This window comes from Eptatretus burgeri, chromosome 9 (genome assembly GCF_056783735.1).
Source record: "Eptatretus burgeri isolate ZD-2024b chromosome 9, Ebu_testis_v1, whole genome shotgun sequence".
Lineage (NCBI taxonomy): Eukaryota > Metazoa > Chordata > Myxini > Myxiniformes > Myxinidae > Eptatretus > Eptatretus burgeri.
The window spans coordinates 47506512-47574702 of record NC_140969.1 but is presented as its reverse complement, the minus strand read 5'-3'; the positions used below and the strand labels follow the sequence as shown (position 1 = coordinate 47574702).

At 39.0% G+C, this 68191-nt stretch overlaps 1 protein-coding gene and 1 long non-coding RNA gene across 2 annotated transcripts; one reads left to right on the top strand and one right to left on the bottom strand.

Moving 5' to 3' along the window:
* Window positions 1–13170: 13170 nt before the first annotated feature.
* On the top strand, window positions 13171–67067 carry LOC147020080 (L-threonine 3-dehydrogenase, mitochondrial-like). The gene is made up of 9 exons (XM_085895105.1): window positions 13171–13306; window positions 17690–17846; window positions 18179–18221; window positions 18315–18385; window positions 19144–19293; window positions 19509–19681; window positions 39696–39786; window positions 61367–61636; window positions 64833–67067. Exons 1-9 carry the CDS (start codon window positions 13205–13207, stop codon window positions 64973–64975), a joined length of 1200 nt encoding a protein of 399 aa, XP_085751231.1. The 5' UTR covers window positions 13171–13204; the 3' UTR covers window positions 64976–67067.
* Window positions 55560–59763, bottom strand: LOC147020081 (uncharacterized). The gene is made up of 2 exons (XR_015061639.1): window positions 57546–59763; window positions 55560–57449 (listed from the first exon to the last, which is right to left on the bottom strand). It is a non-coding gene; the product is annotated as an uncharacterized LOC147020081 (long non-coding RNA).
* Window positions 67068–68191: the final 1124 nt, after the last annotated feature.

Sequence of the window (68191 nt, the reverse complement as noted above, 5' to 3'; positions counted from 1 at the left end):
CTTTGTTTGGCCCAATGGGCAGTACTTAAGACTTCATTTCTCCCATTAAATGGAAGATGTGACATGCTGCAGAACTATGCACTTGTACTTCACCAAAGAAGAAGTCTTTATTATTTACTTTACAAAGGTGAGGTGACTTGTCGACGACAAACGGTAGAACGTCAGTAAAACACAATAATCGAGAATGAATGAACAGGAAAAGAGAGGGGAGGAAACATAGTAACCTGTAAGTAATATAGTTGGGGAGTATGATTAATGTGGGTATAAAAAGATCACATGGAAAATAGGGATGGGGGACAGCACGCAAATAGGGACATTAGTCAGGGCAGGAATTTGTGTGTATATTGTCGGGGAGCTGGCGGTCCAGGATAAAAACCCCCGACCCAAATTGTGGTGACAAGCGGTCAACACCGCCAGCCTGGATAGCCGAGCGGTTCTTCCTTATTAGGAGGCAGAGCCGTTGATCCTTGGAGATTATAATGCATGTGGGAGGGGTGGGGCACAATTGTGGAGTGACGGAGTCACAGATTGATGCAGGGGGGGGGGGAGGTTCACTCGAACTCCATGACAGATACATGGACACGTCAACTTAAAATAGACGTGGGAATTTAATGACAATATAAATAATTCAAAAGGTAATGATTTTGTGAAGTAAATAAATCCTTAAGTTGAGGTGCTTCTCTACATCCAGACAAGGGGAAACAAAAGAAAAGAAAACCTTTATTCCGGCACCAGTTTGGCCAGAGATGGTCTTTGTGGAACTTGGAATCGAGGCTCTTTGTCCTGCATGTGTAGATGCACACACAATAGCACCAAGTCACTCTCTCGCAGTGGGACAAACGTACGTCAGGCAATTCATGAGCGGTATTCAACACCAATGCTCACTGACCATCGTGCAGCTTCTTCGTATATCGTGCCTGCCGATACGCTTTTTGCAGAATGACCCCGTCCACTTCGGTGACATACACAAGGTTCTGAGGTTCGTATAACATGACCAGCCAAGAGTCAATGCCAACGTCTTGCTCAGTACGCGAGCCAAATTGCCTCAGCATGAATATGAGAAATGTGCCGTCTTCTTCATGCGTCGAAGGAAAGCCAGTCGTGGATCCCTGTTCTTACAGGCCATCTCCAAGCTACGTTCTCTCTCGACCATATGCGCCCCTCACTCCGGACTCGTCCGTTCTTTGGGATTTCTCTCTGATCACCTGTCTCCTACACCCTCTTCTTCCCGCCATTAATGTAATGCCCATCAATCATCAGCCTCGGGGGCGTGACTTCGCCCGCTGTCACCCTTGCAGATGGGGCTTCTTCCTACTTGGTCATGCAACTCGATTGTAATGGTCCATTGCTGGTTTGTGATACAAAAAACAGAGGAAAGTCACAGGGGGGCAATCCGATACTGGGGAACTTGGCCTTAATCCATGTCTAACGCCGCACCACTCTCGTGTGGTGGCACGTAACACTTAAGCTCACAGTTTCCCTACTTTATTACATCGAGATGTCTCCTACACATCCACAGACACAACTCTATTCAATCCCAACTGTCCTATGAAATTCCTCCACTTCACAATCGTAACAATATATTAGTGAGGCATGCTAGTCGGAGTTGGGGTGTATCCTATGCACAAACATAATGTAAAAAAACTTTATATATTTGATGCATTGGAGTGTGAAAGACATTGAAATAGGGTGGTCCAAAAGTCCTGCTCCATTGGGCAACTCGGGTCAGCAACCTTTCAGCAGTGGTGTGCCAAGAGATAACATTCATTCTTGTATATGGATCTGCATGCCATTGATACATTTTGATCAATAACAGTTTGATTTACGTTTTGGCAGCTTCACCTTCCGATATAAAAGTGTTTGTGTATTTGCCTGCTCCCCTCCATAAGGATGATTTAAGTAGGGTTTTCAAGGCCAATCTTTTAACACGACTATTCACAATGGTCTAATTTCCAAGATAAAAAAACACGACATTTTTCACAAGAGTAGTTACGTCTCTTCTATTTGAAACAGACGGTGATGTGCAGCCAGGCCTCAGGTGGTGTACAAAAGTTAAAAAAAAATACAAGGTGCAGAAAGGTGATGTGCAATACTTGCAAAGTAAAACGAGTTCATTTACATCCATAGGATGTCTCAGAAATAAAGAAGATATATAATAAGCACACCTGACGTTCTGCTGAAGCTTCAGACTTTGGCATGCTCCCAAGGCTCTAGTGTCAAAATGAAATGTCCCAGAAGATAAAGAAAATAGGGTCACATTTGGATATGTAGTGTTTTAAAATAACGCTTCTTGTTATGAAATATATCCTCCAGTCTGAATATTTCGAATAAAATAATTCCAACCCATCATTTTTTATGGCTTTATATACTAGATGATAAATAAATGAAAAGGCAAATCTTACAGTTTCATGTGATCCTTGCCCTTGTTTTTTTATTTTATTTTTAATACATGCTTGTAGAAAAGCTATTACAGCACAAAATCGGAACAACACAACAAAGGGAACAGCAGGAGAAAGGGGAAAACACCAACAGCAGGACAGAGCGAGAACACCCACAACAAGATGTGGACACCTGCTCGTCCAACATCTCATTCCACAACCATGGGCATTAATATGGAGTTGGTCCTCCCTTTTGCTGCTGTAACAGCCTCCACTATTCTGGGAAGGTTTTGCACTCTATGTTGGAACATTGCTGTGGGGATTTGTTTCCATTCAGCCACAAGAGTATGAGTGAGGTCAGGCACTGATGTTGGGAGATTAGGTCTGGCTTGCAGTCGGCGTTCCATTTCATCCCAAAGGTGTTTGATGGGGTTGAGGTCATGGCTCCATGCAGGCCAGTCAAGTTCTTCCACACTGATCTCGACAAACCATTTCTATATGGACCATGCTTTGTGCACAGGAGCATTGTCATGCTAAAACAGGAAAGGGCCTTGCGCAAACTGTTGCCACAAAGTTGGAAGCACAGAATCATCTCGAATGTCATTGTATGCTGTACCGTTAATATTTCCCTTCACTGGATCTAAGGGGCCGAGCCCGAACCATGAAAACAGCTCCAGACCATTACTCCTCCTCCACCAAACTTTACAGTTGGCACTATGCATTCGGGCAGGTAGCGTTCTCCTAGCATCTGCCAAACCCAGATTCGTCCGTCAGACTGCCAGATGGTGAAGCGTGATTTATCACTCCAGAGAATGCATTTCAGCTGCTCCAGAGTCCAATGGCGGTGAGCTTTTCACCACTCCAGCCGACGCTTGGCATTGCGCATGGTGATCTTTGGCTTGTGTGCGGCTGCTTGGCCATGGAAACCCATTTCATGAAGCTGTCGATAAAGTGGGGTTTTTTTGTATACCTTGTCAAGGCTCGAATGAGAGCTAACACACAATGCACAGCAAGGAGGGGGGGCATGAGACAAGAGGGGTGTGGGAAGGACAAAACAGTGAGGAACAGAGACATTAGACCTGTGGAAGGGAGAAGGATGGTGCGGGGAACATGGGGTATACAAGATGGACACTACAGGAACTTTCGGGATGGAAAGCAGGGAATTTGAAGGTGGTGGGTTTGGGGTGGATTAACGGGGGTAGAAAAGATCGATAATTTGGATGGGGAATGATAAGAAGTGGTGAACAGCTGTTTTGAAGTCTTGGAGGGAAGAATGGGATTGAACAGAGTGAGGGAGTTTATTCTAAATGTGGGGAAAAAGAGGAATGAAAGAGTGAAGATGAGCAGTGATTCGTGATTTTGGTAGTTTCACCAGAAGGGGGTTGTTGGTGGACCTTGAGCGCCCTGCCGAAATATGGTGGGGACAAATCGCAGACAGAGCAGGGGAGGGGGGGCGAGACCGGAGAGGAGATGGGAGAAGACAGAAAGACCACCGACCTGTCTGTGGTGAGAGAGTAAGAGGCCCAAAGACTTAGCCTCATCGTGGGAGATGCCAATGATCTGAAATACCTTGGTTTCCACTGCGTGAAGCCGAGAACGGTGAGAGGCAGGAGCACCAGCCCAGAGGGAAGAGCAGTACTCCATCAGGCTGCAGACTAAATTTTTATAAGTGGTCAGGAGCTCAGGTGGGCCGAGGAAGGACTTTGCACGACGGAGGATTCCCAGTCAGCGACTGGCTTTGGAGGCGAGGTTTGAAATGTGGCTTTCCCAGGAAAGATCATGACAGATAGTGAGACACAGAAGCTTGAAAGAAAGGACTTCTTCCAGAGGATTGTTGAGAAAGTAGATGGGGGTTCCAAACGAGCCTTTCAGAGAGACAAAGTGAGAGTGTGGGATTTGTCAGGATTGAAAGACATGTTCCACGTGTTGGACCAGTTTGTGATTTTACCCAGATCTGCAAGAACAAAGAAGCTGCTGCTTGTCGGTCTGAGGGATGACAGATGGTATGGCAGAGGGTGCAGTCATCAGCAAAGAGATGAAGAGGATTTTCCAGAGTTGGAGAGATCATTGATGAAAAGCAGAAAAAGAACAGGGCCCAGAACGCTACCTTGAGGAACTCCAGCCTGGACAGGAAGAGGGGATGAAAGAACTCTATTTTGAGCCACACATTGAGTGCGACAGGAGAGGAAGTCAGCGAGCCAGGAGTGGAGATGGCTTTGGATACCATAGGAAGAGAGTTTGGTGAGCAGGGCAGGGTGCCAGAGCGTATCGAAAGCACACAATATGTCTCAGGATATGGCTCTGATTTCATGTCTGGCATTGAGTACCTCCATCCATTGTTGGGAGAGCAGAAGCAGCATATCCAGGGCAGAGTGACCTGGTCTGAAACCAAAATGATAATTGGAAATCAAGCCGTTGGAGAAGAGGAAGGATTTAATGTTTGAAGCGATTATGGATTCCACAACCTTGCTGATGATTGGGAGATGGCTGATTGGTCTGTCGTTGCAGGGATCTGTTTTTGCACCTTTTTATGCAGGGTAGTAATATTTGCTGATTTCCAAGCAGATGGCAGATGACCTTGATCAAATGAGAGGGTGAATAAAACAGAGAGAGTGTGAGCAAGAGTAGAGGAGTAGGTTTTTTGGACACGTGGGCTGATGCCGTCTGGACCGGTTGCAGAATCTGAGTTGAGGTTTGACAGCAAGCTCTCCACCTTGTCAGGAGAAAAGGATTCAGAGTCCAGGGACAGTTGTGTGCGACTGGGTAAGGTGGGTACAGAAAGCGATGCGTTTTGGACACAAGACCGATGCAAACACCGAGTTTAGGCATTCAGCCTTTTCAGTGCGGTATCAGCAGTGCGGCCATTTGAGGTAAGGGAGGGGATGGAGGGGGGACATACACCAGAAACAGATTTGATTCGACGCCACAAGGATTTGGAGGAGGGAGAGAGGTTTGAGAGTTCAGACGTGAGATTAGAAAGATGTTTGTACTGTTTGTGCTGACGTTGCTTCCAGGGGCAGTTTGGAACTTGGTAGTTAGTGTTGCAATGGACGACACAATTTTTCCACGCTATGCATTTCTGCATTCAGCAGTCCCGTTCTGCGAGCTTGTGTGGCCTACCATTTAGCGGCCGGGCTGTTGTTCCTCCGATATGTTTCTACTTCACAATAACAGCACTTACAGTTGACCAGGGCAGCTCCAGCAGGGCAGAAATTTGATGAACTGACTCATTGGAAATGTGGCATCCTATGACTGTACCACGTAGGAAAGTCACTGAGCTCTTCAGTACAGCCCATTCTATTGCCAATGTTTGTCTATGGAGATTGCATGGCTGTGTGCTTGATTTTATACACTTGTCTGCAATGGGTGTGGCTGAAATAGCCGGATCCACCAATTAGAAGGGGTTGTCCACATACTTTTGGCCATGTCGTGTGGATGGAGATGGACAAACAAGGGATACAGGCAACGATGAGGGGTAAGCGAGAATGCAAAGGGTGGACAATATGGATACATAAGCAAAATTTTGGGAGAGCTGTGGGGTGGGTTAACAGGTGTAGAAAAGATCATGATTTTTGGATGAGATGGTGGTGGACAGCTGTCTTGAAGAAGTGGAGAGAAGAATGAGATTGAAGAGATTATGGAAGGTGGGTCCACAGGTGGGTAAAAAGAGGAATAAATGAGTGGAAGTGAACAGTGATTCTGCATTTTGGCATTCACAAGGAGGGGGTTGCTGGTGGACCAAGTGCGCTTTGCAGATACCTGAGGTGGACAAAGCACGGCTGAGTTGCTGGGTTATCCAATCTCGGGCTCATAGTTTGATACTTTAAGCAGCATGCAAGCCTCTGAGGGTTCAGTCGTTAACAGGCTCCGGGAGGAACAGAGAACTGACTTCATATGTGAAAATATCTGTTCACAGAGGTATGTATATCCAAATGCTGAAAGCAATGAAAATGCCACCTTATTCAAACAGTCAAATTTCACAGGCAGGGACTTCCAACAGGTCAGGATTGAGATCCCATGATCCCTCTCTCTCGGTAGTCTCAAGTGTGCGCTGCAGATCCCTTAACTTCAAGGCCCATAAGCCTGAGTGTTGTAACTCAATGAGCTGCATTTCAAAATCTTTAACACCCATCCAATGAAACTGTCAAATCCATGCCACTGGTATCAAAGTTGTCTGGTTTAATTAAAAGGTAAACATCAGGTCAAAACGTTGGAAATCTTGAAATCTCACAGAAAATTCTGATGAGAGTTGTTGCATGTGCATGCAATCTTGGCAATAGTGACGGTGCGATGTGTCGATAAGATGTTGAAATTAGCGGAAAGTCGAGGTGTGAATGTCATGATAAAAAACAAACAAAAAAACCGGTAATTTCACAAGACATGCCTTCAACGTTTCAAAGAAGACACACAACAGTTTGGCCTGCACCCTGCAGATGGAGGTCGAGTTTTTTTTATATGTGTAGTGATGTCAGTTTAAAACATTATTTGCATGACCCATTTGTCATCAACCAGTTCGGGGTAGTTTTGTCTTTTTTTCTGACAAAAATATCTTCATTGCATCAAGAGAGTCCACAAAGCGTACCAAAACCTTCCCAAGGCTGAGCCAACGGACATTTTTGTGAAGCGGAATGTCCTTGTAGGTACTGTACATCTCCTCCAGCAGAGCTTGCAACTACCTGTGTGTCAAGGCAGATCGAGCAACAAGAAAATTCACAGTCTTCATCACTGTAATCATCACGTTATCGGTCTCAGGATTAGAAATCTTGACACAAAGATCTTCTTGATGAATAATACAATGAAAATTTACCATCGGGTGGCCAATTTGATCCTTGATTATCTTTACAAACTCGTGTTTGCCGACCATCGCAGGATCAGTTGTCACAGAATTTTTTTTTTTAATTCTGATGTCAATTCCTCTTTCCTCAAAATGATTAACAAAACGTCTTCCCCTATTGTGCATGGGTTTTACGCAGCATGGCTCTTATCGAACTTTGTCTGCGTCACAGTATCTCGCAACAACTGCTAACCACGCTGTACGTCATTTATAGCCACACTCCTCAAATGCGACCCTTGAATACCACTGCATCTTTTAATGTCAGAGTCTGTGTTTTTGTTAACGTTTTCTGCCATTTCGCTTACGCGTCTCTCCACCGATCTGCCACACACAGGTATGTCTGGTTCTGGAGGTGATTGTGTCTTCATTCGGCAAACCATTGAACGAAACATCTGAACAACTACGAAGAAAAGGCTCTTTTGTAAACTCCCTGTCATTAAATATTTCTCCATGTTTTGCAACACATTGTGTGATTTTGTAACTTCCTTCTGTGGCTTCACGTTAAATGACACCGACGTTCGTGAAGACACTGCTTTGCTTTCTGTACCTTACTATGGCCCAGTTGATTGACTCAGCCTTGTCCGCCTCATCATTGAAGTGTTTCTCATTCTTTGTCTGAAAATGTCGTTGGATACTTGATGTGCGGCAAACAATGCTCTCACAACATGGAGTATAAACAGCACGGTCTCTATGTTGAATAAGTCCATACTTGTCTCTCCAAAAGGGCTGAAATGAGTGAACACCTAACTTTGCTTTCCTAGGAACCACCATTTTGTCCAACCCCCCCCCCCCAATCAGTTTGCCAAAATGGTTGCCCCTCTAAAACACAAGTTTATAAGAAGCGCGCACGCGCACACACACACACACACACACACACACACACACACACACACACACACACACACACACACACACACACACACACACACACACACACACACACACACACACACACACACACACACACACACAGTGTCTTGTGTCGGGACAACCATTATTGAAAGAAAGATGTCAGGATGGTTTGACGTGATCATTTCTTGTGACCATCCCTACCTTGTTTACATACTTTTTGGAAGAACATCCTCAAATCGGCCTTGGGATCTTAGGATTCTGAGTTCAAATCCCCCTCGGCTGTTGAATTAATACCAGGTGGGGTTGATTCGGCCTGTCATCCTTCTGAGATCGGCAAAATGAGTGCCAGCTTGCTGGTATCCTGTGTCAGAGTGGTGACCCGTCCAGGATTGTGCCCAATAGCCAAGGATACTGTTTAGGCAGCACCAACGCTCTGCACAGAGTATGGTTCCGATGGATGGATGGATGGATGGATCCCTACATCCTTTAACATTTTCTAAAATTGTTTTTATTACTTGTTTCCTGAAATCTAGGCTCACGTAGGAGCTGAACGACAGAGGGCAGCAAGTTCACAGGTTGACAGACGATCAAAGCAGAACAAGGAGATAAAGATGCCACACATGAGTGGAGAAAAGGAAAGGGGTGGAACTGGGTCAGCGAGAGCAGGGATGAGTCTGTGAGAGAGAGCATGAGGTGATCACGGACAACAATCTTTCAATGAATTTATAACACATTACACATGATACAACAGGTATAGACAGTCGGTTCCACAGATGAGACAATGTGAGTGTGCGTTCACTTGAGAAATGAAGAGGGGAACCAAGTGTGGGATTGGGCTGATACGATAGCTAAAGAGGTATGCACACTCACCTTTGAGCTGTGTATAGCCTGGGTTCGAATCTCAACGCAGGTATAAACTGTCATCCTGGTGTTTTACCTGTTGGGTGATTGTCAATGATTGTCAATTTGTGTGCTGTCCATCGGATGGGTGTTAATCTAGACTCCAGAGGACCGGTTTGTCACCACTAGTCGTTCGTTGTTGGACGATAAAGATCCCATGCAAAGTCTTTCACGAAGAGTAGTCAAGTTATCACCGACACTGCCAGCAACTTACAATTTCTCTCCAAAATTGTCTTCCGTCGAAAGTCTCTGAAAGATTGGGCAAAAACCGTTCCCCGGCTTCCCCCACAAAGAGATTGGAATAATTGGGGTGTTAAAGAGGTCGACTTAGTAACCTGGAGTGTGTTCAGTTACCAAGTTTCTTGTACAGCACTCGCCAAGTGGCTTATTCACTCAACCAAGCACTTCATTCAAACCTTGGTAACTGAACACACTCCGGCCCAGGTATGGGATTGTGGTGTGGAACACTGGGCTGGCTGGGGTGTATTTTTACATGAAATATAAGGACAACAGGAAACAACAGACAAATAAACACTACAAGGGATTTGAACCTGGGAACCCAGCCTTGTGATCCAAGAAGGACAAATTAGCCTTCCAATAGGAGACCCTGAGAGTGAAACAGAATGTCAAAATGGGATTACAATTCCACCCAAATTATTTCATGACGTTGAAGCATATTTGACAAGTTGTAATATTTCCCACATTTCAATTATTTCATGACATTGAAGCATATTTGACAAGTTGTAATATTTCCCACATTTTAATTATTTCATGACGTTGAAGCATATTTTACAAGTTGTAATATTTCCCACATTTTAATTATTTCATGACGTTGAAGCATATTTGATAAGTTGTAATATTTCCCACATTTTAATTATTTCATGGCGTTGAAACATATTTGATAAGTTGTAATATTTCCCACATTTTAATTATTTCATGACGTTGAAACATATTTGATAAGTTGTAATATTTCCCACATTTTAATTATTTCATGACGTTGAAGCATATTTGACAAGTTGTAATATTTCCCACATTTTAATTATTTCATGACGTTGAAGCATATTTGATAAGTTGTAATATTTCCCACATTTTAATTATTTCATGACGTTGAAGCATATTTGATAAGTTGTAATATTTCCCACATTTTAATTATTTCATGACGTTGAAGCATATTTGACAAGTTGTAATATTTCCCACATTTTAATTATTTCATGACGTTGAAGCATATTTGACAAGTTGTAATATTTCCCACATTTTAATTATTTCATGACGTTGAAGCATATTTGACAAGTTGTAATATTTCCCACATTTTAATTATTTCATGACGTTGAAGCATATTTGATAAGTTGTAATATTTCCCATATTTTAATTATTTCATGACGTTGAAGCATATTTGACAAGTTGTAATATTTCCCATATTTTAATTATTTCATGACGTTGAAACATATTTGATAAGTTGTAATATTTCCCACATTTTAATTATTTCATGGCGTTGAAACATATTTGATAAGTTGTAATATTTCCCACATTTTAATTATTTCATGACGTTGAAGCATATTTGATAAGTTGTAATATTTCCCACATTTTAATTATTTCATGACGTTGAAGCATATTTGACAAGTTGTAATATTTCCCACATTTTAATTATTTCATGACGTTGAAGCATATTTGACAAGTTGTAATATCTCCCACATTTTAATTATTTCATGACGTTGAAGCATATTTGACAAGTTGTAATATTTCCCACATTTTAATTATTTCATGACGTTGAAGCATATTTGACAAGTTGTAATATTTCCCACATTTTAATTATTTCATGACGTTGAAGCATATTTGATAAGTTGTAATATTTCCCACATTTTAATTATTTCATGACGTTGAAGCATATTTGACAAGTTGTAATATTTCCCACATTTTAATTATTTCATGACATTGAAGCATATTTGACAAGTTGTAATATTTCCCACATTTTAATTATTTCATGACGTTGAAGCATATTTGATAAGTTGTAATATTTCCCACATTTTAATTATTTCATGACTTTGAAGCATATTTGATAAGTTGTAATATTTCCCACATTTTAATTATTTCATGACGTTGAAGCATATTTGACAAGTTGTAATATTTCCCACATTTTAATTATTTCATGACGTTGAAGCATATTTGACAAGTTGTAATATTTCCCACATTTTAATTATTTCATGACGTTGAAGCATATTTGACAAGTTGTAATATTTCCCACATTTTAATTATTTCATGACGTTGAAGCATATTTGATAAGTTGTAATATTTCCCATATTTTAATTATTTCATGACGTTGAAGCATATTTGACAAGTTGTAATATTTCCCATATTTTAATTATTTCATGACGTTGAAACATATTTGATAAGTTGTAATATTTCCCACATTTTAATTATTTCATGGAGTTGAAACATATTTGATAAGTTGTAATATTTCCCACATTTTAATTATTTCATGACGTTGAAACATATTTGACAAGTTGTAATATTTCCCACATTTTTATTATTTCATGACGTTGAAGCATATTTGACAAGTTGTAATATTTCCCACATTTTAATTATTTCATGACGTTGAAGCATATTTGACAAGTTGTAATATTTCCCACATTTTAATTATTTCATGACGTTGAAGCATATTTGACAAGTTGTAATATTTCCCATATTTTAATTATTTCATGACGTTGAAGCATATTTGATAAGTTGTAATATTTCCCACATTTTAATTATTTCATGACGTTGAAGCATATTTGACAAGTTGTAATATTTCCCACATTTTAATTATTTCATGACGTTGAAGCATATTTGTTAAGTTGTAATATTTCCCACATTTTAATTATTTCATGACGTTGAAGCATATTTGACAAGTTGTAATATTTCCCACATTTTAATTATTTCATGACGTTGAAGCATATTTGACAAGTTGTAATATCTCCCACATTTTAATTATTTCATGACGTTGAAGCATATTTGACAAGTTGTAATATTTCCCACATTTTAATTATTTCATGACGTTGAAGCATATTTGACAAGTTGTAATATTTCCCACATTTTAATTATTTCATGACGTTGAAGCATATTTGATAAGTTGTAATATTTCCCACATTTTAATTATTTCATGACGTTGAAGCATATTTGACAAGTTGTAATATCTCCCACATTTTAATTATTTCATGACGTTGAAGCATATTTGACAAGTTGTAATATTTCCCACATTTTAATTATTTCATGACGTTGAAGCATATTTGACAAGTTGTAATATTTCCCACATTTTAATTATTTCATGACGTTGAAACATATTTGACAAGTTGTAATATTTCCCACATTTTAATTATTTCATGACATTGAAACATATTTGACAAGTTGTAATATTTCCCACATTTTAATTATTTCATGACGTTGAAGCATATTTGATAAGTTGTAATATTTCCCACATTTTAATTATTTCATGACGTTGAAGCATATTTGACAAGTTGTAATATTTCCCACATTTTAATTATTTCATGACATTGAAGCATATTTGACAAGTTGTAATATTTTCCACATTTTAATTATTTCATGACGTTGAAGCATATTTGATAAGTTGTAATATTTCCCACATTTTAATTATTTCATGACGTTGAAACATATTTGACAAGTTGTAATATTTCCCACATTTTTATTATTTCATGACGTTGAAGCATATTTGACAAGTTGTAATATTTCTCACATTTTAATTATTTCATGACGTGGAAGTATATTTGACAAGTTGTAATATTTCTCACATTTTAATGGGATTATCTTATCTCTTGTATTCGCAGATCTCGAGCCTGGGTTCGAGACGTAGCTCCAAGCTGCCAAGGCTATTAAATAAATATGGCGCCCTCCCACGGATGAACGTCAAAGTGGGTGTGATTGTGGATCATTAAAGATCCCACGGTGTCCTTCGTGAAGAGGAGAGGAGGGCGTTATCAAAGGCACCATGAGAATTTTTTTTTATATAAATTTTTGTCACCTCCAGCCGAACGTCAGGCCTGGCCAGTCAGTTCATGAAAACCTTGGGCAAAACAAAAAAAAAACCTTCCCCAGCCAAACCCCACAAGAATGTGGGGGTTTAACAGGGGGCCGTTCAAGATGTATCAGTGTTAATAGTTGGAGTAGTCGTGGTGGATAACTGCCAATCTCACCAGCTGAAAACCACGTTGCCGACTCAACGCATGACGTCAGAGCCAGGCCCTCAAATATGCCCCGCCCCTCATTCACTGGAGACGTTCAGTGCCTCGTGAGACATCATTGTTCACGCATGAGAGCTTTACCTGCCTCCTGCATCGACTCCAAGACCAAGGTGAGTCTGGTCAGATTATACCCTCCTCGTGGCGGGTTTTCTCTCCATTACGCCACTGGATGTACGCATGACTCGTCATACTAATTCGGTGTCTATGTAGGCTTATATCGATATATGACTATTACATCAATCGAATCGGAAAACTGGAGGCATATATATATATATATATATATATATATATATATATATATATATATATATATATATATATATATATGTTGTTAACAGCGATGTACTTTACTGGTTCGTAATGATGTAATCGGGGTGTTCCCATGTGGGAATGTACGTTGTAGTTGGTGTCACAAGGTGTTTGAGTTGGTGTGTAATGAATTGGCATAATGGGGTCATTGATGAGCCAGGTACCAAAGATGAACATGGCTAACTTGCGGGCACGGCTGAGTGCCTCACCAGACCTCGTTCGGCATCGTTCGCTAGTATATGTCTGGATGATCCGATGTTCGGGTGAATATTATAGTGTAATATGACGTGTGGAGGGTATTGAGGTGACGAACGTATTAATCAAAGTTCGTTAATATCTTCAATCCCGGTGGATTGTCAATTTGGCGTGAAACCACGAAACTGACTTGATTCGGTGCCCAGAGGACTCCAGATGGGAGATCGTGCCGACCCGAAGGTGCTCGTACCGAGGTGTGGGCGGGGGCGGGACCTGTCGGAGAATGCGACGTCACGTGACCGCTCGCAGAGAGTACGTAATGGAGGTCAGTCGTGGGAAGCCGACAATGTCCCTCACACCGGAGGATCACGACACGACACGAGCATTTTATTGGTATATTTTGGAAGTCATTGACCTGGAAAAGTTTGATCAAAACCAGGTTTCAACGCACCTACCCAGAAGGGAAGTTTTACTCTTGAATCACCTCAGGGGAGATGACGTCCGTGAGGAGACGTGAACGTCCCTGGACTCGAAGCGCAGTTTCGTCTTACGATGACGTCACGTAAAAACATGTCCGAGCTTCTTTGACGTTTACTCCTGTGGTGAATGCCTTTTGTATCGGACGTCTTTCCGTTTTTCCAAAGCTCCGTTCTCGTCATTCCATTCACGGACGGGAATCAATAGTCCGGAGTCGTTTTGTCGCAACTATCGAAAGACTTTACTTCACTTGTCACCGAAAACCGAATTAAAAGACATTTCTGAAACTTCTCTTCGCTGACCTTCCAGAGAAATTAAGATTTTTTTTTCCCCAAACAAATTTACTCCTCACTAATGGACTTTCCTCGTACGTCCAGGAGCAGTTGTGACTGGAAATGCTCGAATCCAGGTTGATTTATTTTATTTCTGGGTATTTATTTATTTATGATTTATTTCCGAGTCTGGGAGGTTGGTGGTTCAAACTTTGGCCGCGTCGCATCAAAGATTTAAAAAAAAATATGGTGTGTGCCGCTTCCTTGCTTGATACGGACAAACAACGTGGGGAAGGCAATGGCAAACCCCCCTGTGTAACCATTACCGAGAAATTCTTCAGCATCACCAACGTTCTGTGTGGCACGTAAATAAATTGTATAAAGTTTACACATATATATATATTGCGTGTTCAATATGAAGTGGTTGTGAAATGTCCCCTCACCACAAGTAAGCCACTAAAAATGTTCCAAAATCGCTCAAATAGTCCGATTAAAAAAAAAAAAAACCGTCCCTGAGGGGAGGCACCGCCCTGCTGAACCCCCTCCCCCCACCCCTGCTCAACCCCCTCCCCCCAGCCCTGCTCAACCCCCTCCTCCCACCCCTGCTCAACCCCCTCCTCCCCCCCCTGCCCAACCCCCTCCCCCCACCCCTGCTCAACCCCCTCCCCCACCCCTGCTCAACCCCCTCCCCCACCCCTGCTCAACCCCCTCCTCCCACCCCTGCTCAACCCCCTCCTCCCACCCCTGCTCAACCCCCTCCTCCCACCCCTGCTCAACCCCCTCCTCCCACCCCTGCTCAACCCCCTCCTCCCACCCCTGCTCAACCCCCTCCTCCCCTCGCTCCTTACACTTTCTGGCTCGTTACGTGGTTTGACGGTCTGGGGTGTGCGAGGCGGTTTGTGGTAATGATAGTGACATGGTATGAAGAGCCAGGTGTTGGCTCAGTGGTTAGGGTGGCGGCTTGGGATCCTAGGGTCCTGAGTTGAAGCCCCGTCGGCCGCTGAATTAATACACCAGGGGGTTGACTCAGCCCGTCATCCTTCCGAGGTCGGCGAAATGAGTACCAGTTCCAGTGTGTGTACCGGTAGAGGGGCACTGCATCAGCGACACAGTCGCACTTCAAGAAATGATAGCAACCCCAGCAGCTTAGCTGCCATACGACCACCACCACCACCACCACCACCACATGGTATGAAAGTCTCCGAGGATTGGAGGATGACAGCAACACCAACACGTGTGATCCCAACTGCAGACAACGTGCTCCAGCTTGCACATGTGGGACGGATGTAGTCATGTGATGGCATGTTCGTGACGCGTGGCATTTTTTTTTAGTGCCGTGATGTGGAAACGTGCGAAACTTGGGAGAGTAATGGAGGCATGACGGGCGGGACATAACTGGAGGATACGGCTTGGGGTTTGGGTTGGTGCTTGTGGATGTGGCCGGCTTTCCAGGGATTAAAGGATTTCTTTGTTTGCCTCGAGATGAACCCGCAAATGGCATCTGGTGGGCCCGTAATGGGGACCAATAGCCGGCCGGCTTTGAATGAGCTACCTGGTGGGCCATCGGACAACTGGACGCATTATCCATTGAAATGATAATATTGTAATTCATTGCCTGATGTTGACCTGGTCCAAGAGGCCGAGAATCAAAACTAACCAAGAGGGTTCGTGCGCAGTTTGCTCGAGGAGATGTAACGCCTTGTTGAGCGGAGTATCCTCTGCCCTGCGTCTCTCATCTTACTTTTCCACACCATTCATTTATTTACTTTTTTCCTGGTATTCTTCTTGATCGTCATCCATCCTTCCTTCGTTCCTTTACCCATCCCACTTCAAATCCCCACCTCGCGTTCTCCTGACCGACAGTAACCACGATTCGTTGTCCCTGATTGGCTGCTGGTGGAGGCGCGGAGGGGGAGGGGATGGGGATTGGTGAGCGTGAAGCATTCGAGGGGGCGGGGCTGGCGAGCTTTTGGAGAGGCACAGAGAAGCCCTGCGTCATATATGTTCTCATGCCATGCGGTTCATTACTATCCATTTTAACATATAATGCATCGATTCCGCAGCGTAGACTCAATTTTTGTTTCGTACAAGTTTAATTCTTCAAAATCCAGGTTGTCATTCTTTAAACGCTGACATGCATATATTTATTTATTAAACATCCTTTTCATGAAAGTGATCCAATCTAGGATGCTAAATGCCACTCGGCGATGAACATTTGTTTTTACTGTAATTTCAGTGAAAATCACCCAAACGGGTCCATTATAATTACCCTTGGCATGGATTCCCGGTTTATCATGAGATTAGAACCATCTCTGCCAAAAATCTTCCCTCCAAAGCAACCCCCACTCACGTAGCTAACACGGTATTCATAGAACATTCAAGGCTATATAATTCAACAATTCACGATGGCACCAAATGTGGCCAGCTTTTGATGCTAAATATCCTTCATGAGTTTATTTATTACATACATGAATATGGAAGACATGTTACACACACACACACACACACACACACACACACACACACACACACACACACACACACACACACACACACACACACACACACACACACACACACACACACACACACACACACACTCACCTCCAAGCTGTCTCGCTTGGGTTTGAATCCTGACCCAGCTATAAACTGTCATCCGGGTGCTTCACAGGCAGGATTGGGTGATGTGTGTGGGGGGGGGTGTCATCATTAAACAGGCATCCCATCTGTCAGCAGTCGTTGGTGGACGTTAAAAGATCAAACGGTCAGTGTCCTTCGCGGAGAGTAGGCGAGCTATCGCCAGCATCTTGGCCAAATTCCAAATTCTTGCCATAATTTCCTGTGTTGGAATAGTGATCTGTGCAGGATTTTGACCCAAGCCATAGAAACTGCTTCGGAAAAACTGACGCTCTGTATCGAGTACGGTTCATGATCTGATGGATATTAATCAAGGTGTTACAACAGGAACCTCCATCAATAATTGCAAAGTCCTTTCAGCCTGAAGGATTCCGACTGGTGATTTGTATAAACCTTGATTTTTCGAGAGAAAGCAATCCACTTGTGCATCCCTCCAGCCTTTTCTTCCTCCTTTGTGATTGCTCATTCCTCCATGTCTGTTGTTTTCTTAGTTTGGTGTCCTCACTCCATTGTGGTGGTTCATTTAGACTTGTTCCACATATGAAATAAAACTGTGAAAGGTCTGCTGTTCCCCTAAATCAAACCAACACTTTACTTTGCTAGGTCATGCTGTCTCTTATGTACCGGATGGTCGTGTCCGGCCGGCCATGTGCTCGAGGATTGTGTGTACGTCAGTACAACTGGTCCCCACAACAGCTCAGTGCAGATGCCAACTTTCATTCCGCGCGTCCCAATGAGTGTCCACGAATCCTCATCACAGGTAATAGCATGCACACAGAGATGGATGGACAGCCAGATAAATGCATGGAGACAGACAGACAGACAGACAGACAGACAGACAGACCCACATATTCCTTTGGATGCTCATCACAAGTGCATTATTTTCTGAGTTGCCTCACCCATTGCATTCCACTACTATGCAACTGGGAGCAGAACAAACCAAATCAAGCAAGGCTAATGATGGTGGAACTTCTCATGGCTGATAAATGTCCCAATTATTTGAATTCCACTCTACTCCACACCAGACATCAACAGGTTCTCCCCTTGATGTATTTACTTGTGCTGCAATTATTTTTTGTCATTTTTCCACAGGAGGGTTGGGGCAGCTTGGTCTGGGCTTTGCTAACCTGCTCAGGTAAATGTTAAAAAGGCTACATTCATTCTCACTTTAATAACCCAGAGGCCTGAGTGTGAGGCTTTGTCTCACTCACTGCTATTCCCTCTGCAGGAAGCGGTTTGGTGACAACAGTGTGATCCTGTCGGATATTCGAAAACCCCCAAATCACGTTTTCCACAAAGGTGTGTTCAATTTCCAGGGATGCACAATCATCGGCTCAACAGGGCAAATATTACCTTTGTTTGCCAAAGAGGAATGACATACTTATTAAAGTTGTCTTTATGTTAGAGACATTTGATGTACCTGTTAGGAGATGACATTCCAACTCAAGCTCTTGAACTGAATGTATATGTGAATATGTTTTTTCATAGTAATCTCACAATTAAATTGCAGGCAGGACAAAGTCATTTGGAGACATCACTGGACTTTTGACAAGACAAGGACATTAGTAATCAGGTGACAAACCAACGAATAAACTACATGGGATTTGAACCTGGGATTGCAGCATCGTGAGCCACGGCTTAAGATTGGGAACGCTAAACAGGCCAATTTAATAGACTGTCAATACCCAATCCCTCCAGAAAAGGGAGGATTTGGTTTTAGAATTGGCATAGTTTCCCCACCCTCAATTACCCCCTCTCCAGCAGGGGACAGTGGTTCGATTACTTGCACTATTACACGTGTACGGGTGAAATTCTCCCCACATTCACAGGGTTTGGGGGTAGATTTCTTTAATGCCGATGATCTGAATCTGAGTACCCCAAGCACTTGTGCAAATTTGGTGGAGGTCTGCCAAACCGTTTTCGATTTCACAAGGAACATACATGCAGACATTGCCTTATTTTATGTTGTAGGATATAGATTAAATAATTAAGAAGGCAAGTCTCAAATAGGTACCTTCACACTGATGTGGAGAAGTCTGCTTTAATCTCGCCCTCAGGTCCATTTATTTATGCCGACATCCTGGACTACAAAAATCTACGGGAGATAGTGGTAAACAACCGCATAACGTGGCTCATACACTTCGGCGTGTTGCTCAGTGCTGTGGGGGAAAAAAACGTCCCTCTGGCTCGCAGCGTTAACATCACAGGTATGTGGTTCACCAAGTAATTTGCAACTGTTGGTTCCACAGCCGACCAGGGTAAAGGCTATTGCAGCTCTACAGATAACAATGAGTCAATCAATTGGTGGCAAAGTGGCAAAGCCTTCATAAGGATACTATCCCACAAAAAATTGGTTTCTCTTGCTCATTGTCTGTACAGTTTTCTTACTAATGCTGCAATCTTGATACCTGTATACTTGCAGGTCTACATAATGTCCTGGATATAGCAGCTGAAAACGGCCTCAAACTTTTTGTGCCAAGCACCATCGGGGCATTTGGAGTGGACTCTCCACGTCACTCAACACCAGACTTATGTGTGCAACGTCCACGGACCATCTACGGAGTCTCCAAGGTCCATGCTGAGCTCATGGGAGAGGTATGCAAGGTTTCTCTTGAGAACTTCATTTTATGAAAAGTTGGAGAAAATTTTCATACAAAGCAAATGCATTATGTACATTGGAAACATTAGTTATCGAGTTCCGTCAAGTTGTGTCCGATTTCTGGTGACGTTCATGATCAGATTTCTCCAAACAATCCTTTGCTGCAGTGCTTCCTGAAGCTCTAGCAGAGACATCTTGGTTGCAATCTTTAACCCATCCATAAAGCACATAAAAGGTCTGCCTCTTCTTCCCTCAACCATATCCTGCATGGTTGACTTCTCCAGACTATCAATTTCTGCACACATGATGTGTCCAAAGTTTCCAATTCAATTTCCTCATGATGTCCTCACTATACAGATTGAATAAGTAAAGGGGGGGCGGGGGGAGAGAAGAGAAGAGAATGCACCCCATTGTCTAACCCCTTTTCCAATTCCAAACAATTCTGTCTCTCCATATCTGTTCTTCCTGTGACTTCTTGTTTACAGTACAGGCTTTCTTATCAGACATATCAGGTGCTTGTCAGAAATAACATCCACAAATCAGGTTCTTTTATCAGACTTAACATCCACATTTCTCTCAAGCTTAAGGCCCTGTCACACCTTGACGATTTAGCCAGCGTATGCCGACGTATGAAAAAATTGTCTAAAACGCTGGCACACGTCGAATACGTTATTGGTAAGTTTTGTATATATTAAGAGCACGCTGGCATACGTCATAGTACGATGGCATACGTCGTAGTACGCTGAGCTCGTCGACAAATTTTAACATGCTTAAAATTTTTCGACGTATGCCAGCGTATGACTCACAAGTTCCGCATACGCTGGCCATAAGTTGTAGGCACGTTACGCGATCGTTGACACACGTCGACACACGTTACTTGTAAGTTACTCATAAGTCAAAACTCGTCGAGGTAATGTTTCGCGTCAGTGTTCCAGACTCCATGGGTTTTTTTTTTCTTTCGGCATGACGGTGATGTTGACACCGATTTCTGGTGCGGTTATAATATAATATAATTATTAGGCTGCCGCTCAACGATTTAAATCAAAACCGCACTAGAAATCGAAGTGTCAACATCACTGTCATGCCGGAAAAAAAACCATGGAGTCTGGAACACTGACGGGTTCCTCCTGTGAACCCCATTTTTATATACCAATTCCCCTAAACGCTGCCAATACGCCATTATACGGTAGTTGTAAGTTAGTAACACGTTCAGTAAGTTCTGTGGTCATCCGGAAGACGTCAAATACATCTATATATGTCAATATGCGTTGGAGATACGTTACACATTTGTTCAAAGCACGTTACTCATAGGTTCAAAACACGTTACTCATAGGTTAGAAATAAGTTTCGGGTATGGTAAACATTACCTCGACGTGTTTCGACTTATGAGTAACTTACAAGTAACGTGTGTCGACGTGTGTCAACGATCGTGTAACGTGCCTACAACTTATGGCCAGCATATGCGGAACGTGTGCGTCATACGCTGGCATACGTCGAAAAATTTTCAACATGCTGAAAATTTGTCGACGTACTCGGCGTACTACGACATATGCCAGCGTGCTTCAGCTCTTAACGTATACAAAACTTACCCATAACATATTCGACGTGTGCCAGCGTATTGAGGAAATTTTTCATACCTCGGCATACGCTGGCTAAAACGTCAAGGTGTGATAGTGGCTTGACACTTCGATGTCTAGTGTGGTTATGATTTGAATCGTCGAGCCGCAGCCTTTTAATAGGCTACGCCACATGATCGTCGGTGATACGCTGCCGTGCGCTATGCATAAGTTAGACTATCGTTGGGCATAGGTTGTGAACGCCGACAACACGCTCAGCATTCGTTGATATAAGTTATCTATATGTTATCGAAACGTTCTGTGTATGTTACTAATACATTATGCATACGTCCAACTCGTTAGGAATACATCCAAAACTGGAAAAAAAAAACATCAATAGTTCAGCGTACGCCAGCGTTTTACATGCATTTTGATACCTTGCCATACGCTGGCTAAAACGTCAAGGTATGACAGGGCCTTAAACCACATCACAAGGAACAGTGGAAACATTACAAGGCATAAAATCCACCAATTATGAAATGGATGGTAAAAATGTAGATTCTGTAATTTTACATCTCCACATGCAAATCCACATTTCTCTGTTGGTTCCACAGCAAACAGGTGGAGATGATTTGCATGTGGAGATGTAAAATTACAGAATCTGCATTTTTACCATCCATTTCATAATTGGTGGATTTTATGCCTTGTAATATTAGCACTGCTTTGTCAAATAATCGCCATGTGCGATTGCGATATTTCCGGTTTCCTTCCACGTTTATCTTATGTCGTACACATATAAACATTATTCCTGCATATAGTGCACAGTCATCGGTTGTCTTAGTCATTGGTTGGTCCAGTGGAGTCCACTGGAATATTCTGAACTGAACGAACAGAACTGTGGATAGTAAGAGTGAGTAGTGTGGTGTCGTCAGTGTTGTTGTTGCACTTTTTATAAGAGATTGGAAAACAAAAAGGCTAGGCCTACGTATCTACCCATCAAATCCACTGACTGACTGGTTTGTGTCGTAGTTGTCTGTCTGCCATTTGCTACTGTACCTACCCACTCTACTACATAGAGTGATAGTGATTATACCACCTACTTCTATGGACTCTTGGCCATCTACCTACTGGACATTATTTGACGGACTCGTTGGCATTAGTGCAGAGGAGAGTATAGTATATAAATTTGGTGATTGGTGTCCAGTAGACAGCTACAGCTGTGTGGTAAGTCAGGAAATAGACCCTATTCGGCTCTCGTTCGGAACACCACAACACTTTTTTATTTTAACAGCGAGAAGGCTAGTTTTGGTTTTACCTTGTTTCTCGCAGAGATGACCGCCACTCCCGCACGGGTGTATTTTTTTGTTTTGTTTTGTATGCAGAATCAAGGCCAGGGGAAGAGCTAGAACACAGAATAGGTCAGATCAGGACACAAGGAACAGCAGAAAGATGGGGAAATGCTAACAGCATAGTCACAGGACAAAATAGACTGAGACGGACAAATAAGGGATGCAGGTAAGAATGAGGAGTGGGGAAAGATGCAGCGGTACAGGAGTAAACTCTCAAGAAGGAAAAACTGAGAATGGGTTGAGAGGGGTAGAAAATATAGTTTTGGATGAGGGATGATCTGAGATGGTAGTGAACAGCTGTCTTGAAGACCTGGAGGAAAAAATGCAATTGAAGAGAATGTAGAAGTTGGATTTACAAGCGGGGGTAAAAAAATAATAATAATAAAAAGAGGAACAGATAAAAGGGGTGGAAGTGAGCAAAGATTCTGAATTTGGGGATTCTGGACTAGAAGGGGGTTGATGGTGGACCGTGTGCTCCCTGCAGATACCTGGGGGTACAAAGCACGGAAAGAGCAAAGGGTGCAGTATGAGAAAGGAGACATTACAAAATAGAGACCACCAACCTGTCTGCAATGGCAAAGTGATAAGCCCATAGACTCAGCTTCATCGCCCAAGATTCCAGTAATCTTAAAGGCCTTGGTTTCCACAGCATCAAGCTGAGCAAGATGAGGCAGGGGAGCTAGCCCAGACTTCATTAAGTTGTGAATGAAAGACTTGTAGGTGGATAGGAATACAAGTGTGTCAAGGAAGGACTTTCTATGATGGGGGATGCCCATTCAGTGGCTGGGTTTTGAAGCCAACTTTAAGATGTGGTTTGCCCAAGAAATATCATGGCTGATAGTGAGACCCAGGAGTTTGAATGACTGAACTTCAAGAGGATTGTTAAGAAAGTATGTGGGAGGGTTTGCCAGATGGTCCTTTGGAGAGAGATAGTGAGAGCTTGAGATTTCTCAGGATTGAAAGACATATTCCAAGTGATTGACAAGTCTGTGATTCTATCAAGCTGCTGCTTGGCTATCTGAAGGATAGGGGATATCACAGCTGATGGTGGAGTCACTTAGCAAATAAAGGGGATTTTCTTGTCAGAGTAATTCAGCATTTCCTCCTTAATACAGTTTCAGCTCACGTGCTCACCGCGTCCAATTACAGACATAACATCCACATTTCTCTCAGGCTAAACCACATCACAAGGAACAATGGAAACATTATATAAACACAGGAAGTATGAAAAACACAACAACACCGTAAAAACTTCATATGACTGGACACCTGTCCTGTCGTGTCGGCTGCCGATCAATATTTGTGTCAAAAGAAGGATGGCGTATATCAAAGTGCTGGAAAACAATGGAGATCTCTCTATTGTTTTCCAGCACTTTGACATATATTAAACACATAACGATATGCCACCCGATATTTTTCGATTCTGATAGCTTCTATGACCTCGGCCTATGGCGATTTGCCGGGGACATTCGGCTATGAGTGGGGGGTACCTAAAAAGCTATGCTATGGGCAGGCAGGCGGGCCGCGGGTGGGCAGGCAGGCAGATTATATAATAGGAGTCACAAACCGAGAGTTAACGAATACCATGCATGAGAACGACCTTTACAAGCATGAGTTCCTGTTCCTAGGGTGTAGTGTTCTTGGGTCAGGAGGGATTTTTGGCCAAATTTGAAGTCACATGACGCGAAAACGAAAGTGAATATCGAAAATCCGGCCTGACTAAATCTAGATATTGTCCCATAGATTCATATGCCACAATCAAATTCAAGATAACTTAAGAAATGTAGGAGGAGATAGATTTTGAAAATCGTCATTTTGCAACAACATGAAGCAGTTTTCGCAAAATTCAAAGTCACATGATGTGTACGCATTCGAAGATATCGGTATTCTTTCGAATGTACATGAAAGACAAGGTCAGCTGCTATGCAATGACACCATTCACTAACTTTTACCATGCCCAGTAGAGAATATATAGCCTCTTGAAGGTTGGGCAGTTTTTGCAAACTTTGAAGTCACGTGACGCGAAAACGAAAGCGAAATTCGAAAATCTGTCCTGAACAAATTTGGATATTGTCCCATACATTCATATGCCACAATCGAATTCAAGATCACTTGAGAAATGGCGGAGGAGATAGATTTTGAAAATCGTCATTTTCGCATTTTTTTGCCAACTTTGAAGTCACGTGACATGAAAACGAAAGCGAATATCGAAAATCCGGCCCGACCAAAATTTAGATATTGTCCCATAGATTCATATGCCACAATCAAATTCAAGATCGCTTGAGAAATGGCGGAGGAGCTAGAATTTGAAAATCGTCATTTTCGCAACTTCAAAGGCCTCGTGGCCTTGACCTTGACCTTCGGTGACCTTGAAAGTTATACCATCGTGTACGTCTCATCGACCTCTATCAGGATCACTAATGACCAGATCTCCCGCTTCAACTTCATTGTGAACGGACGGATGGACAGACGGATCGAAGGACATCGACACCCATATTATTAGGTCATGCTCGAAGACATGACCTAAAAACGTTATTTGCTGTGAGAGGCATGCATGCTTTTTATTATTTTTTTATGCTGAAAGCTCCAGGTATGGACTGAATAGTCCTCATTGAGGCCAAGCCTTAAACAAAAGAACTGCATGAACAGAAAAGTAAAAAAAGAGAGAATAGACCAAGAGTTTTTGAGAAAGTAAAAAAAATCTGCTTTTTGAAAAGGAGGACGTCGTAAGTGTTTGGAAAGACATGAGAAGGTAAAGAGTTCCAGAGTTTGGCAGTGGAGGGGAAGAAACAAACATCGTAACGGTCCACCCTTGAATTGCCAATGGCCACACAATAATCATGTGATGTAGCGGCTTGTTGAGTATTCCTTGGTCTCACTAATGGTGAAGGTACACAAGTAGCAAGTTCTTGCGAGCAGAAACTGAAGTAATATCTGTAGAAAAGAGAAAGAGAGCCTACTATGCGGCATAATTTGAGCAGGTCGAGTTTTGAGGTCACATTGGTGGAGTTGACAAATCGAATAACTTTGGATACAATTCTTTCCAGTAAGTTTGTGGAGCTGGAACCTCCCCTGATGTGAGAGCAGTACTCCATCCATCCGTTGGGACCATACTCTGTGCAGAGCGTTGGTGCTGCTTTAGCAGTCTCCTTGGCTATCGGGAACAATCCTTGACGGGTCGCCACTCCGAGACTGTATACCAGCATGCTGGCACTCATTTTGCCGACCTCGGAAGGACGACAGGTTGAGTTCACCCCACCTGGTATTAATTCCACAGCTGAGTGGGGACTTAGCTATTTGAGTAATGTGTGGATTCTAGGATAAATTTGATGTTGGAGTAATATCTCATAGGTTTATTGTATCACATGGTGTAATTGTAGAGCAAAGGAGATTGGAGAGTTGAGAGATAGAGATATTGTGTTTTTGAAGCATTAACCTTAACTTGATTACATTGGCCCCATTGGGAGATCTTGTCCAAATCCGAATTTAAAGAGGTGGCTGTGATGAAACGAGATGTAGATCGAGTGAGGGAAGGTGGGGTAGATGGGAAAGAGATGGAGGAATGTAATGTTGAGTCATCAGCATACGAGTGCACTTGGTTATTTGTGGAAGAAAGTAGGTCATTAATAAAAAGAAGGAAGAGTGTTGGGGACGGAACGGAGCCCTGAGGTACACCGCTGTTGATTGGGAAGGGGGTGGGGGGATGTTGAACCATCAACAATTCCCAAGATAGAGCGGTCGGAGAGAAAGCTTGATATGAGAGAGCAGAGTGAAGGAGGAAAGCCGAAAGAGGGAGGCTTGGATATCAGACCCTGATGCCAAACTCTGTCAAAGGCTTTTGAGATATCAAGGCCTACAACAAAGGATTCCCCAAAGTCTCTCAAAGAAGCGGCCCAGACATTGGTAATGTAAGAAAGGATATCACCTGTAGATCTTGCCTTGTGAAAGCCGTATTGGTGATCAGATAAAAGATTGTGAGATTCAAGATGCTTGAGAAAATGGGAATTGAGAAGGCATTCAAAGACTTTGGAAACAGTAGAAGTCAGAGCAATAGGACGGGAGTGAGAAGGGTTTGAATGATCACCCTTCTTTAAAATAGGTTGTACTAAGGCATGTTTCCAGGTAAGAGGAAAAGTTTGGGGTTTTAAACAAAAACGAAACAAACGAGCAAGCACGGGTGCAAGTTCTGAAGTACATTTCTTCAAGACACAGGGAGGAATACCATCTTGTCCATTGGCCTTGCTTATGTCCAAAGAGGAGTATTTTTTTGACTGCATGAAAAGATATAATATGGAGGGACATGGGATTGGTGAGGGGAGCATCAGAGGGAGATGGAATGTTAGAGTCATCCATTGTGGAGTTAGAGGAGAAAAGAGAACAAAAAAAGAGTTACTTTAGTGGTCGGAGAGACAGCGATAGTATCATCGGAACAGAAAAACGAAGGAAAGGTAGAGTGACAGAAGTTGTTGGAGATAATTTTAGCTAAGGACCAGAAAGATCTTTGAGTGGAAGAAGATAAGTGGTTGGCACATTTCTTTTGAAGAAAGGAATGCTGCGCTTCATGAATAACACGTTTGCAATGATTTCTGGTGGATATGAAAGCTGAATGCGAGTCAGAGGAAGAAGAGTTTTTCCATGTCTGAGATGTGGCATCCCTTCCACGAATGGCCACAGAGCAGGAATTATTGAACCAAGAATTGGTAAGAGATAGACGTGAAAGAGAAGGGGATATAAGCCTCCATTCCTGCAACAATAACCTCAGCGATACGTTCAGCAGAGATAGAGGCATCGCCAGAGGAGAGGCAGTCGTCTTTCCAGGGAAAGTCAGAAAAGTTTCGTAAACCAGTCCAGTCAGCATGATTGAAATGCCAATACTGGCATTTCCTCGGAGCAGTCTGATGAGAAAAAGTGGTGGTAAGTAAAGTGGTGTTCACAAGATTGTGGTCAGAAGAACGAATTGGAGGTGAAATTGTGTGGTTGTAATGCAACGGATTGGAAGTGAAGAATAAATCCAAAGTATTGGTAGTGTGGTCAGGATGATATAGGATATGGGTAGGGTGGGTGATAATTTGTTCCAAATCATTAAGAATGGAAAATGTAAGAGCTTCAAGCCCCCCCCCCCCACCCCAGCATCTGTTTGGGAAGATTTCAGCCGCTCTCTGTGGTATACATTGAAGTCTCCGAGATAGAGAAATTCTGCTTGAGGATGTTCAGACATCATGGCCTTATGGCAAGAGTTAAGATAGTTTCGGAAAGCTATAAAGTTTGTCGAATTGGGAGAGCAGTAAGTGAAAGAGAGAAAGATAGTGATGGTCGGGAGACAAATCTTAAGCCAGATGACATCAAAGTTTGGAGATTCGTGGTCCACAAGGTGTACAGCAGGCGTGTTGATGTTGGAGTAGACACAGACTCCTCCTTTGAAGCGGAATCATGAGTGAAGGTTGCAGTTTGAAATGTTAAAATAATTAAGAAGAACATCTTGTGATAATTGGGTCTCTGAGAGAAGCAAGATATTAGGAGAGGAGCTTGCAAGAAGATGTTGAACAGAGGAAAGATTTGAAGAAAGACCACGAATGTTGGTGAAATTAATTGAAAGAGTCACATTGGTTGAAAAGGCAAGGGTCTTGAGAGGGACTGATACGACTATTGCCTGAGCCCCCCCGCCCCCCCCATCATTGGCAGCAGAGACAGGCAGGTCACTGGAGATTCTCCACACGGCATAATGCCGAGAACTAGGGGCCATTAACTTTTCGGACTTGATCATATTTATATTTCATTGCAGGCTGTCTGAGGGAAATGACAGGAAAGAAGAATAAGAGAGAGAATGTAAAGTGAGGAGGGAAATGAGTGAGTAAGAAAAATGTATGATAAAAGTATATGATGTTTGTTTGAAAGAAAGGGAGGTTAAAGCTAGCCCGGTAGCTATCGTTTGAGTGAGACAGAAAGTCAGACCAGCAGTCCTGACAAAGTGTAAGATGGTTCCGGGCACCACTTTAACACTCATAAATCAGAATGGTAGTACCACCCTGAGCAGTTGCTGTCTTCACCGACTACCTAAAAAAAACTGGTCAAACCGGATGGGTGTTTTTTCGGAGACACCATCTCCTTAATGAATGGCCGTTAGCTCCCTAAAGGAGCGCATCCGCCCTTTGGCAGTTGTTGTTTTTCGTCCTGGCAGGGTGTCAGTCACCCTCCCACTGGCAAAACCAGTGATGGGTGTTGGTTTCGTCGCCATTGGTAAATATAATGTGATGACATAATAAAGTTCTGTGATTGATCAGACACTGTCAAGGCCAGAGTTTCTCAAAGCGTGGCAATGCTGTTTGTTGTTTCTAATGTGGAAGTGAACATCATTTTCCAGCCTCAGTAGCATAATGGTTAGTGTCCACTCTGAGTCTGGGTGGTCGGTGATTCGAATCCCAGCAGAGTCAAACCAAAGACTTTTACTGTTTGAGTGCTGTTGGCCATGATAATGGCCTCAATGGAATGTGCTGTTGGCCACAATCGTACTCCACGTTGTTTGTTCCAATGGTTGCCTTCATAACAAGAAGATGTTTTATTCAGTTTGCTTGAAAAAAAAACACCATATTTTTGCATTGCATACTGGAAATATGCAGCACTCAATCAGTTAAATTCGTATGTGCTGGTTTGTTGCCTGACATGAGGTGTTTTCAAAGGACAGAGCATGGACAAACAACCATAAGTTGGCAATAATAACGCAGGCTTTAATGGGCCGAATGGCCTCCTCCTGCATCAGAAGCTTCTTGATAATATCCATGGTCTCTCAGATTGGTACCCTGGGAATATATCCTGTGTATCATTCACCGCTTTGGCCTTGTTAGAACAATTTCTGGTGTAGGGTGCTCAGCAATTAGCTTAAGCACTCAAGCAAGCACGACAATGAAATGGTTGATAAGGAACAGCTGGCTTGTCAAGCAATAGCAAGCTGACTTTAAATGGCACATACCCACAAAAATAAAAATTAAAAAAAATCACTGATTTAACATTTTCAGATTTCACTCCATATTTAATACAGTCCACATGATCCGATCCTCCAAACTCAAATTATATTTCGATTATATACGTGAGTGTAGATCGTGGAAAATCGCATCATATAATGCATGAAATGCATGAAATTGTTCCAAGCTCCTAATTTGAAAACGATAGCGCTTACAAAAGTGATGTGCACAGTGATTCGTAGGTATGTAGATCAGGCTTTCGATGACATGAGTGAGGAAAGTGAAAAAAAGATTGGTGGCTTTATTGTTAAGAAACCATTGAAGCCTGTTCCAGGTTGAGGTATTGTTGAACAGGCCAAAAGCAATGGCGAATTAAGACCCCAGCGAGGGAAGAGCGAGTTGACCGAGGATGCGCTTTAAGACCTCAGCAAGGAGCAGCGAGGTGACTGAGGATGAGCCTGTGATGAAGGATAATTAAATAAGACTGTTAATTATCTTCAAAAGGGGCATTTAAATTAACCCAAATATACAATTTTCACTCATGCACTACCTTGGCGTTCCCTTAGTATGCATGCAAAGCTTGGGGCCGCGAGGCTTCATGGCCTTGGAGTTACGGAGGAGACGGACAGACGGACGGACACATAGTGACGTTTATTAGTATGTGTGCATGTATAAGTATATGTATATATGTGTGTTATATATATATATATATATATATATATATATATATATATATATATATATATATATATATATATATATATGTATATATATATATATATATATATATATATATATATATATATATATATATATATTGTTGCGAATCTGGAAGCCATGAGCACACAACATTCAGGTCCTATCGCTCAGTTATTTCGATAAGTGCATGTGGATAGATAGCTCCCTTTCCCTAGTCTAATGGGTGAATAAATGTAAATGCGCTGTGAGTTACTTTGATAGTCAGGGTTGTCTTTCATATTTACACCACCATTGTTTGACGACCTCCTGAGCCACATATCATTTTGAGATTGTAGTAAATTGTTTTTCCATTGTTCAATTGATAACCATCAAAGTTTTCAGTCCATTCAAGGATTTTTCTTTTCTTTACATTCTCCAACTGATTTATAATTAAATTTATCCGCTTATTTGTTTTATCTACTTTTACTCTGGTTATTTCTTCAATAAGACTTATTTGATATTTCTCACATTTTGTGTTTTCCATTTAAATACCAAGGCTGATTACATCTCCACTCTTTGGTTTGGTTATTGCTTGGTTCTATCATTTATAAATCAGTAAAAAGATGGCGGTAGCCTGTTAAAATCCTCAACCCAATATCTCAACACATACTTATAACCATAAGGGAGACTATTGATTCCATTCTCTAAAATTTTTATTTTATCATCAAAAGCTCCTCATGCTTTCTTATTTATCTCTTCTGTATATAATTGATGTTTATAACTTCCTATTGTATTCATTTTTCTGTACTCTTCCTTCTTTAAGGTTAAACAGTTGTAATAATGTTTAAAGTTTATTGTTTCCTTGATTATATTTTTCTTTATTCCCTTTAGCTTCTTATCACATCTTTCAATGTTATTATTATCAATATACGTAAAAGCATAAGACTTTGATCTCAAACCCACAAATTCACTCATGACCTTTCCACCCAACTCATCCTTAAACTTCCCAATAACCTTTTTATTCTTTAATGAAAACAACATACTATCAGACTTATAATTACTTGTATCATACATATCAATATTATCGATCATATTCTCATTTACATCACTTGTCTTAATTTCTAATATAAAACTATCTGTATCCATATATAACAATGACACATTATCCTTATACTTTAATTTTAAATTATTATAGTAATAGTTATACATTAACGACTTTGACAAGTCCAGAATTGATGTTCCTATATAAATAGGTTTATCCATTTCAATACTCTTTTTTTTTTTTTTCAAATGAATAGAACAAAAGTTCTCTGAAAACACCTCCGCTCGTTCAAAACTTGGTCTATTAATTAACTTTGAAGCCTGTTTCCAAGATGTAGCAAAAGTCTTGTGTTTTGTCGATTCCTAACATTTTCCATAGTCTTTCCAAATACAGCATTATTCATTGATTTATAAAAGTCCTTCTCAAAATCTGTTTTTGCTTCTGTTCTCCTTTTTGTATTAAAATCAATACACTTCTTTAACCAATGACTTTAAATTTCAAAATCTGACGAATTTTCCTCACTCTCATCTCAACCAAGCAGATAAATATTGTCTCAAGTTCCTATGATGCAAAACATAACTTTTTTTATCATTTAATGCAGTAAGTAGTTTTTCTGGAGATTTACCTTTTATATTAAATGACTGTTGGCAATCACTGAACCATTCTTTTCTTGGACTTTCTTTATCAGGGGCATAAGGTAGGTCTTTATGTTTGTGATGAAGTTCTTCTGGATATTTTAAATAAACCTCAAAATAATATCCAACTTCAGCTTCATCCAATTCTTTTTGAGAGGAGATAACAATGTTAAGTAAAACTTTTTCATACTGTTTTTCTTTAACCCATTTAAATTTTCCATAAGGTAACAATTGAGAGATAGCCCACCCATACAAAGTGTTAGCATCATAATACATCAGGTAAGAGTTGTCCTCATTCTTATTATAATCAGGAAGATATTTGTTATTTGCATTAGCATATCTCTTGGAAAATACTTGAGATATTCCTCCTCTTTTAGCCTTCTCTATCATTAAAAGCACATCTATATCACTGATTAATTCCAAATTCTGTTTTGTCATTTTTAACATAGCACTCCAAGCCAAACCCAGGGCTGTGTAATAGTGAACGGGGTCGAATCCATAAGAATTTTTATGATGACAGACTGGTCTAAAAATTTCAAACACACCAGCCAATAACAATACATCAGTTTTAAGATACAAATCATGATATTCTCCAAGATTCTTTACATTAAACTTCTCCCAAACCTTTTTAGCTTGTGTATAATCTCTATCGGAAATATGAGTTTTATTCAACTTGCCATAGAAACTTTCCCTTGAAGGAAGTTGTGTTTCTTTAAACTTCTCAAATGAATCCATATAGTCATACGGATATATTCCCTTTTGTGATGAGATCAATCTCTTCTTGATTTGAGAAATGTGATTTAAGATTCAGAAAGTTTTTAATATTTGATGCTAAGTTAGATAATGGACTTGCCATAAACTTGTATGTGTCAAGAAATCTGATATGGGTTATGGGGGACGTATGAATTGTTTTTGTGAATGAGATGTATTTTTGATCTGTGTTTAGGAATGGCAGAAATATCTCCAGATGTCTTTGAAAGTTCATTTTAAAATAGATGTGTGTCATTGTGAGCATTGTTGTGAAGAAAGACAGGAATAAAGTTTTTGGAGGCTTGTAATTAAGATTACAATGGGAATGAGCTGGATCTCGATATTTACCAGTAAGATGACAGTGATCCCTAACCTTGACCTCTCCCTCAATTTTCTCCTCACAAATATGACAGATAAGGTTCTTTCTAAATTCCTTTTTCTCTCCCTTTGTTAATGACATTGGTTTATAGGTTTTAACCATTATTTCTCTTAGTCTTATACAGTCTTTTTCCAATCGTCTTACAAACTCCTCTGAGGCATCTTCTCCTCCATAAAGTTCTAACTTGTTGTATTCATCACCAACAGATTTGATATAATAACAGAAACAACAAGGAGTATGTTTTTCATATTTATTTGTGTATGATTTATTTGGATTTGGAGAAACAGTATCTATCTTTTTAAGGATACTTTCAAAATCAGCATATATCACAAACTGATGTTTTATAGATTTGTTAATGATATGTTTGAACCTGCTTTTGGTAAAATGAGTATGGTTGATTTATGATTACTACAATATTTCGAATGTTTATTTAATCATTCTTTAATGTGAAAGGTGTTGAGACATCTCTTACAAACATACGTTTTACATTTTCTCTTATATAGTTGTGATTTGGTTATATTATCCAGATTTGCAGAGAGTGAAAAAGCTGCTGCTTGCCGGTCTGAGTGGTGACAGATGGTACGGCAGAGGGTGGAGTCATCAGCAAAGAGATAAAGAGGATTTTCCAGAGAGTCGGAGAGATCATTGATGAAAACCAGACAAAAAACAGAGCCCAGAATGTAGCCATGAGGAACTCCAGCCTGAACAGGAAGAGGGGATGCAAGAACTCCATTTAGGCCCACACGTTGGCTGTGACAGGAGAGGAAGTCTGCGCGCCATGAGTGGAGATGGCCTTGGATACCATAGGAAGAGTTTGGTGAGCAGGGCAGGGTGCCAGACCGTGTCAAAAGCACGCGATATGTCTTGGGATATGGCTCTGATTTCATGTCTGGTATTGAATACCTCCATCCATTGTTGGGAGAGCAGAAGCAGCATATCCAAGGTAGAGTGATCCGGTCTGAAACCAAATTGATGATCGGAAATCAAGCGATTGGAGAAGAGGAAGGATTTCTCTGAAACGATGATGGATTCCATAACCGTGCTGATGAATGGGAGAAGGCTGATTGGTCTGTCGGTGCAGGGATCTGTTTTTGCACCTTTTTATGTAGAGCGGTAATGTTTGCTGATTTCCAAGCAGGTGGCAGATGAGCTTGAGCAAATGAGAGGGTGAATAGAACAGAGAGAGGGTGAGCAACAGCAGCAGAGCAGGTTTTTAGGACACATCGGCTGATGCTGTCTGGACCAGTTGCATAATCTGAGTCGAGGTTTGACAGCAAACTCTCCACTTTGTCAGAGGAAAAGGACACAGATTCCAGGGACAGCTGGGTGCAACTGGTAAGGTGGGTACAGAAAGCGATGGGTTTGGGACACAATATTTCGATGCAAACACAGAGTTTAGGCATTCAGCCTTTTCACGTGTGGTGTCAGCAGTGTGGCCATTTGAGGGAAGGGGGTTGGGGATGGAGGGGGAACATACACCAGAAACAGATTTGATTAGATGCCACCAGGGTTTGGAGGAGGGAGAGAGGTTTGAGAGTTCAGACTTGAGATTAGAAAGATGTTGTTTTCTGTCTCTCCTGAGGGTAGATATACAAGTCCTGCAAAGGAGCAATTTCTTGTAGATCTTCACAGAAATACAAGTTAGGCTGATTCCACGGTAATTCTTTGCAACACCTAGATCCCCTTTCTTCGGAAATGGTACGATTTCACTCATTGACCACTGAGTTGGTTTATCCCCAGTTAGGGCTTTGTTGCAGATTTCAAGGAGCTGCTCGAGTGTGCCACTTATCCAAACCTCCTGTAGAACTCCGTCAATACCAGATGCTTTGTTCTTATCCATTGATTTTATTCTTAATTCTTTCATTGTGAAGTTTTCTGTATCATTTGGCAGTATCTCATTTACAACAGCAAGTCGAAGGTGTGATGATAGTTGGGAGCTGTTCCAAAAGGGTTGCAAAGTAAGCCTTCCATCTTATAATCCTTTCAGCAGGATTGCAAGCTCTAAGTTTCCCCTGGTTACTGGTTTTTCTTCCCGTGATTTAGTTTACTGTACGCCATGCTTGTCATGACTGATGCTGAACTGCCACGGATGTACAGTATCTAAAGAAAGTCTACACCCCCTTTCAAAATTTTCAGCTTTTGTTGCCTTATCACCTGGAATTAATTTGCATTAAATCAGACTTTTTCCACCTTTATTCTAACATCATAACCCACAACTTCCAAGTGAAAAACAAATTCGACACATTCCAGATGATTTGTGAAAAATACAAAACTAGAATATCTTGGTTGGATCAGTGTCCACCCCCTTATAATAGCAATTGTAAGTTTGCTCAGGTGCAACCAATCACCTTCAAAATCACAGACCAAATTAATTGGCCTCCACGTGTGTTAAATTGTCATGATTCTGATTATTTAAGAATAAAATCGACTGTTCCTGTAGGTTTCCTCTGCTGGGTTGTGCATATTTACAGCAAAGACTCAAACATGAGCACCAAGGTGCCAGGTTAAAGTTGTGCAAAGGCACAGATCAGGGGATGGGTATAAAATATTTCAAAGACCTTGAATATCCCTTGGAGCACAGTCAAGACAATCATTAAGAAGTGGAAGGCGTGTGGTACCACCAAGACACTGCCTAGATCAGGCCGTCCCTCCAAACTGGATTAACAAGCAAGGAGGAGACTGATCAGAGAGGCCACCAAGAGGCCAATGGCAACTTTGAAAGAGCTGCAGGCTTTTATGGCAAAGACTGATAACAATGTGCATGTAACAACAATATCCCAAGCACTCCACAAGTCAAGCCTGTACGGTAGGGTGGCAAAAAAGAAGCCATTACTCAAAAAAGCCCACCTTGAGTCCCGTTTGAGGTCAGCAAAAACCACTCCAGAGATTCTGAAGCCATGTGGCAAAAAGTTTGTGGGCTGATGAAACCAAGATAGAACTTTTTGGCCTAAATGCAAAATGTTACGTTTGGTGCAAACCCATTACAGCACATCACCCAAAGAACACGATCCCCACTGAAGCATGGTGGTGGTAGCATCACGTTATGGGGATGTTTCTCATCAGGAGGGACTGAGGCACTTTTCAGGGTAGAAGAGAAAATGGAGGGAGCAAAATACAGAAAAATCCTAAGAGGAAAGCCTGCTGCCCTCTGCAAGAAAGCTGAAATTGTGATAGAAGTTCACCTTTCAGCATGACAATGACCTAAAGCATACAGCCAAATTTACACTGGAGTGACTAAGGAACAAAAAGATAAATATCCTTGAGTGGCCCAGTCAGAGCCCAAACCAAAATCCAATCAAAATCTGTGGCATGACTTGAGATTGCTGTCCATCAACGCTCCCCACGCAACTCCACTGAGCTTAACCAGTTTTGTACAGAAGAATGGGAAAATATTGCCCAATCAAGGTGTGTAAAGTTGGTAGAGACCTATTCCAACAGACTCACAGCTGTAATTGCTGTCAAAGGTGCTTCCACCAAGTATAAATTCAGTGGGGTGGACACATTCAACCAAGATATTCTAGTTTTGTATTTTTAATTAATTTTCTGAAATTTGTAGAATTTGTTTTTCACTTGGAAGTTGTGGGTCACGATGTGTAAATAAAGGTGGAAAAAGTCTGATTTAATGCAATTTAATTCCAGGCTTGAAGGCAACAAAAGGTGAAAATTTTGAAAGGGGCTGTAGACTTTCTATGGGCACTGTAATTTCAATAATTGCTGTCCCTGATATACCTTGCTTGACGCTCATTTTGGTTTTATTTGGCTTTATCGTATTTAATCATATCAGTTTCAGTTCCATTGGCAGACTTTGCAATGTACGCAGATTTCATTGCTGCACGCTTTTCTATTACATTTTCATCTTCCCACAGCAGTTAACTTTTGTGATAAATCTTTTTTTTTGTGTGTCTCAGCTGTGTAATTCTGGGTGGTGCTGATATTGTTGTACATAGCATGAGCTGTTTGGGAGCTTGTAGCTGGTTGCAGTACTTCAATTTGGTTTTTCACTTCCACTGTGTATGCATGAAGGATTGAATCCTTTTTCAGCTTACTTCAGTTGTACTGTGGTGAGTTATTTTTTTTTTTTTTTTTTAACTTTTGACGTTTGCTCGAAGACTTAATCTTACTTTAGTGGTTACTAACGGTGATCTGAACTGACTGAGTGGAAGAAGCCATATGATTCACAGTTTGTGGCACTGTTTTTCCACTTTTTGTTGACAAGATCTATCTGTGCTCTATGCTGGGTCGTGTAAGTGAAAGTCCAGAGTTCACCTTTCCATTTTTGGAACATATTAGTCATAGAAATAAGTTCACATTTTGCCATTAGATGAAATAGATATTTACCGTTCCTATTGGTGATCATAGAATGTTAATGCATATTCCTCCGACAATATGTTGGTCGGGCTATAGCATACTAGCAGGGGTACCCGGCATTGCCAAGCAACACTGGGTCCTTCCTCTCATCCCACCCCTTCCCCTCCCTTCATTAGTTACCAACGTGTAGTTGCTTGTGTTTAGTTTCAAGTTTCTTGTGGAGGACTCGCCAAGTGGCTTAAGCAGTCAAGCAAGCATTATATTTGATGCCGTTGATAAGAAACAGCTGGTCTGGCAAGCGTGAGCTAGCCACTCGGTAAATTAACACACCCCTGGACATCGCCAACATACAGAACATACAAAACACTGACAAAAGGACAGTTTTTATATTAAAGATTTAAAATATTAAATCAAGACTATTTCTGTTGTTATGCAAACATACCTTGTTCAATTTTAAAATGGACATTCACTCAGAGGTGATGTTAAGTGGACGTGTACATTTCATCCAACTTTAAAGTGTACTTGTACATAATAAATAGCTCTCAGGATTTCCCTGGCGGCCTCTCGATTTCATTACGGACACAGGTATTTCACGACCAAGCTTCATATGACGTGTATTACATGTCCATCAGCTTGTTTATCAAGTTATAGGCTTGTTTGTTATAGGCCTTGAAAAGTCAGGCGAAAACCAAAAGTTTTTTTTTCATGAAATGTCACTATTTTCTTTCCTCTGCATTTGAGAATTAACGTACCTTCATTTGGCGATGTATATTAGACCGCTGACATGATTGCTGCAAACAAAAACATGCATTACTTCATTACTTCATTTGACTTGGAATCAAAATGTACCTTTGTTTTTTTTCCTCAAGACGGTACCTTTATTTAATGATAAAAGACACGTTGTTCGGTCTTCAAGTGCACATCAGAAGCCGTTGAACAATCTTAGCTATGCGTAACGAAAAATGTGGCGGTTAGGTGATTTCTGGGTGGCTGGAGGGAAAGGTGTGGCTTGGTTGGCTAATGGGCAGTACTTGTGATGCTGGGAAGAGGGGAAGGCGTGGCCTGTAGAATGAGCGGGGCTTATGACACCCACACACAGACATTAACTTGGATATATATATATATATATATATATATATATGTATATATATATATATATATATATATATATGTATATATATATATATATATATATATGTGTATATATATATATATATATATTGGATTATTATTGCTTTAGGATTACCATTGAAGGTTGTTGCCATTATGCGGCGATTGATAGACTCAATGTTACGACAGGCTTTTATATGCAGTGTTGGTGATAAATAGGCCAACACCCCCAACTGAAGCATTCAGGGGTTTTTAGTGGCCAAGCTACCACTGTCCAAGCTGTTCCCCACTGTTTTGTCCTTTCCTCTCCCACCCCTCTTGTCTCCTGCCCCCCTTGTTGTGCGTTTGCTCTCATACGAGCCTCGACAATGTATACAAAAAAATAAAAAAGCTAGGAACTGGAGTCCACCCTTTTCATACTCCTTGATAGCGGATGTCAACATCATGGTAAATGCGGTGTTCTTGAAGGCAGATTACACTGATGCCATACTTTTCCATGTGTGAAACAGTTTCGTTGATCTTATCCGCTGAGCTAAGTGTCCGTGCGTTGAATGTTGCAACTGAAATTGGATGTTTACATTTTAGAAGATTCTGCTGTTGATGGTGGTGTTGTGGTGGTGGTTGACCGGTTACTAACTTTTCAATCACAGCCTGGTCACTATCTGGGGGACGTGGCCCTTTTTACCTGCGCAACAACCGATGCAGTATGATTGAGATACGGTTTTTCATTGTTAGTGTCTTTTGGTTGCTTACGTTACTTGTGTGGTCGCAAGTTTTACATGAGTACACAGTATCCATTTTATCAGAATTGGTGGTCTTCATTGTTAAAATGCTGGGTAACAAATCTTTCTGCTTTGCCATTTCAACAACTGAGGCTCTGCTGTCGACATCAGGATTATTATTATTATTATTATTATTATTATTATTATTATCTTTTTTGTTTGTTTGTTTTTGTTCATGAGGTTTACTCAAAATTTTGATGAATACTTCATCTGTCCCCTTCCCTCAGACCTGCCTGGTTTGGTTGGACCTGTCCAATATAGCTCATTGGGTATTATCAGGGCGCACAGGTCGCTCCACGATCATCAACATGATAGTCAGTCAGTTGGAGTGGAAATCACTCGCACTCACGATCAAAACACATGCTAGTTATTAGAACAACTTGCTAAATTGTGTATGACCTGTATGTCTCTGCAAAGTGCTATGAGGACCATGAAATACCACAGTCTACCTCTGTATTGCAGTATTACCACCACAAGTTTGGCCTTGACTTCCGCAGCCTCAGGTACCCAGGGGTTATAACTGCTGACGCTCACCCTGGCGGCGGAACCACAGGTGAGCGATAACGCATGGATGTGTGAATCCATGTTGGTGGTGACAATGATTACAGAATAACAGCATTGTATTTGGAGTAAAAGCAATACAAACAAACTTCTCAGTCTACTCTGGAACAACCAGGAGCAGTTATGAAATACATTTCAAGGCACAATATGCTGTTTTGAGGCATTTTGGACATCGACATTATGCAAAACAAGTACTACATGTTCAATTCTAGGGTGAACAGCCCCAAAAGCTGAGTTTGCTTTCCTCATTGATTTATAGATTTATTCCTCCTTCACTGCAAATATTTTGCACGTCTCATGTTTACATTTGAGCACAGAGCTCATGTGGATTATGTAACCTGGGAACTCCAGCTCTTCCACGAGCCTCGACTCTGTATACAAAAAAAGCATCATATAGTATTGGTTTGCCCATTAAAAAATAAAAAGCAATGTCCTTAAAATTAGTAAAAAAAGTACATCAATGTCTCTCGCTGTTTTTGCCCTACATGTAACATACTTAGCAGCTTCTCCACCAGAATTACAGCAATGTTTGAAAAATAAACATGGTAGGTCCAAGGTTTTGTGCTGAAACAAGCCAACACAACCCAACCTGATGCCATGAAAAGGGCTCCTCTGGAACACTGTCAAATCATGTTCACATAATTTGAGGAGTTCTGGCAATGATAAAATACTCCACCCAGAGGTGTTCCAATGGAGATTGGTCTGAACACATTGATGGCTATAAGAAATCCACAATTGCAGAAATATCTCACAATGGGATGAGACGTCCTGGTAAATAGATTAGCGATGTATTCTACAGAATTGGTTGGGTTATTTCGACATTGCTGGGAACCTTCGCTATCGCGAATGTCTCAAGACCCTTATTTGGCAATTTCGACAAAGCAGATGGGAAATGGGACTTGTCAGAAAACATTAGGTTGGCCTGGGTCGACCAGCTCCAACCGACTCCATGCCAGATTGTCGGTAATACATACCCGACTCACTACTAGTGCCAAAGCAGATTTGCGACATCGTCACTCCTTTTGGGTGGGCATGTGGTTCCTCACAAGGTTAAACTGCTATGGATACAAACTTATTTCTCAATAGTTTAACCCAGACTCATGTTTAAAAAGATTCCAGCAAAATGAGCATTTATTCACCTTTGGTTATCTCGAACAGTGTCTTAAGGCCCGGTCACACCTTGACGTTTTAGGCAGCGATGGCAACGTATTAAAATGTATGTAAAACGCTGGCTGACGTTGAACTTTTGATGTTTTTTTTTTTAAGATTTGGACGTATTCATAACGAGTTGGTCGTATGCATAACATATTAGTAATGGACACAGAACGTTTCGTTGTGTTATAGATAACTTATACCAACGAATGCTGAACCTGTTGTCGGCCTACACAACCGATGCCCAACGATAGTCTAACTTAGGCAAAGCGCGTTGCACGCATCGCCGACGATGTCGTGACGTAGCCTATTAAAAGGCTGACGCACAACGATTCGAATCATAACTGCCGTAGAAATGGAAGTGTCAACATCGCGGTCACACCTTGGCGATCTTGCCAGTGTATGCCGACCTAAGAAAAATGTGTCTAAAACGTTGGGGCACGTCAAATACGGTATGAGTAAGTTTGGTATATGTGAGTAGAACGCTAAAGCACGCTATCATAGGTCGTAGTAAGTAGAGTACGTCAAGAAATTTTAAACATGTTCAAAATTTTACGACGTACTCGGCGTATGACACACGTTCCGCATGCGATGGGGATAATTTTTACACACGATATGTGGACGCTTACACACGTCCACAAAGGCTACTTATAAGCTACTCAAAAGTCGAAACACGTCGCGGTAATGTCTTTTTTTACGCGAAACTTATTCCTAACTTATGTTTGACATGCTTTGAACCAATTATTTACGTAGTCCCAACACACATCGACGTATGTAGACGTATTCCAATGACGTCTTCCGGTCGACAAAAAAAAAATAAAAAATGAATGTGTTTCTAGCTTACAACTGCCATATAAAAACGTGTTCCCAGCGGTTTTGGGAATTGGAGTAGGGTAAGAATACTGATTCTGGCTCACTTTTCCCCATGTAAATGAATGGGGGATTTTCAGCGATTTATATTTTTTTTCCTTAAAAATAAACCCCCTTTTTATCCCAAGGTATATTTATTTGTCTCCCCTTTTAACTTGGAGGTTGAACCTCATTGAATTGAACACCTGGGGGTTGAACAGCTCACTCATTGAACCTATAAAGATTTGTTCATTCTCAAATTCCTTCAATAGTTTAATTTTCTTTGCACAATAATCCCCATCTAAAATATTGACAAACAAAACATTTGAATCTTTATATTTTTTAAGATACCCCTTTTGTGCCATTACGAAATGATAAACTTCTCTTAATGCTCTTGTTTGACCACCTCCTGAGCCACATATCATTTTGAGATTATAGTAAATTGTTTTTTCATTGTTCAATTGATAACCATCAAAGTTTTCAGTCCATTCAAGGATATTCATTTTTTCTTTACATCCTCTAACTTACTAGTTTTTAAATTAATTCGCTTATTTGTTTTATTTACCTTTGTTTTAGTTATTTTTTCAATAAGACTTATTTGATATTTTTCACATTCATTATGTTTTCCATTTATATACCAAGACTGAGATTTTCTCCACTCTTTAGTTTGATTAATACTTGGTTTAACCATTTATATATTGTGAAAAAACGCAGTGTAGCCCTTAAAAACCCTAACCCATCTTCCCATCGTTAAAACATAATCTATTTTATACACTCTATCATACAATATCCATATGGAACACAATCTATTCCATTATCTAAAATAAATCTCTTATCATCAAAGGCTCCTAATGCCTTTTTATTTACTTCTTCACTATATATGTTATGTTTATAACTTCTTATTGTATTCATTTTCCTATATTCTTCTTTCTTATTCATCAAACAATTATAATAATTTCTAAAAGTTATTGATTTCTTTATTACATATTTCTTTATTCCCTTTAACCTCTTATCAATCTGTTCACCATACTTATAAGCATATGCCTTTGCTCTCAATCCAATAAACTCACTCATTACTTTTCCACCCAACTCATCCTTAAACTTACCAATAACCTTTTCATTCTTTTTGGAAAATAACTCACTCTTCTTGCTGAAATTACTTGTATCATATACTCCAATATTTTTCTTCATATCTTCATAAACATCATCAGTTTTTATATCTAGGATAAAACTATCAGTATCCATATACAACAATGAAACATTTTCACCATACTCTTTCTTTAAGTCATTATACAAATAATCATACATCAATATCTTTGATAAATCAAGAACTGCTGTTCCAATATAAATTGGTTTATCCATTACAATACTTTCCTTTTTCATATGAATTGCAGAAAAGTTCTCTGAAAAAACCTCTTCTCTCTCAAAACTTGGTTTATTTATCAATCTCGAAGCTTCTTTCCAAGATGTTGCGAATCTAATGTTTTGCCTGTTTCTAACATTTTCCATAGTCTTTCCAAATACAGCATTATTCATTAATTTATAAAAGTCCCCTTCAAATTTTACTTTTGTATTTGCTCTCATATCTGTATTGAATTGAATATACTTTTTCACCCAAGGACTTTGTTTAAATTTTAAAACTCTATGAATTTTAGCTACTCTCAATCCTTCTCTCAAAAACTGTTTTAAGCTTCTCTGATGCAAAACATATCCCTCTTTATCATAGAATGTTGTTAATAACTTTTCTGTTGATTTACCTTTAATATTAAAACTTTTATGATAATCACTTAACCATTCTTTCTTTGGAGTTTCTTTCTCACATGCAAAAGGAAGATCTTTATGCTTATTATGAAGATCACTCGGGTACCTCAAATCAACTTCAAAATAATAACCTTCTTCTTCGTCATTCAATTCCTCTTGAGAAGAAATAACAATATTCATCAAAGCCTTTTCATAATTCTTTTCTTCCACCCACTCTAATTTACCATAAGGTAGAGATTGAGACATTGCCCATCCATACAAATTATTAGCATCAAAATACATCAAATAATTACTATCTTTTTCACTATCATAATTTGGGAGATATTTATTATTTGCTTTAGCATATCTTTTTGAACATACTTGTGATATTCCACCTCTCTTGGACTTCTCAATCATCAAAAGCATATCCACATCACTGATTAAATCTATATCTTGTTTTGTCATTTTCAACATTGCACTCCAAGCTAAACCAGGAGCTGTGAAATAGTGGGCAGGATCTAACCCATAACAATTTTTATTATGACAGAGTGATCTAAAAGCTTCAAACACATCAGCTAACAATAAAACATCTGTTTTTAGATATAAATCGTGATATTCTCCAAGGTTCTTTATCTTAAATATTTTCCATATTTCTTGTGCGTGTTTATATTCCTTATCACTTATCTCTTCTTCATAAAGGTTATTATAGAAACTTTCTTTTGAAGGAAGTTGTGTTTCTTTAAATCTCATAAATGAATCCATATAATCATAAGGATAAATTCCCTTACTTGTAAGAATTTTCTCTTTACTTTGAATTTCATTCCTTGTTTGAATTTCCTCTCTCGTAAGAATTCCTTCTTTAATCAGAATTTCATCTTTAATCTGAATTTCCTCTTTAGTGAGAATTTCCTCTTTTGGAAAGAATGAATTAAGATTTGGAAAAGAGTCTGTGGAGCTTAGATTTGATGCGAGGTAGGCTAGTGGTGTTCCCATAAACTTGTAAGAATCTAAAAACCTAATACGAGTTATAGGTTTTGTGAATATCATTTTTGAAAATGAAATATACTTTTGACTTGTGTTTGTTATAGCAGAAATATTCCCTGGTGTTTTTGAAAGTTCATTTATAAATAGATGTGTATCATAGTTGGCGCTGTTGTGAAGAAAGACTGGAATAAAAGAAGGTAATTTATAATTAAGATTACAACAGGAATGAGCGGGACCTCTATATTTACCAGTAAGATGACAATGGTCTCTAACTTTAAACTCCTTAATTTCCCCCTCACAAATATGACAGATATTGTTCATTCTAAATTCTAATTTTTCTTCTTTGGTTAATTTCATCGGTTCATTTGTTTCTTTCATTAATTTAGTGAGTCTTATACAATCCTTTTCTAATCGTTTTACAAACTCTTGTGAAGCATTTTTTCCACGATAATGTTCAAGTTTGTTATACTTTTCTCCAACAGATGATTTGATATAATAACAAAAACCACAAGGAATATGTTTTTGATATTTATTTGTATATGGTTCTTTTGGATTAGGAGAAGCAGTATTTATCTTTTTAAGGATACATTCAAAATCAGCGTATATCACAAATGGGTGCATGATAGATTTATTATAATCTTCAAAATAAATCTTTTCACCAGGTTTAGGCATTGTAATTACAGCTGATTTATGATTACTACAATATTTTGAATGTTGTTCTAATCGTTCTTTTGTATGAAATGAATTAAGACATCGCTTACAAGGATATATTTTGTTTGCTGTTCTGAATACCTGAGAAGAGATTAATCTTGATAAATTATTGATGTATGTGTAATGTGAATTCTTTCCAACACTAAAATATAAAAGGTCAATGTGTGTTTCTTCATTTTTATAGTTGTTTGAAATTTTTAATATTTGAACTTTGTTTGTATCCGTTAATCCATATACATTGATAGAAAGATTATTCTTTTTCTCAAATTTAGGAATATCTGTTAATGGCATTGGGAATTTAAAATCTTTAATGTCCAAGGTATTCTCATATTTCATATATTGTTTTACTCTTTCTGAATTACATTTTGGTGGATGTAAGTGAGCAAGAACAGACCAGAGAAAACATTTATTATCATTGTTCTTAATATTAACAACTGCCTTCTTTAGTTTTATTTCTTTTGGTAATTCAATATAAGAAGAAGCTTTAAGAGGGTTTGATTTTAGAATGTGTATATCTAAAAAGATGATTTTTTTAATATTGAATCCACTTCCTACCACTGTATTATCAACATCCTCCTCTTGTCTTGATAGTTCTTCATAAACCCCACTATTCAAAAAATCTTGAAATGATGTTATAAAATGAAGATCTGTTCTCATATAAGGAGTTTGTTCTTCATCTTGTCTTTTCATATTCATTTTCACTCCCATATAAAACTTTAAAGTTTTTATTTCTTTTAATGTCTTTTTAATAAATTTTTCAACATCGGGTTTCACTATTTCAATTGATTCAGCTATTGATGATGGACTGGGTTCTCCAAATTGAAAAATCCTTATTTTTATATGCCCTTTAAATGCCTCATCAGTGTTTTTAATATAATAGTCTCCCTTTACTTTAAACTCATTTTTCTTGTGTTTTTGTGATTGAAGATGTTGATTATAACTACTCTTCAAAACATCCTTTGAACAGATATCACAATGTTTTCTTTCCAACTCAAGAGGAGATATTTGATGAAATAGATTAAATGTGTGTTTGTTGGTTCGGAGGTGTTTTCTATAATGTTTATATTCGTGATTACAAACATCGCAGTACGTTGTATTCACCATATTTATAGAATAAAACTTTGCTTAAACTAAAATTTTCTTGATGAAAATTTCGTTTAATTTATAGGTGAATCTGTGCTTAAAAACATTTTATCCTCCAACTTTTTCACTTAATAAATACAATGTTTCAAGACACAAAAGACAAGTTTCAATCAATCTCTTCATCTGTTAAAGATACTGTGAAATATGTCAAGGATGTAAAATTGAACAAAGATAAATATAACAACTATTGGATAAAAACTATTATGGTAAATAATATGAGTTCTTCAATTTCCTTCAGTGGAAGGGCTTTTAGTATACCTGGTAGAACATCAATTAAAGTATCTCTAACAAAAGTTTCTCCTCTCCTTCTAGTAATATATTCAAAACTAGAAAAAGCAATGAAACAAGAAAAAGTATCAAAGAACAAAAACCTTATGGATGAAGCTTTAGAAAGAAAAGATAAGACCATCTGTAATATGCAAGGAGAAATTTGTATTTTTTTCAACAACCCTAAAGATGTAAATCTTGATGAAATAAAGGATGTTAATATATCAGGTGAAATGACATTTCGTTCAATAGTAGTTAACGATAATTTTAAAATTACCTTTAATATAAAAAATGTTGTCGTTGAATCTGATAATGAAAAAAGTATATCGATATCGATGGTAATATACAACTAAAAGTATAGATGAATTTCAGTTTAAGTAAAGTTTTACTTTATAAATATGCTAGACTTTCCTGATTCTCCATATGACAAATTTGAGAATTGTCCTGCGTGTGAAAGACAGGGATTAAACACAGAGTCAAAAGCCTATAAACAATGTATATTCTGTGATTATCTTCTAATTAATGATAATAAAAAATATAAAAAGGAAAATAATTCTTTTAGATTTACACCAAAAATGAATTACTTTACAAGATTGATTAGAGAAATGAATGTAAAGTATGAGGATGATAACACACCTTTCCTTACAAGGGAAGAAACTGAACGTATAAGAGAAATGTTCAAAGGATTGTTGTTGTATATTATTCATGGATGTAATTTTCAGGGAAATATCAACACAAGATATTGTATAAATAAAATAATGGATTATCTTGAAATTAAACCTGAACTTAGGATAAAATATAGAGTTTCTAAAAAAGCCAATAATAAATTAAATAACCTGTTTTTCAAATATATAAATGAATGATTTTTTACCTATTTGGGAAAATAAGATAAAATTTAACAACCATAAAAATCTCCCAAATTCATTAAGATGTCTCATAGTTGGTTCAAGTGGATGTGGAAAAACCTGCTTACTTTTAAAAATGCTCCTCACTCCCAACTTTTTAGATTATGATAATTTAATAATTTTCACAAAGTCGAGTTTTCAACCAGAGTATCAACTACTCTCACAAGGTTTTAATGCTGGTCTTCAAAAAGAAGATATAATAGGTTTATTTAAACATCAAAAAAACCTAAATGATTATAACATTGAAGATATAATTCAACTATTTTGTGATACACAGAGATGTAAAAAGAAATCAAATCTTATAACTTGTATTCTTAGTGATAATACGGATGATATACCGTCTCCCCAAGATTTGGATAAATCAAAAAAGAACCTCGTTATCTTTGATGATTGTGTTAATGAGAGAAACCAAACGGTAATGGACAGCTACTACACAAGAGGGAGACATTCTTCTTGTAATTGTATTTATCTTAGTCAATCGTACTTTCAACTTCCTCGTCGTTCCATCAGAAACAATGCTAATACTTTTATTTTATTCAAGTTAAATTCAATAGATATCAATAATTTTTGGAGAGATAATTGTTCTACATTATGTAGTAAAAAGAAATTTGAGGATTATATGAAGCACACGACTGAAAAATATAAATATATTGTTGTGAAACAAGATGAGATATTAAGGGATATATTTTTTGTTTTATAAACAATTACATATATAAATGACAACTATTATTATAAATCTTGTGGGTAAATCTGCTTCTGGAAAAAACTTTCATAAATCAAGGTTCTTGTGTAGTACAAATGAGAATATTGTAAATTTACTTAAAAAACACCCCGTGATACGCATTGTATCAACAACAACTAGAGCAATAAGACCTGGAGAAGTAAAAGGTGAAGATTATCACTATATTTCAGTGGAGGAACATATGCGATTGAGGAATGAAGGACAAATATTTGAGGAGGTTTCTCTTGGTACAACAAAATATTCACATTGTAAGAGTGAGTTAAAGAAACTAAAATCTGGTGGTGTTGGGATATTAGAAACTAATCCAGAAGGAACGAGACAAATTATTAAATATCTGAGCGGAGTGAAGATTTTATCATTCGGTTTTGATGTTGATGAAGAAACTCAACACAAACGTATGAAAAGCAGAGATGCAAGGATTAGTGAAGAAGAAATTACAACTCGCATTAATGTTAATAAAGAATTTGATGAAATATTTAAAGAAAAGGATTTATTTGAACACATCTACTTGAATGATGAAGAAAAGGAAAATTTCCCTGTTGATCTTTACAATTCATTAAATGATATTTTACAATAAATAAATGGATACAAAAGAAAGAGCAAGAAGATTTAAGGAACATCAAGAGTTGGTTTCAAAAGTTGTAAAACAACAGGAAGACATAAAGAAGAAACGCAGACAGAAACTAACGGGCGAAGAAGCATTTGAAAAAACAAGAGAAATTTTTTAAACCACTTTTAAAAACTTCCCAAGAAAAATGAAAGATGTTTCCACAGTTCCCACAGTAGAATATACTCCTAGAAAGCTTCAAATGTTAAAAGATTTCAGTCAAATGACGGAGGAAGAATTAGAGCATTTAGGAGAATTAGAATATGATGATGAAGGTTTATTTCAACAACTGGAAGAGATTAATCAACCCCTGATTATATTGTGAATGCTGTTCAAAACAATGAATATTCAGCGGATTCAAAAACCAAAGCAGGACTCATTCCAACAGAACAACCAGCAATATTTCATCTTGTTCAAGAAAAGGTATTGATATTTAATGATGAATTAAGGTTCTTAAGTTCTGCTCAACCCCTGTTAAACTAACTCCGAGATTAATGTTTCTTCTCACAAAAGATGGAAGACAAGGTTCAACTGTGAGGGATGAATCAAAGTATATTGATAAACCATTGGATATGGAAAATAATGATGATAGAGTATATATTGATTTGCTGAACACTCTAAATTATAAGGTTATTCTTTCTGGTAAAAGTAGGAAGAATGAGAAGGAGAAACACATTATTCAGGCTTTAAGTATCCTTGGTTCAGGTATTAGTTTTCTTCCAAATGACCCATCGCAATTAGTTAATAGACTGTTATTGTTGTTCGGCAGTAAGAAGGCTGGAAATAACAATTGTTTTAATGAAGCATCAGCCATTTTAGACCAGTTGATGAACATGAAAATAATTAATAAATCTCAATATAAAGACATTTTAACTCATATTAAATAAGATGAGAAGCACAATCCTGAGTTTTAATTTCACAACAAGCGACCACACATCTTCATTCCCATACCCACTACAACTTGACACAACAAAAGAATATGAGGCATCTTTATTGTCCATGGAGACTTATAATACCTTATTTAATATAACCGAGAAAAATGACAAGTTTAGTTATAATCCGGGAAGTGGATACAAAACGATAACAGTCTCACCCGGAGCATACGAGATTTCTCAAATATCTTCCGAAATTGCTCGTCTTATGAAAGAACAGGGTGATGAACCAAAAAATATTGTTATAAACATTCAAAAACATACTTCAAAATCAACGATTAAAGTTAAAAATAACTACAAGGTTGATTTCACAATTGATAATTCATTTAGAGAGTTATTAGGTTTCTCCTCAAAAAAGATTGAAACTAATGGGACGTTTTACAGTGATAATGTCATTCAAATATCCTCAGGAATAAATTCGGTGTTAATTCACTGTGATTTGATTGATGGTGCTTATAATGATGGATTAAAAACAAATACAATATTTTCATTCAGCGCATACTCAACCCCAATTGGTTATAAATTCAATATGGAGCCTAAAAATTTGGTTTATCTACCTGTGTCAGGAAAAACCATACACAGAGTAAATTTTAGGATAACCGACCAAGATAATCGTGTGATTTCTTTTAATGGAGAAGTTATATCCATCAGAATTCACCTACGTGAAGTTTTTCAATAAATAAATACGATGGTTATTGTGAGGAAGCACGAGTTGGGAAAATATAAAATAATTACAGGGGATGGGATGTTCCTTTCCCGTACTACAAGGGTGAAGGTATGTATCTTGGTAGAGGATACTATAAACCTAAGAGACAAAGGGGTGTTGGACATCAATTTAGAGGAGATGGGATAATTGATACTCTCATGGGTATTGGTTCAACTATTCTTAAACATAAAGACCTAATTGGTTCAACTGCTTCTGCTGTGGGAAATGTAGCAGGTGCTGTAAAGAGTATAAAAGATGCTCAGAAAGAATCTCATAAATTACAAGCAATAAAAGAAATTAAGAAAGGTAAAACTCAGTTGTCCCCCAAGAACGACAGAAAATAATTCAAATACTTGGATCAGGGTTTCAAAAGTTTTAACATCTTTTTCCTAAATAAATACAAGTATGGAAGCAATTGATAGTATCTATGATTTGGATGATACTATTATTATCTCAAACTCCACTAAAAAAGAAGATTACTTCAAGGTAAATGCAATAACTGGAACAGACTGGAATACAAATGGTACAAAAAGTTTTGAAATAAATAATCAACAAACCTATTTGAATCTCTCCGAAAGTTTCTTGTTGTGTAAATTTAAATTCACTAAGGCTGGGAATAACACAAACGCTACACTTGTAAATGATTTCTTCTGGAAAATGTTTGATAGTGTGCGATTGTATATTGGAACACAAGAAGTTGAAGCGGTTGATTATGTCTCTGCTGTATCTGAAATGATGAAATTTACACTCTATACATTCAGTGATAGAATGGGAAAGGGGTCTGTCGAAGGTTTTATTCCTGATATGTCAACGGGAACAAACACAGACCCTGGATATATTCAAAGGAAAGGAATGTATAATGATGATACAAAAGCAGAAAATAGTTTTACTGTGGCAGTTCCTCTTAAAGGTATATTTGGATTTTGTGATTATGATAAAGTTCTGTATGGTCTTAAAATTAGATTTCAACTACAAAGGAATGATAATGAAAATAGATTGCTTTTTGGTGTTGGTAATGCTTTTGGTGATCAGAATAAATTTGTAATTGAGGAGATGAGTTGGTATATCAGTGAATATACTCCTAATCTTAAAACAGAAGAGATGTTGAATCGAAGACTTAACTCAAAAAAACCACTCAGTGTATCATACCTCAAAAGAAGATGTCAACACGTTAAACTCAATCAAACTACTTACACGTGGAATTTGGGTGTTCTGGAAGGAAAGCCACGATATCTGTGGATGATTTTTAAAAAGCCAGATGGTGATACTGCGACTGATAAGAATAATGCATTGAGTGATAATGCTAAGGTGAAACAACTTCGCGTTTCTCTAGATGGAACATTTTATCCACGAGATAGATTGGAAATTAATTGGGAAAAAAATGATTTTGCTGAAGCATACAAGTCTTACCAAAAGGTGTGTGAAAGTAATGGAAATAAAGAACCTATTTTGGATATGACAGCATTTAAAAGTTTGTATACAATCTATACGTTTGACCTGAGCGCTCAAAAAGAAACTATAAAGTCTAATCGAGTGGATACTTCCCTATACATTGAAAGAGGAGAGAGTGAAGAAGTTGATACATATTGTTTGCTTTTGGAAGAAACAGAATTGCAGATTAATACAGATAATGGTGTGATGATTAGTCTCACATAATTTTTTGTTAAATAAATGAGTGGCAAAGTACCAACTGGGGTATATGTTAATCAAATCAATCTTCATAAACTATCATCTTGTGTTCAAAATCAAAAGCCTTGTACGATTAACGTTAATACAATTCAGAGAAAAGGAGCAGTAAGAATTGATGTTTTGCTCACAAGAGAACAGGTTAAAATCTTGAATGACACTGGCTCACTTAAAATTAAAATGACAAAACCAATGTTGAAAAAATATTCAATAAGAGAGACGAGTGGAGGATTTCTCCCATTTCTAATTCCTTTATTTGCTGGTTTAAGTGCGGTTGGAGCATTGACGGGTGGTATTTCAACAGCGGTCAAAACTGCCAACGAAAGGAAGGCTCAACTCCAGGCTCAAAAAGAATTGGAAAGACATAACAAAGAGTTGGAGAAACAAATTAGTGGAAGTGGTGTAATTGTAGATTTTGCTGAAAAACTTGAAGGTCTGCCTGATAAAGCGAGATTGTTAGTTGGAGATATGCTTTCTTCTATAGCACAAGCAGGTGTAAAATTAACGAAAAGAGGTAATGGATTATATCTTTCTAATAAATAAATGAGCATTGATGAGTGGTTGAAAGAATTTGGAAAGAATACAACATCAAATTTACAACTTGCCAAATATTGTAAGAAATTAAAAATTCATAATGTGGTTATTTGTATGAGAGATGAATTAACAAATGTGTCGAAACATACAAAGAATATTATTATGAACTTAGAAGATAATGATGGGAACGGTTCTCATTGGGTTTGTATTTTTAATAGTCAAGACAAATATTATTTTGATAGTTTTGGTCTTCCACCACCTGTTGAAGTCATAAAATTCTTACAGAATGGTGTTTATCAAACATTTCAAGTCCAAGAATTAAATTCCAAGTGTTGTGGTCAATTATGTCTATATGTGTTATTTCAACTCAACAAAAATAAAAAATTTTATGATATTATTTTTAATCTAATATAAATGACTTATGTTGGTAAAGATGGTTCTATCTTTGGTGTATCTCAAGAACTGGATATTGATTTATCAAATTATTACACAAAGGCACAGGCTGAACGACATAAATATAATATAAACAAAAATATTAACATGAAAAATGCTTATAAATTAAAAAATTATCCAAGCCCGACTGACGCAAATGACTTGGTGAGATTAAGCGATTTATCACAATATATATACTTAAATAAAACGGCTGTGTATTCTAAAGATACAGAAGTGTTGATATTATCTCCAGGTCATACAGAATTCACAGTTCGAATTAAAATAAATTTTTATAAAGAAGGGCGTATCGTTTGTATGAGAATAGAACAATGGGGGTATGATATGAATGATTTAGGGTATAATTGGTCATTTAAAATTAACCTCAAAGACCTGGAACAATTAAATCAGTCTCGTAAGGAAGAATATTATCCACTTGGTATCGAGAATGAGTTTTGTGGAGCCACGATTAGTAAACAACAAATAAAAGAATTTAATAAGGGTAAATATAATAATGGTTTTGCCCTTGTTTATCTCATGAAAACAGAAAAAACAGGATTATATATAATAAGTAAGGAAATACAAAATGATTTAACTATGGGAAGATGGGGAGGTGTTTCGTGCCATAATATTATTCTAACATATATTTCTAATACATAAATGACAGCAAGAAGGCTTCAAGAAAATTATCATTTCTGTGTTCAAGCATACCTTCAAGAAAAGGGTATTCGGTATTTTAATAAATATGTTCTACAACATAAGAATGAGGTATTTTCAATAAAAGATTGGCATTATGCTGATGTTGATAAACCAACAACTTTAGATTTAATTAGAATGTTAAATAATGAAAAAATTATAAGGTTAAGAAAAGGTAAGGCTCTTTTAGAAATTCAAAAGAAATTTTATTGGTATCCTGTTGTAAAAAATTTATTTTGGATACAGGAATAACAAGAAATCCTGATGAATATATGTATAATATTCTATGGGGTGTAAACGATTCAAGTATAGTAAGGGATGAGGAAGGAGTTGAAGAAGAGAGGGAAGAGGAGGAAAAGGAGGAGGAGGAGAGAGAGAAGGAGGAAAGAGAGAAGAGAGAGAGGGAGGAAAGAGAGAGAATGAATAAATATCAAAATATGGAAACCAGTGAGATTCAAAAAGAATAGAGGTATTAAAGAAATTAACTTATCTCACCAGGGAGGAATACAAAGAATTAAAAAGTCTATTTACAATACTTTCGACAAGACTATCGACATCGAGAAGACATGTATTTTAATTCAAGTTTTTTCTTAAATAAATGGAGGAGAGAGTGAAGGCATTTCTAAGGATTCTTTATGTTTTAAAAATTAAGATTCAAATGTGCATGTTGGAAACTAAAAAGGTTTTTGCACTCTGCAGAAATTTTTCTCATAAATAAATGAGTTATTGTCTCAAATGTAAAAAGAAAACTAATACTAAAAATATTTCATATATTAAAAGTAAAAATAACAGGGTTAGACAAAAAGGTATATGTTCGGTGTGTGGTTCAAAAAAAAAAATCAATTTATCTCCAAACACAAACTCGGAGGAGATATACAAAAGTTTTTATCAGGAAGTAAATTTACAACTACTGGAATACCAGGGGAATTACATCTTCCAGGGTATTCTTTCTGTGGTCCAGGCACAAACTTGGATAAAAGATTAGATGAGGCAGACAATCCTAAATCCTGGAGTAAACCAATCAATAGAGTTGATGAAGTGTGCATGAGACACGATATTGATTATGGGAATACCACAACGTTGGAAGAAAAGCATGAAGCCGATAGAGAAATGTTATATAATTTGTCTCTGATACAAAATCCAACCTTGAGAGAAAAAGTTGATAGGTTCATCGTGAAGAAGATGATTAGTGCTAAATTGAAACTTGGACTTGGAAATTCAAAAACTTATAGGCTCTAATGATGCCATTAAGACTGAAGAGCAATTAGCTGATGAATTACATAAACCAATATTCACAAAGTTTCAGAGAAGGAAAGTTTATTCCAAGGAAGTTGATTATATCTGGTCTGCTGATTTGATTGAACTCAATAATGATAAGGGGTACAAGTATGCTTTAACCGTTATTGATTTGAGGAGTAGATATGCGTGGGTTGTCCCTTTAAAAAACAAAACAGGTAATACTCTTATGTTAGCTTTTCAACAGATATTTAATAAAAGTAAGAGAAAACCTAAGAAATTGTGGACTGATGAGGGTAGAGAGTTTTATAACAAGACATTTATGAATTTTTAAAAAATAACAGTATTACATTATACAGTACCTTTAATGAAGGGAAGGCAGTTGTTGTTGAACGTTTTAATCGTACCTTAAAAGAGAGACTATATAAAAAATTCACACAACTCGGTTCACAACAATGGTTATCTTTTATTCAGGATATTGTGGATAAGTATAATGACACGATTCACACGTCAACGAATATGAAGCCATCAGAAACATTTACAAAATTAAAATATGAAAAAGAGATTAATGTCAGAAAACCTAAGTTCAAAGTTGGTGATATCGTAAGAATATATAGGTGGAAATCTCATTTTGAAAAGGGTTTTACTGAACGATGGACGAAAGAACTTTTTAAAATTGTTGATGTAATAGATACAGTTCCTTGGACTTATAAAATATATGATTTGGAAGGGGAAGAGATTTTAGGTTCATTTTATTCACAGGAATTACAAAAGACAAAACTAAGCATATAATACACCTTTGTGGACACTAGAGGGACAAGTCCGAGGTGTATTACAGTATATAATGTGTGTCAAGGGGGACGTTCTTAGATCTGTGAACCCCAAACACAGAATCCTCAACTGAATAGTCAAGGCTTAACTTTTGTTTGTGTGTGTGTGTGCAATGGGAGCAATAGGTTGGCGCTTCACTCCCTCCTACTATACACCGTTGTGGACACTCGAGGGCCAAGTCCGAGGTGTATAACAGTATATAATGTGTGTCAAGGGGGACGTTCTTAGATCTGTGAACCCCAAACACAGAATCCTCAACTGAATAGTCAAGGCTTAACTTTTGTTTGTTGATGTGTATGTGTGTGTGTGTCCCAACCCTCACATTCAAAATCTCAACCCCAACCCTCACATTCAAAATCTCAACCCCAACTCAATCCTCGCCCAACACAATGTCTTTTTCAAAATGAGATTTCCACCTATATATATATATTTTTACGTTTTTTTTTTCTTCTTCCAATTCTGTCTTTTAAGGCTTTCAGGTTTGATGACGTAGAAAGGGGGAGTAAGCCTGCACTTTCTTCCCAGAACTTTCTTGATCTTGCTCCCATCAAGCACCATCCGACAAAGAACTACATCGATAGGTTTAGATCCCAAAGAGTGATAGCAACTCCAAAAGTCTCCAAAATATAAATAAATAAAATAATAATAATAATAAATAAATAAATAAATAAATAAAAGCCCCCAAAAAAGTTTCAAGTGTCCAACATAAACCCAACTTTCCAAGTCTTCAAGGTATAACCACATTCCCGTTGAGTTTCCAAGATATGTATCACATTGTGAGTTATCAATCCAGAACCCACATTTCAAGTATTCAAAGTAAAACCAACTTACAAAGTCTCTTAAGGATAACTCATTTACTGATTTTTTCAAAATTTGTGAGTCTCCAAGGTAGGACCCATATTTAGAACCATCTTGGCAGAACCCTTTTCCTGAGTCTCCAAGGTAGTTATTTAAACCATCAAGGCAGAACTCATTTACTGATTTTTTCAAAATTTGTGAGTCTCCAAGGTAGGCCCCATATTTAGAACCATCTTGGCAGAACCCTTTTCCTGAGTCTCCAAGGTAGTTATTAAAACCATCAAGGCAGAACTCATTTCTTGATTTTTTCAAAATTTGTGAGTCTCCAAGGTAGGCCCCATATTTAGAACCATCTTGGCAGAACCCTTTTCCTGAGTCTCCAAGGTAGTTATTAAAACCATCAAGGCAGAACTCATTTACTGATTTTTCAAAATTTGTGAGTCTCCAAGGTAAAACTTGTATTCTGGCTCATCAAGGTATAACTTGTTCAGTGGGTATTGTCTTGATAACTCACAATGAGTACTATTGCTGTAAAACTCTTTTTCAGGATTTTGCTGGTCTCCAAGGTATAACTCTTTGGTTGGGTCATCAAGGACGAACTCGTTCTGTGGGTCTTGGTCGCTCATAAGGTCTTCAACCAAGCCAACAATTTCGCCCCAAGTTGTAGCAAAAGCAGTATTTTCATTTCGTATTTCAGACACAATTTCCTGTGAGAGAAAATAATAATGTATTAATTAAGTTATTTAATTATTAAATGAGTATGCTTCAATCAAAGTTTGAAAATAGGAAAATAAAAATCTTACCTCAATAGATAAGAGGTTTGAATCCAGTTCATCAACTTGAAGGTTTAGTTCCATACAAGACAGAGAGTTCCAAGGAACACCAAAGTCATCCCACTCAAGGTCTTGGTCGCTCATAAGGTCTTCAACCAAGCCAACAATTTCCCCCAAGTTGTAGCAAAAGCAGTATTTTCATTTTGTATTTCAGACACAATTTCCTGTGAGAGAAAATAATAATGTATTAATTAAGTTATTTAATTATTAAATGAGTATGCTTCAATCAAAGTTTGAAAATAGGAAAATAAAAAATCTTACCTCAATAGATAAGAGGTTTGAATCCAGTTCATCAACTTGAAGGTTTAGTTGCATAGAAGACAGAGAGTTTGAGACAAGCACACAGCACACCATTGCCAGCAAGAACAAATGTTTAAAATGGAGCCTGGGTTTGAAGCTTTTATAGAGAAAGACTGGTGGGTGTGGTTTCCTTTGGAAATTCCCTGGGCAAGCCTAGGCAAGCCTTCATTGGGAAATTTTTCAAAACCATAACATCCTGTAATTTTCTAGTGATTTCTTTGTGAGTCAGAGATGAACTGGAAATGATGTAAGAGTGGGCGGGGCTTAGCAAAAGTAGGCGGAGCTTAGGAAAAGTGGGCGTGGCTTAGAAAAATACCTTATGGAAAGTGGGCGGAGCTTAGCAAAAGTAGGCGGAGCTTAGGAAAAGTGGGCGTGGTTTAAAGAAAAGTGGGCGGGGCTTATTGAATACCTTGTGGAAAGTGGGCGGGGCTTAACAAAAGTGGGCGGGGCTTAAAGAAAAGTGGGCGGGGCTTAACAAAAAATAACCTGTGGCTCAGGAGGTGGTCAAACAAGAGCATTAAGAGAAGTTTATCATTTCGTAATGGCACAAAAGGGGTATCTTAAAAAATATAAAGATTCAAATGTTTTGTTTGTCAATATTTTAGATGGGGATTATTGTGCAAAGAAAATTAAACTATTGAAGGAATTTGAGAATGAACAAATCTTTATAGGTTCAATGAGTGAGCTGTTCAACCCCCAGGTGTTCAATTCAATGAGGTTCAACCTCCAAGTTAAAAGGGGAGACAAATAAATATACCTTGGGATAAAAAGGGGGTTTATTTTTAAGGAAAAAAAATATAAATCGCTGAAAATCCCCCATTCATTTACATGGGGAAAAGTGAGCCAGAATCAGTATTCTTACCCTACTAATTGGTATATAAAAATGCTGCTCATAAAAGGGGAACCCAACAGTGTTTTCGAGTCCTTTTTGAGTCGATGTCCATGTCAGCAGTAACAGTATTAGTATTAGTATTAGTATTAGTAGTAGTTTGTTCATGTTGGCAGTAGTAGGTGAGTGTGAGGGGGAGGGTGTGGGTTATGATGGATCGTCCTTGCGTCCGCGCGTGTCCACGGGTAGGTTTATAGGCTGCCACTCAACGATTTAAATGGCTGCATCTCCACTATTGAAAGTAGACGCTTGCGCTCAACAATTTTTTTTTTTTACACTCAACGACTTTGAAATGGTACCACTCAACTATTTTCATTGTTTACAATGAACGATTTAAATTGCTGTCACTCACCTTTGTTTTTTGATGCTGGGGTTTTGAAATTTGAAGCGTTTCTTCTGAACGTGTTAAAACGCTCAAACTCGACTATTTTAAATAGACGCTGCCGATGGACAATTGGAATCATAGCCAAGCTAGACATCGAAGTGTGAACATCCTCGTCATGCCGAAGAAAAGTTTGAAGAATGCTGCAAATAAGTGTCCTGGCCGTGGCCGTGGACGCTGACGCAAGGACGATCCATTATACCGACGTCTTTCAGCCTATGAGTAACTTAAAAGTAACGTCTGTCGATGTGTGGCAACGATCGCGTAACGTGCCAACAACACGTTAATCATAGGTTAGAAATAAGTTTCGGGTACGCTAAACATTACCTCGGCGTGTCTCAACTTATGATTAACTTACAAGTAGCATGTGTTGACGTTTGTCAACGATCGCAGACCGTGCATACAACTTGTGGCCAGCGTAGCGGAACGTGTGAGTCATACGCCGGCATACGTCGTGAAATTTCAAGCATGAAAAAATTTGAGGACAACCGAAAAGTACAACGTTTAAAGCCAGCGTACAACGACGTATGGCAGTGTTTTTCAGCGTGCTCTCAATGTTATCAAAACTTACCCATAACGTATTCAACGTGTGCCAGCGTTTTAGAAAAAAAAATTCTAAAATCGGCATACGTTGGCTAAAACGTCAAGGTGTGACCGGGCCTTTATGTACACCATTTACTGATGGACTGATTCATGTCCACAAAGTTATTTATTTGACACTGACATGGTATCTTCCTCACACTGGAATTAATCTGCGATGGCATTACGATCTCCCAAAATGGATTTGATTTTCAATGCAAATGAGTATAAGCAGTTTGATAACTTTTGGGATGTTCTTCCCCAAGTGATATTAGACATGAGTTGGATGCATGTTGGTCATTTTGCATGGCAACTTTGATGTCACATTCTAAATATTGATGTTGCAATAATTAATTCCGAACACCAAAGAAATGCTACTAGTGCAGGGTTTTCACCATTATGAGTGCACTGGCGACTTGGTGACAACAGCAGACTGGCCTACAATAATATTGATGTAAAATAGAGCCTGAAGGCAACGGGATTAAGGATTTGGATTCTTAGCTACTGGAAATGGAACCAGGCCTTAAATTATCATGTTGCTATTGCACTGCCAATAAAAACACAGCTGGCTCATTAATAACTTTCATGGGGTGGCAATCTGCCTGCCCCTCTGGTCGACAACACCTGATAAGTCCACAAATTGTGGATGACACCTTTGTCTCAGGAAAACTTGGGATTGGCACCGAAATCCAACCCGTGAAAAGACAATACTTCCCAAAACACCTCAAATCAAACAGAAAAACAAGGTCTCCTTTTTGTGTACAGTACATTACCATCATTACAATTTGGCCGGTCACTCAGGAAGATCAGAGAAAGAATGTTGAACAATGGCAGCTCACTGTATATACCACTAGCAAAGGTAGCCGTCCCCAGTGATGAGAAAGTTGAAGTTAATCTAGCAATTTAAGTTATTTCATGGACTTTACAATGCCTCGTGTTGGCTTAATGGTTAGGATGGCGGGCTTGGGATCCAAGGATCCTGAGTTCAAATCCTGCTCGGCTGTTGAATCGATACCAGGTGGGGTTGACTCAGCCTTTCATCCTTCCGAGGTCGGCAAAATGAGTACCAGCTTGCTGGGATGATTGAGCCATTCGAGTATCCTGCGTCAGAGTGGCAACCCAGCCAGGATTGTGCCCAATAGCCCAGGAGAGTGCTTCGGCAGCACCAATACTCTGCAAAGAGGATGGTCCCAATGGATGGATGGACTTTAAAAAGGTTAATTGTGTAGCCCTCCTGGTTTCAATCAGACCCAAAGTTCTGAGCTACTTCTACTGCCCACTGCAAACTGGTAGTGCAACATCAGGTAGCAGAGGTTCAATTTGTCAAAAGAGGGGGTAAAATGTAGCCATTTTAAATTGTGTTACTCCAGGGAGATCTGTATTAAATCTATTTTCATCCAAATGTTTAAGTTTATTTCAAAGATGACTTGAAGGGACAATGAAGTGACTGACATTATTGAATCGATAAAAGTGAAATGAAAATGCAAAATAACCAATTGCCAACTTTTCAAACGCAGCATGGGAAGTACCCACTGTAAACGGAAGACTGATGAATGCATGGACAGACACCACAGTTTACAATAGATAAGAGATCTGGCCTGACAAGCTTAAATACGTTAATGCACCCATTTTATTCAACAGACTATGCGGTGCAGATTTTCCATGATGCATTAAAGACGGGACATTTTGAGAGCTGTCTGGATGCAGACACGCGACTGCCAATGATGTATGCTGACGACTGCCTTCGTGCCACACTCGAGTTCCTAGAGACGCCCAACGAGTGCCTCACTATGCGCACTTACAATGTGGCAGCCATGAGCTTTTCTCCAGCAGAGCTGGTGGAGGAAGTGAGAAAGCAAGTGCCCCATCTTTCTGTAGAGTACAAGCTCGATCCCTTGCGCCAGGCCATAGGTATGTATGTCTAATACTATTATTCCACTGATACATTTTGATTTTGATAATTTTTTATTATTATTCCAAGTGATTTTATTATTATTTTATACACGATTATTCCAAGAGAAGATAATTTTTTCTTTTTGTATATATAGTCTAGGCTTGTGGAAAAGCCAGTAAACTGACCGCACGCACCAGGACGTAACAGGACACAAAACAGTAGGGGGGGACAGCAGAGTTAAAGGCCAAGGTAAAGGGAGTCTTGGACAAACAATGGATGTGGTGAGGAAAGGGGGGCAGAAGATGATGGATACAGGAGGGAAAACTGGAAATTTGGAAGGAGGAGGGATTGGGGTGGGGTTAACAACCATAGAAAAGATCATGGTTTTGGATTGGGACTATCTGAGATGGTGGTGAACAGCTATCTTGAACACCTATAGGGAAGAATGAGATTGAAGAGGAGGTGGAAGTTGGTTCCACAGGTGAGAAAAAAAGAGGAATAGATGAGTGGAGATGAGCAGTGATCCTGCATTTTGGTAGTTTCATGAAAAGGGGGTTGATGGTAGACTGTGTGCCCTGCAGAAATCTGGGGGGGGGGGAGGACAAAGCGCAGAAAGAGCAGAGGGTGTAAGACGAGAAAGGGGGTGGTAGAAGAAACAGAGACCACCGACCTGTCTGCGATGGGGAAGTGATAAGCCCATAGACTCAGCTTCATCGCCGGAGATTCCAGTAATCTTGAAGGCCTTGGTTTCCACAGAATCAAGCTGAGCAAGATGACGAAGGGGAGCTTGCCCAGAGGGGAGAGCAATACTCCATTAAGCTGTGAATGAATGCCTTGTAGGTGGATAGGAATACAAGTGTGTCAAGGAAGGACTTTGTAAGATGGGGGAAGCCCATTCAGTGGCTGGGTTTGGAAGCCAACTTTGAGATGTGGTTTGCTCAAGACAGTTCATGGCTGATAGTCAGACTCGGTAGTTTTAATGACTGAACTTCAAGAAGATTGTAAAGTAGATTGGCAAGGTGGGGAAGTGGAGGTTGCCAGATTATCTACAGTATTTGGAGAGAGACAGTGAGAATGAGAGATTTGTCAGGATTCAGACATATTCCAAGTGTTTGACAATGTTGTGATATATATATATATATATATATATATATATATATATATATATATATATATATATATATATATATATATATTTTTTCAATTTCTGAAGAGAGAAGCAGCTTCAGCCTCTCTGAAGGAATAGGGATGTCACGACAGAGGGTGGAGTCATCAGCAAATAGATAAAGAGGACTTTCCAAGGTCATTGATGAAAATCTGGAACAGAACTGGGCGCAGAAAACTGCTTTGGGACAATCCAGCCTTGAAAGGGGGAGGAGATGAAAGGATTCCATTGAGAGCGACATGTTGGTTCTGAGAATATAGGAAGTTGGTAATCCATTTGTTGAGTTGGCCTTGGATGCCACAGTCAGAGAGATGAGAGAACAAGGCAAGATGCCAGACTGTATCAAAAGCATGAGATATGTCCACAGAGACAGCTCTGATCTCATGTCTGACATTGAGGGCCTCCATCCATTGTTAGGTGAGTAGAACACGGTACACCTTATTACATGCTTGGGAGCCTCGGTGGTGTGTGTTTCTGTATATGCTGTCACTGATAATTCACCCATAAGTGATGAAACCAGTCCACCAGCTGAGGGGGGCATGTGAAACCATGGGCAATTTGATTAAGCTGGAGGATGATCCTTTAGCTAAAAATGCACAGTGACTTGCTTTAAAAGCAATGGGTTTAATAGATAATGGGATTGGGGCATGGTCATAAGATATGAACAAAAATGATATGGAGAAACCCAATCGGCAAGTTTAACCTGATAGAGACAGTTTCAATGGCTATCCTTAATCTTGTTATTCTGGCAGGGACACAGGATGAACAGAATAGTCAACAGAACTGTGCAGTGTAGGTGTGTGTGTGTGGTCTTCACTGTTGTGAAATGTTGGGAGAAATGATGCAGGTTGGCAGAGACTGCAATGACACATTGCAGCAGGCTTCACCCTGCAGACCCTTCTTGGCTTCTACACCAGTTTGGTATTTCTTCTGGCATGTTCCCTCCAGCATGTCTTGTCTTGGGTGCCTAGCTTCAGGGCCATCTGCTGCATCTCTCCTATGGAGTCGCCCTGTGTCTGCCTCGGCATAAGAGCGCTGCTGCCTTTCACGGCCAATCCCCCCCTGACCCACTTCCCCCTTCATGGAGCAGTCTCTCCACTTGCCAAGCTCATGCCATGCATGTGCTCCTACAGCACTGAAGTAGCATGTGGACGCACCATCTTACAAGAGTGTGTGTGCGGAGGTTCACAGCTGGCACATGTGGACATACCATCTCAGAGCATGCCGGGGGGGGGGGGGTGGAAAAGAGTAGTTTTATGTTGGAAAAAACACATAAACAAAGGAAGAAGCACCATGATATATATATATATATATATATATATATATATATATATATATATATATATATATATATTTTGTTTGTTTTTATTGTTGGCTGTTTCAATAAAAGACCAGTTCCCTTCCTCAGAAGCAATAAATGCAGTGTCAGCATGACCATGCGAGGTTCCAGTGGGAACAATTGTGCATCGTGGATTGGTTCCCATCCACAACAATTACGTTTGAGTTTCTTATCGTTGTTACCGTGTCTTGTTCCTGCATTGTGAGCATTCTCTTGCGGTGGTGCATCAGTGACGCCAGCAGTGTCTGTTTCTGCTTTTGGTGGCATTGCATTTGACCGCACAGTATGTGGGATTCAAGTCTACGTGCCGGTTTGTTGACTTCTCTTCCAACCACAAAGCTTCAATTACTTCATGGTTCACTCTTGTTGACCGTGCTTGGAACGGACAACTGACTATGTGTTGGTGTGTGTGTGTGTGTGTGTGTAGCTACCATGGGCATCACGTTGTGCTGCCTCAACTCGTACTGGTGTTCCCTTCAGCATGTGGTCAATCATTTAGCCAAAATAATTGGCTTTACAATCCCCACATCATATGCTCTGGACATTCTTTGGCAAATTTTCTCACACTGTCCTTAGATGTTGAGAGCTGCACATGCAACGATGCTTGTGGTTGATGTTGATGAATACTGCTGTAGGTATCTTTGTATCTTTCAAAAAAAACTTTTGTCTCCTCAATTAAGTGTCCTGACGGAGCCTCATTTGTTTACAGCTGACACTTGGCCAACAAGTCTGAATGACAGCCGAGCACGGCAGGACTGGGGCTGGAAACACGATTATGATCTCCCAGCACTCGTCTCAACAATGTTTGCTTTGCTGCAAGGCCTCGATCACCGTGCCGCCAAGGCCAACTGAAATCTATTCTTTTCCGCATTGTGTTTCCCTTCTTGCACTGAGACCTGTGCCAAATTGTTGATGTAATTTACTCTGTCATTGCTTTATTTTTGTTGTCGATCGTTTTTGTAATTTACTCCAAAGTCAGCATTTTTTTTTTTGACCTTTTCACCAATGTAAACTTAGAAATGTATTCTTTACCAATATCATGATGAATTTCCCCCCAATATGCTACACTAGACATGCAGAGCCCTTTCCTCAAGGATGGGGTGGTGTGTTCTTGTTACTTCTTTAGTTTCTGTTTGAAGGTGAAAACTTGGCATGTCCATTCAGCAGAGTCAGTTCAAACGGACTAATATACAGTCTCAGCTGTAATTTACCATCAGCATCGATCAATGTTAGATCATCACGTTGCCAGCACAACGATGAGGATATACTGCTCGGTACATTTCACATGCTGCCATTTTAATCCTACTCTATTGACTATATTAAATAAGGCAATCAGCTGTGTATATGTATGTACATCTTCAAAATGATGGACAAAACTAGGGCGGGGCCAATCTCCACAAAATTTTGTATACGTGCTGGTCACACCCAGTGTAACCTCCCACAGCAAGGGGGGAGGAAGACGACTTAACATTGTTCCCAAAGGGTGTTTCTGGTACAGAAAACACATTAACAACATACACAAGTAATGTGGCTCAAGACATTCTATACTCAGAGTACAAACATTCAAGAGGGGTAGAATATTGCAGGGAATGTGGTATTCAGTGTTAAAGGAGTGAAAAATAATTGCTTATATTTGCTTTTAGTAGTTTTGATGTAAATGAGATAGATTGTGCTGTGTACTGAAATTAAATAATAATATACTTAAGTGCCCAAATATAACTTCTCACCAGCTTCGCTAAGTTATTTCATTTTGTCATCACTCGAGGAAAGTTTTGTTTGTACAGTGAAATTGCACGCAACTCGTCTTGCTGCTACAAGTCTCAGTCCAAGGCAGATTAGCCTGAGATTTGTTAAACTTGTTGGCTTTTGCTCAGGGTTAGTCAGGTGGCTTGGTAGGGAAAGGGAAGGGGGTGATTTGTAAGACATTAACCAGCAGATTGTGTTTTGGGTACTAGCTCATTGTACCCCCTCTATAGGAAGAATGTATTACTATCAGCATATAATGTATACATAGTAAATGCTACAGCTCAGGTATGGATGTGTGTGCAAGTTGTTTGAAATTTTATTTTGGGGTTTGATAAATTTTTAAAGCAAGTAAAAAAAATGTTTTTTCTCCACGTTCATTATGTGATGGTATCAATTAATTATCTCAGCACAAGAAGTACACAATTAAATTTACTTTTGTTATGCACAAGGAAAGGCTATAAATCAGCATCAATTGTGGTATGCTTTCAGCCTGCCCAAGTGAAACGAGCGAGAGTGGGCTTTGCTTGTGAGGATCTTAGTAACCATCTATTTATTATAGAGGCAAAACTGTGGAATTTTTAATAACCCACCTGCCCCCCCCCTCCAATTCCTATCCCTTGTCGGATCTATGCATGGCCATCCCATTCCTTTTCTCAACACCTATCACCTTCCAGCCTCTTCTCCCCACACTCCTCTTCCATGTTTTCTTCCTTTTCTTTTTGAAGTAAAACCCCTTCTTCTCCCTTATTTGTAGGTATGAAATATACTTCTCCCCTTTGGGAAATTACGACTTGATGCTGATCTTCTGAAATGAAGTGAATTACATAACTTGACAGGCACAGGTGCAGGATTGGGTGTATTGGAGTATACGAGCACAAATGTCATAACTACCTGTACATCAGAAAACAATGATGGCTCGCTCGAATATTTCAGTACACTGATGTTACCTGTACTGAAGGTCTTATGCCTGTGCTCAAAATTCACCTTACACCAACATTAATGAGTATAAATTGGTGTGTGGAGACGAGAGTAATAGAATTGTGGAGAGTTTGAGTACACAGATGGAAACACAGTAGTTGTCATTTTTAAAGCTCGTTTAATCAGGCTTAGAGTATATCTGTTCTTTCAATTGGTCTGGTCTGCATGTCTTTTGCTGCTTTGTCTTTCCAAGCCAAAATAAAAAGTACAAAAAGTAAAAGTTTTCTTCATATGGTTGTGAGAGATGTCATCAAGTTGTTTACCTTCAAGACAATGTTGTCCAATTTGATTAAAAAAAAAAAAATTCAAATAGTTGTGGTTGCCCACTACAACGAAAATGGCCCACCACTCCCAACTTCTCACGTGACTTGTGATGGATTTTTAAGAACGTTTCATGATAGTTAACAGCTCAAAGGCAACTTCAATATATTTGTCCCTACTGGTTTCACATGCTGCCATTTTTTCACCAGAGTGGACTATATGTTTGCTCGACATGCATCCCGCACCTGTAGTATTCCAGACTCCCCCCATACCCTTTAACATGTTCAACTCAAACTTTGGCCATAGCTTTATTTATGATAAGTTTACAGAACACATTGAGTTTCAGGACATTTCATCAATTTTTCACAAGTAGGCCCTTTTTAAACTTATAAAATACGATACAAGTGAGGTACCCATGCTCTGCAAGGGAGGGGCCTGGACAGCCAGTTCGTGAAGGACTTGGGCAAAAATCTTACTCCAGTTGCCCCCAACAGAAGTAAAGTGGGTAATATTTAAAATTAAACGGTCACAATATGGCGAATCTGCAAATGGCGATCTGCGAATGTCACGGGTGGAAACCCTCAAATTACTGTATTTCCCGATTCTGCTTTAAACTCAATCTCTCTTTTCATTCAAAACGGCATCATTGCAATCACAAATTAATACTTTACCAATAATACAAGCCGGTAGGTGGACATGGGTAGTCGACTACCCAATAGAACCTGACACGATGGGCCCGTTCGATGGGAATGACCTGAGGATTAAGCACAAGAAAATTCATGATTCTAGCTTCAAGGGTTAATGCTGCAGATTGATTTTTTTGGGGTTAAAATATCCCCACATTTAGAGGTTTTTTGGCCGTTGCGAGGCAACGGAGGGGGCAATAGCAACGGTTCTTTCTCACACATAACTAGGACATACCATGAACCTACCATACCAGTTTCATGTATATCTGACTCATAGTCTCTGAGATATAACGAACTTAGTTTTTTTTATTGTTTTCGACCAGGGTTCATTCAAAGTCTATCTTCTCCGACAGTTTTCAGATGATCCGGCTGGAAATCTTTGACAATATGGCTGAAT

Coding starts and splice junctions, on each gene's coding strand:
- LOC147020080 (XM_085895105.1), top strand. CDS start 13,205: ATGCCCCGCCCCTCATTCACTGGAGACGTTCAGTGCCTCGTGAGACAT. Junction 19,682..39,695: donor ATGCTGAGCTCATGGGAGAG/GTATGCAAGGTT, acceptor TCTGTATTGCAG/TATTACCACCACAAGTTTGG. Junction 39,787..61,366: donor CCCTGGCGGCGGAACCACAG/GTGAGCGATAAC, acceptor TTTATTCAACAG/ACTATGCGGTGCAGATTTTC.